Source organism: Coregonus lavaretus (genome assembly GCF_964263955.1).
Source record: "Coregonus lavaretus genome assembly, chromosome: 1".
Classification (NCBI taxonomy): Eukaryota; Metazoa; Chordata; class Actinopteri; order Salmoniformes; family Salmonidae; genus Coregonus; species Coregonus lavaretus.
The window spans coordinates 82,280,650-82,341,597 of record NC_139988.1 but is presented as its reverse complement, the minus strand read 5'-3'; the positions used below and the strand labels follow the sequence as shown (position 1 = coordinate 82,341,597).

Here is a 60,948-nt window from a genome sequence, read left to right as displayed (position 1 = left end):
GCAGGCAAATCCACGACAAGAAAGCTATCTCAGAAACCTTTTTGGAATACTGGGCAGCTATTCAAGGATATTTTGCCAACAGATAGCACATAATAGTTTCACAGGGTATTTGATTTTACACTGAATGCAAATATAAATACAACATGTAAAGTGTTGGTCCAATGTTTCATGAACTGAAATAAAAGATTCAAGAAATGTTCCATATGCACAAAAAGCTTATTTCTCTCAAATTCTGTGCACACATTTGTTTACATCCCTGTTAGTGAGCATTTCTCCATTGCCAAGATAATCCATCCACTTGACAGGTGTGGCATATCAAGAAGCTGATTAAACAGCATGATCATTAGACAGGTGCACCTTGTGCTGGGGACAATAAAAGGCCACTCTAAAATGTGTAATTTTGTCACAACACAATGCCACAGATGTCTCAAGTTTTGAGGGAGCGTGCAATTGGCATGCTGACTGCAGGAATGTCCACCAGAGCTGTTGCCAGAGAATTTAATGTTAATTCTCTACCATAAGCCGCCTCCAACATTGTTTTAGAGAATTTGGCAGTACGTCCAACCGGCCTCACAACCGCAGACTACGCCAGCCCAGGATCTCCGCATCCAGCTTCTTCACCTGCAGGATCGTCTGAGGCCAGCCACCTGGGCAGCTGATGAAACTGTGGGTTTGCACAACCGAAGAATTTCTACACAAACTGTCAGAAACAGTCTCAGGGAAGCTCATCTGCTTGCTCGTCGTCCTCACCAGGGTCTTGACCTGACTGCAGTTCGGCATCGTAACCGACTTCAGTGGCCACTGGCACGCTAGAGAAATGTGTTCTTCACGGATTAATCCCAGTTTCAACTATACCGGCAGATGGCATCATGTGGGCGAGCGGTTTGCTGATGTCAACGTTGTGAACAGAGTGCCCCATGGTGGTGGAGGGGTTATGGTATGGGCAGGCATAAGCTACGGACAACGAACACTATTTCATTTTATCGATGGCAATTTGAATGCGCAGAGATACTGTGACAAGAACCTGAGGCCCACTGTCGTGCCATTCATCCGCCGCCATCACCTCATGTTTCAGCATGATAATGCATGGCCCAATGTCGCAAGGATCTGTACACAATTTCTGCAAGCTGAAAATGTCCCAGTTCTTCCATGGCCTGCATACTCCTGACATGTCACCCATTGAGCATGTTTGGGATGCTCTGGATCGACGTGTACGACAGCGTGTTCCAGTTCCCGCCAATATCCAGCAACTTCACACAGCCGTTGAAGAGGAGTGAGACAACATTCCACAGGCCACAATCAACAGCCTGATCAACTCTATGCGAAGGAGATGTGTCGCGCTGCATGAGGCAAATGGTGGTCACACCAGATACTGACTGGTTTCCTGAGCCACACCTCTACCTTTTTTTAAGGTATCTGTGACCAACAGATGCATATCTGTATTCCCAGTCATGTGAAATCCATAGATTAGGGCCTAATGAATTCATTTCAATTGACTGATTTCCTTATATGAACTGTAACTCAGTAAAATCTTTGGAATTGTTGCATGTTGCATTTATATTTTTGTTCAGTGTAATTCACATCCTAGCAGTCCTCATCAATCACGTTCCTCTCACAATATACACCCTGGCCATAATGTGTTGGCTTTCGGCTGTGAGAACAGCTTCACCACAGTGAGTAGGGCTAGGCTGTGATTTATGCTGATAAAGGCCTAGTAGTCATTAATGTTATCTGGAGAAGTGCTGCCAGCCTAGGCCAAAACCTCATCCCTTATCAGCCATGCGTTCTCTTTTCCCCGGGAAAGGAGGAGCACGGCCCTGGCCTGCACTCTCTCCCACATCCCCTGTAGTTCTGCAAGACTACAATGCAATTATACAGCTGGAACCGCTCACTGCTCAATATTCCCAAAATGGGATTTCACTTTGATGATGAATATTCCCATAGTTGTAGACCAGCATGAACCATACGTTTTCTGGTCAGAAATGTCTTCTGATCTCATGACAAATAATAATTGTGTAATTAGCTGGAAGTACAATTACACATGTACACAATGTTGCATAACTCATTGCTTGGTTAAAGTTGGGTGGAAATGATCATTATTTTTGGTATACAATTTAAGCTCTGAATGAATATGCGGTCTTTGACAAATGAGATGCTCCAAGGTTACACAAACAACCTCTTTGGCCCCTGTGAATGTCACATGTGAAGTGACCACAACTCCATATCATACTTATCTAAATTACATAGTGGATCATACAGAAGCTGCTGAAAGTGTGTGTGGCAGAAGAAGAGGGCGGGCCAGTCCCTGGGGAGGCCTGCCTCTCTTTACAGTTGTCTCTTATCCAAATGTTCTGGGTGGAGCAGCAGAGAGTGTGTTAAAATGTGACTGTGTTAAACAGTGACTGCTCCTTTTACAACACAGAGCCTCTCATAATTCCCATAATATAAAGGCTTGCTACATTTCATTGTACTTTACATATAGAGTTTGGCACAGTCTGAAAATGACCTAGGGTTTATCAGTTGTCTGGGGTGAGATAACTGTGTTTACAGTATTGTGGTACGTTAAGCTTATTGCCTGCTCTATTGTGACAGTGTAATAAAAACCATGTGCTCACAATCACTGCAATAGAAGGACAATGGGAAGACAATGAAGAGTGTTAGTGGAGTAACAAGAAAATGGATGGAGTATTGTGTATTAGTAATAAAGTTCTAAATGTGTCTTCCCTCCACAGTGGTGCTCTCTCTGCTGGCCTGTCTGAGCTCCCCTGTCTGTGAGGTGAGGAGTGCAGCCACAGCCACCCTACAGACCCTGGCCCAGGTGGACATCTCTCCCTTTTACACCATCATCGACAGGCTGCTGAGGACCTCCGCTCATCGCTGACCCCACTCACCGCAGACACACACCCACACAGTCCATAATTAATATACTATTATATATTGTCCATAATGTCTATACACACCATCATATACATATATATTTATATTCCGGACTCTGACTCTACTCGTTCTAATATTTATATATTTCTTAATTCCTTTCTTTACATTTTTTGGATTTGCGTGTATTGTTCGGTAGCTATTACTGCACTGTCGGAGCTAGGAACATTAGCATTTAGCTACACCCGCGATAACTTCTGCAAAGTATGTGTACACAACCAATAACATTTTATTTGATTTTGACACACACACGTAAGAACAACCCATTAGTCACATATACAAGCTTGGAAGTCAACCTTTATTAATACTGTTAAAAGAAACATAGAAACTATGAATACGTCTTTCCATATTTGTTTCAGTACTCCCATTAATACATGAAAAACAATGGTTAACATGTAAAACAATGGTTAACATTTAGCTTCTCAGAGCTTTTTCTCAGAACACTGCTCCACAAAGGTCCTGATGGTCATTCTGAAGCATAGAGATAAAAACTACATAATAACGAGGTGTATATAATGTTGTTGCTTGCTCCTCTAACTATTGTATGCCATTACTTGAGTCGGGTGCTCTTATAAAAGCCATAAATCCAGTCAATGAAATGGAGGACGTTCACCATTGTCAAAAAGCAGAACTTGTATATTACACTTGGGTGCCTTCAAGCTTTATTTGTGTTATTGAACCAATAAAAACAAACTAAATGCATGCACCTCTTAATCATCATCCATCATCATCATCATCATCCTCCTGAACAGCTTTCAGCAGTGCTACAAAATATCAAAGGAATATTGTAACACAATGGTATTATAGAACATAATCAAATTTAAGTACATTATACAAAGAGAGTAGAAAAATCTAAGTAGAAAAATCCAGAAAGGTACTGTATGTAATAAGTTTATAATAGTGTTCCTCAACCTTTGTCTGTACCAAGGACTGGCATGCTAGTTTTCTTCCTTTGGGGACTTGATTCAATCGGTGTTGGTTCATGGAAAAATCACTCAGATTTCACCATGTGCTATAGCCTTTTGATAAAGGACAGTTGCACTAAGGAAGCAATATTCCATGACCTAGTGCCGGACTATAGACCAATGGGGTTGAGAAACACTGTCGTATGAAGTTGCGTGAATAGTTTGTTTACATGCACAGTGTCCGTCTTTGTCAGTGGACACCTTTGTCGTATTCAAGTACCCTCCTCTAGGTCTGGGGGTTAATAAATTAGAGACGCGGTGAACTGCCCTGCAGTTGCAATGTGATTGTGATCAAAAACAAAAGGTAAACGATACAATGTATCAAAGTAAAGTACAGTTTTGGGAATGTTAAAACTTTATGAGAGACAATGACCTCACTTTGGTTGTTTGATTTGAGAGGTTCATGATTCAAAAGTGATAAAAATAAACAAACGAAAGAATGAAAACTAAAATAATGCTATATCTGAACTGCATTCAATGTGCACAAATACCAATATTAACTTAGGTAAACCTGGGTTCACCCTCAGATATCGACCAACAAAGTGTTTAAAAATGTCGGATTTTGTCGATACACACATCTTCTATGCTACGTATGATTCTCAATTTACTCATTCAGGGGACGTAAAAAATATATACACATTTTACGTGTTCAGTCCATATCAAAAGTGTCTCAGTGTCAACCTATGCTTATACGCCTATGGCTTCCGGCAACACTACCAAATGGGTTTCTCAATGGGAATATGGACTAACCCACATGGGCTAAAACTGGCTTTCTCGGTCTGTGTAAACTCATTTGGACATGAGAAAAAAACGTAATCAAGCCTGTGCCATGTATTGTTGACCCTCTATACAATTTGCACTTATGAAATATTTCAATTTACAAAAGAGAGATGTAAAAAGCTACATGTAAATATTCACAAAAGAGAGATGCAAAAAGCTAATCTAGATTGGTTTGACAGCAGGTTCGTCATCCTAGAAAAAATCCAATCCTTGTGGTTGAAAGTAAATCGACTCAGTGATGACTAAAGCCACACAAATGCCCAGTCTACTCTACTGTCACCTTGACACTTACCATCATGGGATACTCAGTAGTTGATAAACAAATTTCATCCATTGCAGTATTTTTCCTCCAATGACTACATCTTTTGCTGTCCAGCAACAAACCATTACATCTCCTGCTAATTTCACCCCATCTCCAATAAATACTATGTTTATTTTTGGTTGAGGGAGCATCTTTGGCAGTGGGACTATTGCTTTATTGGAGTGGGGTCCCTAAATCGCTCTCATGGTCTGTTGTTGGGGCATGGTGGGGGGCGTGAGGGAGGGGGGCAGGGGGGCCCTGGGGGGGTGCGGGAGGGGGGTGGCCCCGGGGGTAGCTGGCTGACGGGCGGTGCTCGCGGGGGCGGGCTGGCCTGTGCTGGCGGCGGTGTAGTGGGGCGGATCAGGGGACGATAGTCCGGAGCAGGGGGGCTATGGGCCCGAGGAGGGGCCTTCGCTGCTGCTGCCGCTGCCTCATCTTTCACCCGGGTGAAGTTGATGCATCGACCCTGGGGGAAAGAGACCGTAACATCAGATTACATGGTGATCAATGTCCTAAAAGTCAGGAGGTATACAGAACCCCATTAAGCTACAGTAAAGACATAACTCAGGTTACATTGTACCCCCCCACATGATCCAACCCACCTCCCACGTACAGTACACAGGTGTCTTACCCATCAGCCCCTGCTGTGACTCCTCTACCCTCTCCTCCCAGCCCAATGTACTGTTACCAAAGAAACTGTGGCTGCTTTCTAATAACCCCATGTTGTTTATAGCACCATATGGAGAATGAGAGAGACAAATGTAGAGACAGAGGGGGGTAGGGGAGGGTTGCTCTGATTTGTTGAGGCAATTCAGAGCAATGCGTTCCTTTTGTAGCATAAACTTTTCCTCCCTATTCTCGTCCACTACTTCCCTACATAGTGTGAACCCCCACCACCACAGTGGCGTCTTACTGTGCACTCGCGTGGTATATGGCCTAACTCAGATTCATGCCCTTACCAGACAAACAACCCAGTGATCCTTTTTCCATTCCCCACGCAGATAGGCAGACATGGACTTACTAGGTCATACTGTAGAGGCATTTAACATATGCAAACACACACACAAACACACTTTGAGCGGCTGCATTGGCAAGACGTCACTGAAAACAACCGAGGACACATTCCATTGTAAATTACATATCAAGTAGAAAGAAATACAGAAATCCTCTGGTAAACAAGCTCTTGTCTCTGACATTCATTCAAGTCAATAACAGGACGAGAGCATGAGAAGGATAATGGAATCGAATCAAATATTATTTCATTCTCAGTGCATACATTCTCTGCAGACCCTTTGAGAGAGGTTCATTTTAGCAACCTTTCCAGCGAGTGCATAACGTTGAAGCAGTGTGGTCAAATCAAATCGAGCTTTATTTCTACAGGACATTTCAGACATGGAATCAGACATGAATCAAGTCTGCCAGGAGTTTTCCTAAATGTGCCAAATTGGTTTTCAAGTACATAACTATAGAGAACATACAGAAATGCTATGGTAATACAAAATTTAAGTTTGCACACTCCCAGGAATGTCATGCATGATGGATCATTAGCTTCCCTACAGAAAAGACACTAACCTTCACACTTCTAGATGGCCGGGCGGGGTGGGTGTGGAGCAAGAGATCAAACTGTAGAACTCAGTTCCTACATTTGAATATAAAAATTGGTTTCCCAAACAAAACTACACTACATTTTATCTCTGGGACCCTCAAGATGACAAATCAGAGCAAGATTACTGAATGTAAGTACATTATTTACCTTCAGAGGTGAATGTACCAAACCAGTTGCCGTGATAAAAGTGTTTTGCTGTTGTACACTATCCTCAAACAATAGCATGGTATTTTTCTGCTGTAATAGCTACCATAAATCGGACACTGCAGTTAGATTAACAAGAATTTAAGCCTTTTGCCCATATAAGACATGTCTATGTCCCGAAAAGTTGGCTGTTGTTTACAACACCATTCTAGTCACATCGCATATTGAGCAGCAGCCGTCCTGTATAAGGGACACTGATCCCGTAGAGGTTAAATATATCCACAGTTTCGGCCCCCCTCAGGTTCTTTGGCAGGCTGTTCCAGAGGCTGGGGGCATAATAACTAAAGGCTGCCTCTCCATGCCTCTTGGTCCAGAGGACCTGAGGAACCTACTGGGTACATAACTTAAAAGCATGTCTGACGTATTAGGGTGCACAATCATGGATTGATTTAAAAACCAATAGAAGACTCTGGTGTGAGACTTTGAACCAGAACTTACAGTACAAAGGCAAGACAAAGATGCCCCTTCGAACCTCCCTCTTCTAATGTCTACCATTAAAACTCAGAGGTCATAAAACAGACTAGTCCGCGTTACGTCAGAATAGTTTTCACTGGTTGAGACGACTCTTGCGGTCGTCTCTGCTTGCTATTAACCTCATGTCCTTCGCATTGCAAACGCTCTGTCAGGGGAGACAGTAAATCAAAGCCTCTAATTTAACCTCAGGAGTCGATCTGCTCGAGCACATGATATTCTGAGAAGTTGGAGAGTAGTTGGAGACACATAGCTGAGGTTCTATGCAGCGGTGTGAGCCAGTGAATTAGGACTAGGGCTGCACAAAGAGAGAGGGAGATGACTAAACCAGACTAAGCACAGATAATCATACCCTGTAGTACACGCAAGCGCACACACACACACTGAACTATACCACACTCAACCAAAACTAAGCAAACAGGGAGCGTGTCTGGGTGTCCTAAAAAAGCACAGAGAATCCCACAGTGGAGCTGAAGAGGAAGTTGGGGGGAGGGAGAGAGAGGACAGAGAGGGAGAGAGAGAGACAGAGAGAGAGAGAAAGAGAGAGAGGGGAGAGAGAGAGGTTAAAGAGAGAACGAGAGAGAGAGAGAGAGAGAGAGAGAGAGGTTAAAGAGAGAACGAGAGAGAGAGAGAGAGAGAGACAGAGAGAGAGGGGAGAGAGAGAGGTTAAAGAGAGAACGAGAGAGAGAGAGAGAGAGAGAGAGAGAGAGGTTAAAGAGAGAGAGAGAAGAGCAACAGATGCTGCCTTTCAATTTTTTCAGTAGTCATGGAGTTAGATCAACAGCTACATGAGTTGTATTCAGAGAGGATGCATTGACTAGGGGACATAGCAGATCCATTGTGAACCGATGAAATCAAAGGAAACTAGGCTTGATAGATCAGCCTTTCTACTGTGGCTATGAGGAGCATTCAGTCGTGTTTTATGGAATTGTACTGGAAAGGCTTTTAGCCAAGGCTTCTCTCAATAGTGCCATTCAGGATACAGGCGTCGTCATAGCAATCTGCACTGTGATAAAATGCAACATAGCAACAGAATGAAATATGTCTGTCAGTAATCCAGATCTGACCTTTGCCAAATGTGTCCAACGGAACACACAAGGCCTGTGAATGTTCTGTGAACACCAATATGGCCTGTGTGTGTGTGTGTCTGTGTGTGAGAGAGTGAAAGAGAGAGCGGGTGTGTGTCTGTGTGAGTGATAAGAGCTGTGTTAACAGCAAGCATGGCCCAGGGGACAGACATGGTGAAAAGTCAATGAGACAGGTTAATGGGTCTCCTCAGGTAACACTTTACAAGGAGAGAAAATAGCTAGTCTGCCTTGTATGTGTTTTCATTCCTCCCTGAATGCAAACAAATATTACACCAGTACAAGCAGGACTGCTTCTGAATGTTTCAGCTCCTTTGTAATCGACCGCAAATTACTTGAGTAGGCGACGCCATTACACAGAGGGATCGAAACAGTTCCTCTGGAGTAAGCTTTGCGTCACGTAACCTTTTGCATGTTGTGATCATTAAAAGCTTTCCTGGGTCAAACCCTTTGAACAAAGTATCGACATCTTTTTGTCCGGGAGAAATCTGAAATTTGAAGGATGCTAATCATCATTGTTCCTCTTTGAGGTCGATTGCTGATTTCCTGTGTCGTTGTTGAGAGCTTATCTGGCAGTACTTCACGTATTCTCAGTTCCTATTTTTGGCCGAGGGAATACTCTTTAAATGTCGAATTCCAGTTAAAAAGGGCTATTGAAGATTTTCTGCAAATAACGCATGATTTTAACTAGCACCTGGAGAGGTGCCACTTCAGCAGGCTAGCTGCTACTCTAAAAAGAAAGAAATTAGAGAATATCTATGGGATACAGTCTCTCAGATAGCCCAGCCCTCCAAAGTGCATATCTAGAGCAAAAACCAACTCCAAGCCAAACTCCAATCTCCGTTTTGATACAAAGGGTCAGCATGGCAAAGTTAAAACATGTGAAAGTAGAGCTTTTGAAAGCATTAAGAGGATCTGCCTGGAGTGTGTCCACAGTCCTGGTTTATTTCCCTTTTATGGCAGCGGCTGATTTGAAGCAGGTGTTGGACTCTGCCTTATCATGAATCATGGCACTGGTGAGGTGTCGGCCACTGCAGGGGCGTTTTTTGGGGGGGGAATGAAAGGACTGTCTGATGAGGGATTGGGCTAAGGCTTGGCTCCCAGGGTGTGTTAAGCTTTAGTACTCACATGTTCTCCTGGCTGCGGCCGCATGAGAGAGACCTGGTCATAACCGCGGCGAAACAGGGCCCAAATGGCATCCAGTTTACCCTGCAGACAAGAGACAGAGAAATGACTACAGTGAATACTGTCAAAAATGCATTCTAGCTAGCAAACTGGTAAGTATGTATGGCCAATATGTTATTTCATACTACACAGTACCCTATTAGAAATGTATTGGTAACGAGGAAGAGAGTGTACACACTAGTCTGAGAAAATAAAGGAAGAAAGGAAAGAGATGCAGGGTGTTTCTACCTGTATAGGTGTGTACCACTTCCTGTCCGCGGCTGGCTTCCTGTTGTGGGCCTTCTTGGGCTTGGGCTCGTAAGGCTCAAACTCCTGCTCTGGCATTTTCACAACGGCGTTCTTGGGCATCTCCAGTTTAGCCCCCTCCTCCGTTGAACCTTTCCCTCCCCAGCGCACCTGTAGGAGTGGAACACAGATGGGTTTTATGACCTACAGTACCTGTAGAAGGGGGTCTATATACTACACATGGGCAGTGATGTAGAGTCAAGAATAAAGTTCCAACTTTGATGTGTTTGTGAGGAAATATGGAGAATGAAGATTGAAATTGCTGTAATGTCAAGAGGTGATTAGATCCGCCTCACCTCCATTCTTTTGATTCCTCCGACTCCTCTTCCTCCATAGTAGGATGCATCTACGGTGGGCCACTTCTTCTTGGGCATGCCATCTTCATCATCTGATTCCTGGCAGAGAGAAAAGATGGAAGCATGTGTTCATGTGTTACGATATAATGCATCTTTCCCATATTCTTGGCCACGATGGTAAACGTCTCCAAAAAGCAATTTATCCCACTTGTCTTGTATGAATGCTTTTTTCATTCACCAACAATACAGCTTCACAGAAAATAAAAGAAGAATTCCGCCAAATGGAAATAGAATTGAAAGAGGGTAAAATTTGGAATTAGTGAGCGCTTTAGGCCACTCATGCATCAGAGATCCATAGAATATAATGTCTCTCTGTTTCACGACCAGCTGTGTCACATCTATGGAAAATGTGACAAAGACTTATTATTTGGGATCAAGTTCTGTGGCATCATGCCTTCGAAATGCCCTGAAGAGGCCTCATAACTGCATCACTTAACATTTTTGTCACTTATTCTTGATTTTTCATCTGAATACTTTTGCTTTTTCTTGGAACTTCATCCATATTGAGTATAGACCCCACTGAGCTTGATGATGCGTTCTCTGGTTCGCTAATAGTTCTGTGTTATGATTGAGACCCTGTGTGTGACTGAGTGTGTGTGTGTAGTCCTTTAATGCGCGTGTATACTTTCAGAGGAGATTTAATGGCTGACTTACTGGCTCTGGAGGAGGCGGTGGAGGAGGCTCTTTGATCACCTAGATAGGAAGTTCAGGGGAGAAAGTCACATTAATATCAATTGTTGGACCACTAGCTATGTTTCCAGTAATTTGTCCAGTGATTTTTCTTGTCGACATTTAGAAAGTTTGCATAGAAAATAGGTTAGACAATTGCCTGCTATGGTGCGTTTCCATTTAACAATCTTGTTTTCGATAAAACAGCTGGACATAATGACGTGACACCAAAAAAAAAAAAAACTAGTGTTGAATAAAAATGTAGTGGTTGAAGTGTTTCCATTACCCATTTAGGCAAATTACGCGTTAATAAATTGGCGACAGCCTGTATGCCCTCCCGCCTATCTGTTTCATGTCTCAGGTATCCCGAGAAAGCCAGCATGGATAGAATGCAATAACTGACTAATATTTGCCATATTCTAATAATTCTCATGTGCCTGAATGTATCGCCATGGTCCGTGCCATAGTGAAACTTGCACTCCTGTAGACCTGAAATAATTGGATGTTGAAACTTGTATCCAGCCAACCAGAAAAGCAAGGCAAAACAATTAAGCCATTCTTGAAAGTCAGGACAAGGATCCTGCAAAGAAACATTATTTTTATAGTTGAAAAATAGATTTAGCAGGCAGTAGGCATTTAGATGTGGAGTGGAACTTCATAGATATGTGTTGACATCACGTGCCTCGCGCACCTTCAAAATTATTCGGCAATCATCATTTATTTTCCAAATAAAGAATGTTCAACAAAAGAAAAACCACCCCTGTTGAAAAAACCTGGGTCAATGGAAACCTGCCTAGTGACTAGTGGACACATCATGTGTTCATTATCATTTCCCGGTAAACAGATGTATCATTTATTTCCTGAATGAACTGCAAAACTTAAAGAAAATTGTTACAAAAGTTTAAAGTAATGTATTCTGGTAAGTAAAACCCCTTACAAACAATTACAACATAATGTTACATTACATTGAACCAGATTACTTTTTTTTACGGTAATTACATAAGTCATTCCAATGGCAATTCCTCTGCTATAGGGTCTACTCTATACAGTATACAGATGTAGGATCTTAATTTTAGCCAGTTTGCTACAGCAGGAAAATAATCCTGCAGTAACAGAAAATGTGAATTATTATGTGGATTATAATGAATGGACATTTTTGTAGGGGTTGATACATTTTCCGTAAAAATCAAGTCTGAAATTTCAAAGTGGAAATTACAAACTTCAGAAGCCTTTTCAAACCACAAATACACTACATGTTTTAAATGTCATACATTGCAGGAAAGTTCTCCTGCAACAGGGTGATCAAATACAAATCCTACACCTGTAATATAACACGTGGCCCATAATCGGCATCATATTGAACCAACTTTTAATGGAGGGTTACACTAACCACAGTGCAGCAGAGGGGCCAGAACCACCACATGAACAGCACGGCCATCAACAGGAACAGAACCAGGAGTGTGATGAGAAGGATGGTGCCATCAAACTGCCAGGGAAGATAAAATACGACAGGGTTACGACCCCCGCCGCCACCCCTCCAAATACACAGACCAGGAAGACTATAAAGAGAGAGTTGGTAGAGCATGGCGCTTGCAACGCCAAGGGTTGTGGGCTCAATTCCCGCTGGGACCTCCCATACAACAAATGTATGCATGCATGACTGAAAGTCGCTTTGGATAAAAGCGTTCGCTAAATGGAAAATATTATACGTTGAGGAGGGGGTCTCGATCTAAATAATGGACAATATAGTTCCTATTAGCGCCTATAGAATTGTGGATAAGATGTGATGGTGTTTTTTCCTTATTTATTTTGTGAGGTGAGCGGGGCGCTGGTTAAAATTGTACTCTGACGTGGGGGTTTCGGGGGGCTGTTGAGTGGATCATTGCTGAAGCTCCTTTGGCTCTAAATACAAAAAGGAGGAAACTTACTCAAGCAAAACAAGAGCCCTCTGAACGTTTTTTGAGAAGAGGATGGCCCCGGAAAGAGATTAAGAGGAGGAAAAAGGAGGTAGAAATAAAAAACAGAAAAAGATTCAGATAGAAGAAACTAATAAAGGATTCAATGCAAAATTATGGAAATTGGATCATTGTTTCCCAACATTAGACAATTCCTAGTGAGTTTTGAGTAGTGGTTGTAAGGTGAATGGTAGAGCATACTTACACACTCTGTGGTGGTGATGTGCACAGAGCTAGTGATGAACGACAGGCCTTCATTCATGCTCACTTGTAGATAAACAACCCTGAAACACAAAAACACACACATTAGGCTAGTTAAGAGCTGCTTGGCCAAAACCACTGAATGGAAAAAGGGCACAGTTGTCCGGTGCCAAGGTGCCACACAAAGAGAGCTTTGCGCCCAACAAACAAAGCTATTATTGCGCAGACATGTTATTACATGTCTGAGACTAAGTAGGGCACTGGCATTAAAGTTGGTTAAACCCTTTGTCAGCCAAGACAGGTTTTTACCTTGCCCGATCAAAAACAATTGATGCCCATTTCACATCTATTTTTCTTCATATCTCCAAAAACTACTGCAAGTACCTTTCTCTTCTGGGTGCAAAACAATTATTCACATGTGACCTCAGGTAGCCTGGAAAACTTCTCAAACCTTGGTGATAAAAAGCCTAATTTGGAATTCCCTGCATTTTTCTATCGGTGCAAAGCACGTAGAACCGATCAACAGGGTATGCGAAGTAGGTCATTTGGACTGATAAGCCTTGTTTGGTTTGGCTGAGAGAGGGCTGGAGTCTGTTGGTTAAATTAATGCGCATGCATACCTCAGTGCCAGCAAACGACTGTGTAGACTACAGTCTTATCCCTGAAAGAAGTAACAATCAGGGGGAAAATATGGGTAGTTGGACTTGGACCATGTTCACATTGTGGAGATATGTGTGTGAGGGGAGCATGATCAATTTGACCATGGGATGCTAACTGCTAGATGAGATGACTCTACAAATGAAAAGACTTGGGAAAAACAATGGGAGCGAAGGGGGAGGAGGGAGTTAACTAGAGAAACTGGCCACTGGATGTTCAGGGATAAAATACCAGACAGAGAGAAAGACAGGAAGCGCCAGTCGTGGCTGTGTGGTGTCAGACATCTGTAAAGCAAGCAGATGAAAGGGCAGGGTAGGCACTAGGCAGACCTTCTGCTGCTTTGATCAGAGCTGCTAGTGAGGGCGAGTGAGCGGCGCCTGGGGGGAACGGAGCCAGAAAGGGAGAGGGGCGTAAGTGGTTGCGGGTGATCAGCTAAGAGAGAGAGAGAGATCGAGAGAGAGAGAGAGATCGAGAGAGAGACAGAGAGACAGACAGAGAGAGAGAGAGAGATCGAGAGAGACGACAGAGAGAGAGACAGACAGACAGAGAGAGAGAGAGAGAGAGAGAGAGAGACAGAGAGCGAGAGAGACAGAGAGCGAGAGAGAGAGCGAGAGAGAGAGAGAGAGAGAGAGAGAGAGCGAGAGAGACAGAGAGAGAGAGATGTTTATGTTTATTTATTTTCCCATTTGTACTTTAACTATTTGCACATTGTTACAACACTGTATATATACATAATATGACATTTGAAATGTATTTATTCTTTTGAAACTTCTGAGTGTAATGTTTACTGTTAATATTTATTGTTTATTTCACTTTTGTTTACTATCTACTTCACTTGCTTTGGCAATGTTAACACATGTTTCCCATGCCAATAAAGCCCTTAAATTGAAAAATTGAAATTGAAATTGAATTGAGAGAGAGAGAGAGCGAGCGAGAGAGAGAGAGAGAGTCTTTATTATTATGGAACCTTTGTGAGTGTAATGTTCATGTTTCCTGTTCATTTGCTATTGTTTATTTCACTTTTGTTTATTATCTATTTCACTTGCTTTGGCAATGTAAACATATGTTTCCCATGCCAATAAAGCCCCTTAAATTGAAACTGAATTGAGAGAGAGAGATCAATGTGGCAGGGTGAGGGTAGAGGAGAATGCTGGCGGTAGAGAGAGGAAAGCAAGCAGGGGACAGATTAGGGGAATGGGGTGAGGGCAGGAGGGAGGAGGAGAGTTACAGGGTTTTGAGTTTGGGGGAACACACATTTTGGGTGGGAGAGAGTTTGTGGGCTGGAAAGTACGTAATGTACTTTTGTTTTCTGTCTCCCTTAACTGTCTCATCCAAGGTCAAAAGAGCCCTCAGAGTCTAAGTCGTTTACCATTGCTGTCTAATTCCTCAATTTATGACCTGATGAAATAAGTTCTTAAAAAATGGGGTTCTGAAGTGGTTTGTTGATTTTGGAGATTCTGCGGTCTACATTAGAAATGAAGCAACCTAATGATGGATGCGTCTGTTGTTGGATTATGGGGTACACAGGACGCTGCTGAGGGGAGGAGTAAATGGAATGGTATCAAACACATGGAAACCACGTGTTTGATCCCATTCCATTATTTCCATCCAGCCATTACTATGAGCCCTCCTCCCCAATTAAGGTGCCACCAGCCACCTGTGATGGGGCAACCGTAACACTGTCCTCATTATGAAAACACAGGGCTCTAACCAACGAGGCTCTAACTGAGTGAACTCATTGTCGTATAGAGAGAGAGAATAGAGGAGGAGTGGAATTTGGCCCTGACAGGGATCGTAAAAGACACCCTAATGAATGGCAGGCTTCTTCTGGTAGTGTGTGTGTTTATGTGCGAGGGCTGGAGAGTGATCGGCTAGACATGTGATCAAGAGGCAACACACACTCATCCTACAGTGCTTCAAAACAGTCATACCTCTGACCATCTTAAAACGGATTTTAAAAAAGATACTCACTGCCCAACTTCGTCTATTACCGGAGCTGTACACAGCAGGAACGTATCTTCGATAGCCACAGGCTTCTTATCTATGGAGAGAGCCAAACACTCCGTTTACTTAAATACGTTTCGTTTCTTCAATCAACTGTAGTTCTTCATGCATGTTACAGCTAGAAATACACATTACACACATTGGTATGAAACACCTGGTTAAGCCTACAGTAAATGAAGTGTAAATGTAAGTAGGTACTCACTAATGGTGAGGGTGTCATTGAGTCTAAAGCTGCACAACACCTGCTCTATGTTCCTGGCGTGAAGGAAACCGTTCCCTCTCACCACCACCTGGAAGCTCTCTGGAAATAAGACACAACACCTTGAGTTTAGAAAAATAGTACATAAATGTAATGTAACCAATCATAAGCTATCAGACCTTGCACAATTATGTTATACAAGAGTAGCTAGACTGGCTTGTCAACATAGGTTAAATAAAAAACAGAAAACATCATGCTCAGGAAACAAAGGTCTTATGGGACTTGTCTCTCTCGATTAGGAAACAAGTCATTTATCAAATTGACTTCCATTTGGCAGGCCAGCATAAACTAAACATGGACATTCCATTCAGAGACCCTCTCATAACAAGATCCCCAATACACTACACTCCATTAACCCCAATGGGGATTCATTCGAGTGATCATGGTCCTACTCATTAGGCACCAAATGGAGAAAACCCCCCAGACTGAAACAGAGCGGGACTACTTGAATTTTTCCAATAAGAAACATGTTTTACATTTTAGCAGACGCTCTTATCCAGAGCGACTTACAGAAGCAAGGGTTAAGTGCCTTGCTCAAGAGCACATTGGCAGATTTTTCACCTAGTCGGCTCAGGGATTCAAACCAGTGACCTTTCGGTTACTGGCACAATGCTCTTAACCGCTAGGCTACCTGCTGTTTTCCATTTCAAAATGTTTTTCTACGTTTTACTAGTGTGCCGTAACGAATACGAGCCAGCTGAGCCCCAGTCAGAGGGAAGGGCACCGGCACCAGCCTGGCCCCTTAATGAAATGAAAACAGCACTTAGCCAATGACAGGGAACTAGCGTTGATCTGCTTTGATCTTTTAGGGACCCCACCTCCTGCGCAAACACTGGAGGGCTCTGCAGCTAGGATCTCAATACAGGACTTCTTGATGATCTGAAGAAGGAGAAGATGATTGAGTTGACTAGGTTAAATAGGCTAAAGGTGTATTGAAATAAGAGACAGGTTCCTCATTTACAACATCTCTGTCTATTTTGACTTTTTAACTTTCTCTGAAGGTACGTTTTGTGAAACAGGTCTAAGTCTCTCCTTCCTGCTCAGGGTGTATTTACCGAGTCGATCACTCCTCGCAGGGCTACGAATCCGCCCATCACAGGAAACACATGCTCGATGGTGTCTGCTATGGTGGCCAGCTATAGGGGGAAGGAGACAGCAGGTTTATTTACACAGACACAGTGCTTCCTCCTGACTCCTGTCTCAGTAACCAGAGACAGACACATATTACGTACATCATGACCCATTCACTTCAGTGAAGAGTTCAGTGTACACTTGATTTGAGATAAAATAACCATTGAATTATATTGTATCTCTATGCCTTCATCTCTCGCTACATACATGACCAGGTTAGGGGGAAAAGAACAGTACAATGATAGGGACACTAAGTACAATCAGGTACAATCCTGATGTACAATCGACATTGGACAGAGGCCTAAACAACCTTGATGGAGGTAAAAGTACAGTATGTTATAGCCAGACATTTAGTGAAAGTCAATCTGGGTGGTAGACCGATGCATAGGGTCGATCAGGTTTCAAATCCAGTTAAAACATTGCATGACTCTGAAGCTTCCTTCTTAGCTAATATGGTAATCGTTTGCATGCGAGTCAAATCGCCCAATTTCTCTGTCATTACTGCTCAGCCTGGCGTTTAAGTAGCCCTATAAACCTCACAAGCAAGCTCGGGTTCAAGATGTGTAGGTAGATGGAATTATGTGATACATAGTCTACAAATGGGCTACTAAATATAAATAGCATATATTGTAATCATTGTAGTGAAATAATATTGAGTGAGTAGTATTACTGCATGTAATTACAGTATGCCATTTTCTGTTAACAACAGGTTCCTAAATGTGTTTTGACAGGGGAGCAGGAATGCATGTTTTACTGCAAACTAAACCCTTGCCTGTGTCTCGTTAAAGTCCTTTACTCCGACACAGTACACCATAGCGCCTAGAGACCGGCTTCTCTCTGCCTGTTTGTGGGAGAAAACCAAGAATCAGCACCAGAGAACATGTTATTACATTGTCTTCCCTTTACATCAACAGGAAGGTGAATGTTCTATAAATCCAATTTGCCGACCTCCTGTTGTGCGGTGACGAGTTGGTGTTCATTCAACTCCCCATCAGTCAACGCAATGATAACACTTGCTGTCCCTGTAACGGAGAGGTCAATCAATTGTATGACTTCAACATTGGCAAGTACCGAAAATCAAGTGATTTTTGATACGTCTAACTCTAGTGACAGATGCCATTGGATGCTTACCAAAGTTTTCATGGTGTATCTGTTCATTTGCCTGAAAAGAGAAAACAATGTTATTCTTCTTCTTATGTTTAAAAAAAAAAATATGTTAAACAGGCGAATAACGTGTGATAAAGTAAGAACCATGTCAGAAGCAGATATGTACCCTTTCCAAGCCCAGGTGCATAAAGGTGTCTCCCCCAGGTATCTCTTTCCTCAACACATTCAATCCTTTTCTTATCTCCACCCTGACAAACAACACAAATCACGTTATAAAAAAATGTCCTTGTCTGATGTCTAAATGTCATTACTGAGTAAAATAGTAATCATCACTTTCTATTTCAAAGTCCTCATACAAGACAATGGCTGTGTCCCAAATGGCACCCTATAAAGGGAATAAGGTAGCATTTGGGACGGAACCAATATTTTAGTTTACCTGTTTTCTGTCAGTTTCATGAGAGTGGTTCCTCTGGATGAGAAGACAATAAAGGACATTCTCAACATGGGGCTGTAAAACAACACAGCACACAAACAACGGTTAGATACCATGGTGGTCCTGAACCATTAGAAAAATGCATTTTGTCAAGCCTCAAAGAGGCCATACTATGTTTGAACTCAATCCATAAACAAACAAACTAAAATAGGGACCACCCACTGGACACACTCTCCAAATAATTTATTTCACGTATTTATAGTGACATGCAAGGACGTGTTTTGGCGTCAAAATGTCCCTAGCATTAGAAAAACTTTACACGGAAACATGTCCATGAATTCAAGCATAAATCAGTGAATTCTCTCATGTGGTTAGTTCCATCCTATTGTTTGTTTATGGGCCATGTTCACAAGGACTCTGGACCCAATTTGATGGATTCATATGTTGTTTTTGAGACCATTGTAATCGGGGAAAAACAATACCACCCAAACTGAGGTAGCTTTCTAGCTAATGATGTAAAGGGAATAGCTAGCTAGCTGACATTGCTGTGCACTCTGGTCATGTATGTCTTTGTCTCCCAGCTTGAAGCTCTCGAGCTGCCGTTATGTTCATGACACATGCCATTACCGCGGTGGGTTGGTAAGTGAATGAGCACATGGCCAGTCTTTACTCCATTGGGGAAATAATGTTTTTGCTGGGGGAAAGTTATGTGTTGTCGAGTACTGTTTCTCTTAAAGCTCTCTGGATGGATCCTGCCATTACAAGCCAAGCAGCAATGAAGATACTTTTCCTATTAGTAAATACATGATTGTTACTGAATTCCCATGCCGAGGGCGATGTAGGACTATTTTCCAGCATGTGTTTGTTTATTTGTCCGGCTGGCGCCGCAGAGTCTAGCTCTCACCCATCCTCACCCTTTCTTCCCCTCACATGAGAGATTGCTATCACCTCCAGCTAGTGGCCTCAGCCAATTGGACAACCCCGATTCACCTCACCTCTGTGCACGAGCTAGCCATGCTGTCTCTCAAGGCCCTGATTGACAACAAAATATCTTTGTGATGTTCTCTTACCTGATAAACTTTTCAGCTAGATGCTCCACAAAGGAGTATATTTCTATCCAGTGGTTTTTGACACTGCCAGATCTAAGAAAGAAAGAAAACAGAGGAATACTTATATCCTACTACCTAATGTTGTTTAAAACTACACCTGACACATTTCCTAAATGTTTATCCAATGCCTCCTAGTACAGAAACTGTTTGTACTATTGCAACATATAAAGTCAACACAAAATCATCACAGAGATGTTATTAGTAAGCTGATTGGCCAAACAATATGTCATGGAAAACACAAGCCATTTGAACATTAGCAGAAGAAAATCCATTGACACAAACAAACCCCATTTAAAAGGAGGAAAGAGGGTTAGGACACATCTGAGGACCAAGTCTGTAACTTAGCAACCTGCCCAGCTAGCTAGCCTGGGTCTCTAAGTTTCCATAAGGGACCGTAGCAGTAATAGTCCCTATGAAAGCTGAATGCTCTCCACAGAGAAGAGCTTCATTTCCTCTTAGTTAGGGAAGGAGGGGACCTGGCTGGGGGTTTTGGCAGTGACTCGTTACTGAAGAATATGACACATGAACCAATCACTGTTAGCGGATGGATGAAGCAGTACCCTGAAATAGGATAATGGTGCTGACGAAGCCTCACATGGATGTGTGATGTAATAGTTGTAATCTGGGCACCAGACTTAACATTAACTTGTTTTCCCAGTTTAGTCTCAGTACTGGTTTTCTGGTGTATATTTTTGTTGTTGTTGTGTAGGATGAACAGGCATGACATACTGTGCAGATTGAGTTGAGTATATTCTTTATAAGCTTTATAAGCATTGCAGTCGTCTGAGTCAAAGCACCCTGTGAGGACAGTACTTTTCAAACTAAACAAACCTTACCCAAATAAAACTTGTGGGGGAGGCCAGCTAGCGTCACACTTGGATGTTCAACAAATGTGCTGAATAAACAGTGTTCATCTGACACGGCTTGAACACACACAGTCGGACTGCCCTGACCTGAGGGAAGAGCCAATCTGTCAGGCATGCAGTTTGTTTCATTACTAGGGGGAAAATACTGCACCTCAAAATGGCTTCTTTCATGTACAGTACAGCCATATAGGGATAGTGTTTCAGTGTTTTTCTAAGACGGGTGAAGCTAAGGACTCCCGCCTTGGAGATTTTTTTGCATCACAATGGATATTATTTGTGTTGGACAAGACTGTTTTCTGAGGTACCAGGCAGTCGTGGGACTGGGGCCTAGCTTGCAGTTTTCTCACCTGTATAAACAGCATTAGGAAAGGAAGTGGGCTATTGTCCTGTGAGATCCTTGAGGACAAATTTGTGGTACTTTTTCTTTGATACAATTTTAATAGACTGAGTCAAACCATTACAGTTCAAAGGTTTTGGAAGTTGCTATTGCAAGCTTCAACAGCTTTGTTGACTAAAATGATTGAGTTCTTGACGACAGGAGTTTGAGATTATATCATATCAAAAAGAGTGTAAGTGTTATACAATTGATATATCCTCTGACTATACGTACATGATGAACGGCATGTTGGGCCATATGAAACTCATTTTGAAACTCACGGAACTGATGGAACCCCATAGCCAAGAGAAAGAGAGAGAGAGTGATCGGGGTAACATTCGGATGACTGGGATAATTAAAACCACGTGTTGGCTCTTTAATGTCTCATCTGCTGGGGGAAGCAGAAATGATCCACCATGGATCTCCAACCACAAGTCCATTTTTTTGTCTTTCAGCCCACACAGATGCCAAAATAGATCAGCAAAATGGAACTGGAGGGACCGGTGAGGTCAGAGCTCTAACCAACCCACTGAAAACTGTCCTGGGGAATAACAGACAAATGACATAAGATGAATGACAGGCTATGGTCTCAAGGCCATAAGCAACAGCTATCTAGTTTACTACAGCGTTTGATCAGATGGTGTACTGTTTCCAAACACCTTAGGACACTCATGGAGGCAACATGCACCATTATCATCCAGCAACGCTAAGCATATCATGTCAGGACTGTGCTAGATGTCAGAGGGAGAGAATTCATTACTTTAAACACATGAAAGCCCAGAGTAATTTATATATTTTTTTTAATCAAGCCTTTCTTTCTGCTGACTGTGTGAAAACTCACCACTACAACGAGCAAAATGAAGTGAGTGAGGGAGAGAGAGAGACAAAGGGAGTGAGAGAAACAGACAGAGAGAGTGTTCAGTCCGTCTAGGCCAGGGATGTCAGAAAACGTGGGAAAAAGCTCTGTCAGACCAGGTGTTCAGTAAAAGGCTCTGCTCTCACGCTTCTAAGTGTTGAGAGGAAAATCCAACACCATGAAGCTGTAGTGTCCCATTCCAGTTGGGCCTGCTGCATGTTAAGAACCACCCCAGTCTGCGACCAATGATCTTACTCCAATTTAACTGACTATGCAAAGGGATTTGTATAGAGAGACCAATAACCTACTTTTAGCTTGAGGCCTACTTGCTGTGTCTAGGCTTCCAACTGCAATCTTTCTTTACTCTCACTCACTTTTTCTCTTGGATGTTTTTCTCTCTTTCTTCTTTTCACCCTCTTTTTCTCTGGGTGCGATATTATTTTCTCTAAATAACTGACTGCCCCTTTAAAATGTCTGTCTCGCTCGGGTCCCTCAAAGCACTGGTGATTCTAGACGGTGTGATAACATTTAAAGCTGCAATATGTAACTTTTGGGGTGACCCGACCAAATTGACATAGAAATGATGAGATCTGCTGTTCTTGTTGAAAGCAAGTCTAAGAAGCCACCGAGTGGCACAGTGGTCTAAGGCACTTCATTGCAGTGCTAGCTGCGCCACTAGAGATCCTGGTTCGAATCCAGGCTCTGTCGTAGCCGGGCCGCGACCGGGAGAACCATGGGGCGGCGCACAATTGGCCCAGCGTTGTCCAGGGTAGGGGAGGGAATGGCCGGCAGGGGATGTAGCTCAGTTGGTAGAGCATGGTGTTTGCAACGCCAGGGTTGTGGGTTCGTTTCCCACGGGGGGCCAGTATGAAAAATAAGAAATAAATAAATCATGTATGCACTCACTAACTGTAAGTCGCTCTGGATAAGAGCGTCTGCTAAAATGACATAAATGTAAAAATCTGTTCTATGTGCACTATTTCTATGCTTCCCATTCTTAAGTTTTGTTTTTGCGTCTTTTACTTTCGCCGTTGTACACCAGCTTCAAACAGCTGAAAATACAATATTTTTGGTTATGGAAAATATATTTCACAGCGGTTTAGATGGTATAATGATTCTCTACACCAGGGATCATCAACTAGATTCAGCCACAAGCCAATTTTTACTTGAGCGGATGGTCAGGGGTCCGGAACATAATTACAAATAATTTGTAAACTGCAAATTGACCAAACTGATATAATATTTAACTAAAACAGAATAATTTCAAACCTTGCTTACATTTGTATATGATCACTTGTATACGATCACTGGGAATACCTTGGAACAGATTTCCAAAATAAAAATCACTTGGAGCTGATTTGCTGGCGTTTTTAGTCTTTTATGTCCAACAATAAAATGAAAATTAAATTAAAACAAATTTTGGCCCGTGGGACGCCAGTTGAGGAACCCTGCTCTATACTATACTTGCTTGTTTTGTCACAAACTGAAATTAGGTGAACTATTAGAATTTTTGCAACCAGGAAATGGCAGAGCGATTTCTTCATAGTGCACCTTTAACAAGGCATTTATTCCTGCAAAACACACGTGCCAAAGGCTACTTCTGGCGCGTTATGGAGGCCAAAGCAGCACCATGGTCCTGGAGAGAGAAAAAAGCACATTCCACAGTGAGAAAGTCTTGACATGTTTACATTATTTCTAGACTCCAGCTGTAGTCTGGTTGGCTTGGACTTTATCATTAAAATGATCATGACTTAACGCCCAACTTCAATGTTGGCCTGTGAAAAGAACAACATTTCGCAATGATTAACATTCTTGTGAAGAATGATGAAGACTTGAAAAAGAAGAACAAATGGCTGCTACATGCATCCTATTGGGAAAACACAAGTGCCAAACATAATTGTTTCCTATTGTCCCATAGCTTGATCAGAAAACAATGATATAAAGGTCAAGGTGGACAAGACATACAGTATGACTGTGGGAATCTGCTAGGGCATCAGAGCTTCTAGCATTATGATCTTGTGTCTTATAAACAGTGTATGTCTCATGGGCCAGAGTTTTTACATCCTACAAGTGGTAAATGCAGGTGGCAGTAGCTAGGTTTCTATCCAAATGGTGACAGATTTTCATGCAAATATTCCAAAATCTGCATTAAGAAAATATGCAAATTTTCCACCAGTGGTGTGTTTCCAGCGGATAGAAATCTGTGCGTGATGACGTAGTGCACATGAAATGTACCTTTTCGCTTAAGTTTTCATGTACTGAATAAAAATCGAATGTTCAATGTGTTTTCATCACTTTTTTAACTCTACCGATAATTATGTCACAAAAACTGTTGCGTTAAATAGCAAATGTGCCTAGTCTGGTCTTGGCTCTTGGCTCTTGCCAACAGCTGGCAGATACAATGTGGGTAGGCTAGTCTACATGATGAGATTATTATGGATAAGAGCGAGAATATTTGTATTTGTCAAACGTCAGTCAAGCATCTTTCATCATGTCCCCAGAATAAGACCCTCAATATTTATTGGAAAGGAGCATCAAGCTCATCACCTTGCACTTTCACTACCCTGTGAAGTTCATCATAACTTATTTAATCTGTAGCCTAATAAACCGCATGGTTTCCCGAGTCGTAGTGTGAGGACCACATAACATGTCATTGCGTGACTCCAAGTTTACTTCGATATGATGGTTATTTTATCAATATTTGCACATAAATGCGTTTCCACCGCCATTTCTCGCATAATTCATTTTAACAACACAAAAAGATGCCACCATGTCGAACGAACAAATGATCTGTTGGCATTTATAAAATTGTACCGAAACTTCCTGTTTCCATCACAGCTGATCTGATTTTTTTTATACAGTATGACTTTACTCGCATAAAAACTGTGGATGGAAACGTGGTTACAGATAAGGAAGTAAGGGCAAGGAAGTGATGTCAGCAGACCAAAAGTAAAACTTTAGCATCTGATTAGCATTAGCTACAGTGGTAGGGAGTGCGTTTTTAGGATTTTTATTATGCAGAACATTTGGCGTCAGTACTGGTCTGCAGTGATAGAAACATGCCCTAAAACAATCAATTTTGTTGTGTTCCTTATAAAACAGCAGGATAGGGCCTACCAGTCTGATTCAGCTCAATGCCATACCCATAGAGATCTTATTCAATTACTAATTATATGGTCATACCTCAGTAGGCCTATAGAACACCACAACATAGGGATAACTTTAGCTTGGTTCTCTTTGATCCACTACCAATTTGGACCTTAACAGTAATGATTCATGATATCCACATGGTCCGTTTTCCTTTACTGGGTGACCCCTTGGCTGAGGGAGATTTTTCCATAAACTAGTCGTGTAACCTACAGGACTCATATTCAAAGAAACTCGAGACCAAGGTGTTGTAGCCTAGTTGTAGCCCTATGCAGTGTGACAAGAGCCAGACCTGGAGGAAAAACTCCTGGTCCTATGGGATGTAACTAAGGCCCAGAGTTTTTCCTGTTCAGGTCTGGTCAGGAACCCAATGGCCAAGCTAAAGTACAAAAGGCTATGTCCTTAACCTACATCTCAACCAGTATATGGTCTGTGCTAGTGTTGTAACGATACCAGTATCGCGATACTATGACACCAGAATTTTCTTGGCAAAAAAGAAAACATGAAGCAGACTCAACTCTATGGTCATTTAGTGTGTGCTGTAGCTTGCAAAATAAACAAATGTGACTCTGGGTGACAACATAAGGCAGTTTGTTCCAACATTAGGACTTCTTTCCTCAAGAAATTTAGTCTGCTTCATGTTTTGTTTCCTTTGCTTCCTTACGTCCTAGTATTGCGATACGGGTGTCGTGAAAACACTAGCCTGTGCATCTCATAAACAGCTCAGGCCTGAGGGATGAAGGGAAGTCACAAACGAGCATCCGGTTGTTTGAAGTCAGGAACCTCGCTTAGTAGCGCCAACATCCTCATCATCATCCAGGGCCACACAAGTTTGTAGACATACAGTGCATTCGGAAAGTATTCAGACCACTTGACTTTTCAACATTTTGTTACGTTAAAAAAATATAATAATCCACAGCAATCTACACACAATACCCCATAATAACAAAGCGAAAACAGGTTTTTAGAAATGTTGGCAAATTTATTCAACATAAAAAGCAGAAATAACTTATTTACATAAGTATTCAGACCCTTTGCTATGAGACTCAAAATTGAGCTCAGGTGCATCCTGTTTCTATTGATCATCCTTGAGATGTTTCTACAACTTGATTAGAGTCCACCTGTGGTAAATTCAATCGATTGGACATGATTTGGAAAGGCACACACCTGTCTACATAAGGTCCCACAGTTGACAGTGCATGTCAGAGCAAAAACCAAGCCATGACGTCGAAGGAATTGTCTGTAGAGCTCCGAGACAGGATTGTGTCGAGGCACAGATCTGGGGAAGGGTACCAAATAATTTCTGCAGCATTGAAGGTCCCCAAGAACACAGTGGCCTCCGTCATTCTTTAATGGAAGAAGTTTGGAAACAAGAACCCGATGGTTACTCTGACAGAGCTCTAGAGTTCCTCTGTGGAGATGGGAGAAACTTCCAGAAGGACAACCATCTCTGCAGCACTCCACCAATCAGGCCTTTATGGTAGAGTGGCCAGACGGAAGCCACTCCTCAATAAAATTTACATGACAGCCCGCTTGTAGTTTGCCAAAAGGCACCTAATGACCATGAGAAACAAGATTCTCTGATCTGATGAAACCAAGATTGAATTCTTTGGCCTGAATGCCAAGCGTCACGTCTGGTGGAAACCTGGCACCATCCCTACGGTGAAGCATGGTGGTGGCGGCATCATGCTGTGGGGATGTTTTTCAGCGGCAGGGACTGGGAGATTAGTCAGGATCGAGGGAAAGATGAACGGAGCAAAGTACAGAGAGATCCATGATGAAAACCTGCTCCAGAGCGCTCAGGACCTCAGACTGGGGTGAAGGTTCACCTTCCAACAGGATAACGACCCTAAGCACACAGCAAAGACAATGCAGGAGTGGCTTCGGGACAAGTCTCTGAATGTCCTTGAGAGGCCCAGCCAGATCCCGGATTTGAACCCGATATAACATCTCTGGAGAGACCTAAAAATAGCTGAGCAGCAACGCTCCCCATCCAACCTGACAGATCTTGAGAGAATCTGCAGAGAAGAATGGGAGAAACTGCCCAAATACAGGTGTGCCAAGCTTGTAGCGTCATACCCAAGAAGACTTGAGGCTGTAATTGCTGCCAAAGGTGCTTCAACAAAGTACTGGGTAAAAGGTCTGAATACTTATGTAAATGTGATATTTCAGTTTTTAACATTTCTAAAAACCTGCTTTTGCTTTGTCATTATGGGGTATTGTGTGTAGATTAATGAGGGGAAAAAACTATTTAATCAATTTTAGAATAAGGCTGTAACATAACAAAATGTGGAAAAAGTCAAGGGGTCTGAATACTTTACGAATGTGCTGTAGAAATATATCAACAATTAATCATACATCTTCTACGAGTTGTGTTTACAGATCTTATCTAAAATATGTCAAAATCAGATCAGATGTATTACGTAAGGGGGATAGGCTATAGCAGGACAGAAAGTCTACTTTTCTCTCCCGAGACAGTGAGACAGTGAGACAGTCCTGCTGCTGGTCTAGAGTAAGATGTTGGAACCACAAAGATTTTTCCTATGTGGGCGGAAAGGAGGAAATGCATGAACTGGTCACTCCATGGCTGTGTTTACACAGGCAGCCCAATTCTGATATTTTCCCCAATTTTTGGCAAAAGAGCTGATCTGATTGGACAAAAGACCAATTACTGAAGAAAGATCAGAATTGGGCTGCCTGTGTAAACGCAGTTTATGTAAAGTACACTTCTGAATGATGGTTATAGTCATGTACAGACTGTGTCTTATTCCCCCGTCTTTAAAGTGAGAAAGGAAATAGTGGACCTTGCAAAGATACCAGTGGGCATGGTGTCAGACATGCTTCCCCCATTTGTCCAGAGGAGTTACTTTTATTGTAAATAAGAATATAATGTGTTTCTAAACACTTCTACATTAATGTGGATGCTACCATGATTATGGTTAGTCCTGAATGAAATGTGAATAATGATGAGTGAGAAAGTTACAGACCCACAAATATCATACCACCAAGACATGCTGACTCCAAAATGACACAATACATTATTTATAATTAATTTCTATTGGGCACAAAATAATCTGAAACACAACCAAAACAAACAGCAAATGCATCCAACAAATGTGTAGAGTCACAAGCTTGATGTAGTCATTGCGTACTATGAATATGGAACCAAACACTTAACTTTTTACTACTGTAATACACATATAACTGCATTTCTCCAAATACTATTGGTCCCCTAAAATGGGATAACTATGTACAAAAAGTGCTGTAATTTCACCCGATATGGATGAAAATACACTCAAATGAAAGCTGACAGTCTGCACTTTAACCCCATAGTCATTGTATCATTTCAAATCCAAAGTGCTGGAGTACAGAGCCAAAACAACAAAACATGTGTCACTGTCCACTATTGTCTGTTTAGTAATGACTGAATAAGGTGAAAAATGAATTAAATCAAGTTAATTTGTGAGAACCCTATAGATTCTGGGATAAGTCTTTATCCCTGGCCTGTGGAAAAAAAAGCTACCGGTCTGACTTTACAGAAACAGATGTAACAGCTGGAATAGCGGATTTGCATTATAAACTCTCTGTACGTGCATTAACAGTTTGCAAAGTTTGAATAACAAATACAACGTTTTTTCTTTTAACTTTTTCTTTTACTTGGCCAGTGTACTCTATTAACAGATGTGTGTAACGAGGGAGGCTTGGCATCTCAATATAACGGCTCCCTGGATTTTTTTAGCAGTATAATAATAAATATGCCATTTAGACAGTTACTTACTTGTCTAGCACAAAATACAAGTCGAAAGCCCCCTGACATGTACTTTCCTCTCGTTCTTCTTCTACTTCTTGCTCTGGTTCAGCATTTACAGATGCTAAAGTGAACATAAAAAATCCAAGGAAAAGTAGGGCAAGAGACATTTTTCCCCCAAACCTCGCCATCTTTTCCCCCAAAAAACGAAAATTCTTCAAAAGCTCAATGGAACTAAGTCAATGCTGTCTCACATCCCCAATGTCTTGAAATTACTTCTCTAGGCAGAGATACATAACTGACAAAAAATACGGTCAATGCTGCGCGGGAGAAACCTGTTGACCTCAGTTTCCAAACATTACAGACCGCCTGCCTCCTGACAAATATTGGATGGGCGGTGAAGGCGAATCTACCATACCAAAGCTTGCAGTACTTTGTTCTCTTCTTAAAACATAGAAAATAATTTGTTCAGAGTAATTTTACTCTCCGATATAATCCTGTCATATTCGTATGATAAAACAATCGTGGAGTATTTGAGAAACAAATCTAAAATGTTTCAATGGGTTAGAATATATGTGGATAATTCACAAATAGGCAAGTTTCCTGTGAAAATGGTCAATACGAGTTTTAGTTAAAAAAGCAAAATGGAGACGGGCAATGTTAAGAACCTGGAGCTCGGGAACAAACTTGGCAGAAATGAACCAGGTTTCATATTTCTGCCTGGAGCTAAAAAATAAAAAAAGGTCGAGATTCCATCTTGCACCTCCCTCTCAAGAAGCTAATTTTGGGGAAACATATGCCTGCCTCTGCATCGACAAAGAAATGATGAGCTGCAGCATCCACTGATGTCTTCACACCAAAATCCCATCTGTCCTGAATGTTATTATTGTAGGCTTATAGAGTAGCACAGTATGAGTCATAATACCCATAAAACCTAGCGGTCAAACAAGGAAATGGTTCCAATCGTTTTTCCAATCGGGGATTTTAGAAACACTTCAAATAAGGGCTGAGTTTCGTGTAGGCTTACCTTGGCGTGACGTTTTGATAACCGTTTAAATCTCTATAGGACAAGGTGACTTTTATCAATATATTCGCCTGTATTTACCCCCCAAAATGAAATGATAATTAGCTGCTAATGTGGCTAAAGAACTACAAATGCCATGATATGATCTGGACGAGTGTGATGCGTGATTTGAAAGAGTCAGGCGCAGGAGGGTAAATCACAGTTTATTCAGTAATACAGCGTTAACCAGTCCAGTGCGCAAAACAGGCGCACTGGAACAAACAGGCACACAGGGAAAATACCCCGGCAATACAAAATACACTGAGCTAAACCGAGCTACTATCTCCTCACAATAAACAATCACCCACAAGGACAAGGGGGCAGAGGGAACACTTATACATGTACTAATGAGGGGATATGAACCAGGTGTGTGTAATAGACAAGACAAAACAAATGGAATGATGAGATATGGAGCGGCAGTGGCTAGAAGGCCGGTGATGACGAACGCCGAAGCCTGCCCGAACAAGGAGAGGAGGCAGCTTTGGAGGAAGTCGTGACAGTACCCCCCCTTGACGCCCAGCTCCAGCAGCGCGCCGACACCGGCCTCGGGGATGGCCAGGAGGACGCGGAGCAGGGCGAGCCGGATGGCGACGGTGGAAATCCCGCAACAGAGAGGGATCGAGGATATCCCTCACCGGGACCCAGCACCGTTCCTCCGGACCGTACCCCTCCCACTCCACGAGGTACTGAAGGCCCCCCACCCGATGCCTCAAATCCAGGATGGAACGGACGGAGTACGCCGGGGCCCCCTCGTTGTCCAGAGGAGGCGGAGGGACCTCCCGCACCTCAGACTCCTGGAGCGGACCAGCCAGCACCGGCCTGAGGAGAGACTCATGAAACGAGGGGTTAATAAGATAATCATGGGGGAGTAATAACCTATAGGTAACCTTGTTGATTCTCCTCAGGACTTTGAATGGCCCCACAAACCGCGGGCTCAGCTTCTGGCAGGGCAGGTGGAGGGGCAGATTCTGGGTCGAGAGCCAGACCCGATCACCCGGTACGAAGATCGGGGCCTCACTGTGGTGGCGGTCAGCGTTGGCCTTCTGACGATGCACGGCGCGTTGGAGGTAACGTGAGCAGCATCCCACGTCTCCTCCGCGTGCCGAAACCAGTCATCCACCGCAGGAGCCTCGGTCTGGCACTGATGCCACGGTGCCAGAACCGGTTGGTAACCTAAAACACATTGGAATGGCGTTAGGTTAGTGGAGGAGTGACGGAGAGAGTTCTGGGCATATTCGGCCCATGGCAAGAACACCGACCACTCCCCCGGCCGGTCCTGGCAGTAGGACTGCAGGAACCTACCCACATCCTGATTTACCCATTCCACCTGCCCACCTCCCCGGGATGTATGATAGTGTGAAATCAAACCGGGTGAAGAATAGGGCCCACCTGGCCTGGCGAGGATTCAGCCTCCACTTCACCTGACAGAGGTTGCTCTCCAGTTTTGTGATGAAACGAAGGCGTTGTTGAATTTATTCTGCCAATGTGTCGTCTTATTGTCTCGGCCTTAGGCCTATATATCACGGTCTCAAGGCATATAAAAATATAAAAAATATAAATAAATAAATATGAATTAACAGGTTATAGAGTAAACAACGCAATTATCATGTTTTATTTTTCTGGCTTGTCTTCCCCAGTGATTTTATGCAAAAATCATGCAACTGTTCCTTACAAGCCAGAATGTTTAATACAATTACATTTAAAGGTGCACTATGCAAAAAGCGCGCCGGCGTTTCCTGTTTGCAAAAATTCAAATAGTTTATGTGACAAAACAAGCAAGTATAGAGTGGAGAATCATTGTACCATCTAAACCGCTGTGAAATATCTTGTCCTAACCAAAAATATTGTATTTTCAGCTGTTTGAAACTGGTGTACGAAACCGAAAGTAAAAAAAATGCTAAAACAAAACTTAAGAATGGGAAGCATAGAAATACTGCACATAGAAGAGATCTACTACTTCTTAGACATGCTTTCATTGAGAATGACAGATCTATTTTTGTATTTTATTTAACTAGGCAAGTCAGTTAAGAACACATTCTTATTTACATTGCGGCGCACTTGTAAAGCCCCCCCCCAGGCCAAACCCTCCCCTAACCCAGACGACGCTGGGCTAATTGTGCGCCACCCTATGGCACTCCCGATCACGTCCGGTTGTGATACAGCCCGGGATCGAATCCGGGTCTGTCGTGACACCTACTAGCACTGCGATGCCTTAGACCGCTGCGCCACTCGGGAGCCCAATTTATAACTCACATTTTGGTCGGGTCGCCCAAAAAGTTACATATTGCAGCTTTAAACTCTACCTGTTGTCTGTGCGGTTTGTCCTTTAGCTACTCAAAATTTGAGACAAAATATCCACAGGAAAGTATTGTTTACTCAACTTTTTAGAGAGCCGGAAGGTATAGGCTATGTTTCAGTTCGGCACCGAGATAAAGTTTGTTTTATATTTATATTGTACCTGTCTGCTGCCTTTGATACTGTGAACCATCAGATCCTCCTCTCCACCCTCTCCGAGCTGGGCATCTCCGGCGCGGCTCACTCTTGGATTGCGTCCTACCTGACCGGTCGCTCCTACCAAGTGGCGTGGCGAGAAGCTGTCTCCGCACCACGTGCTCTCACCACTGGTGTCCCCCAGGGCTCAGTTCTAGGCCCTCTCCTATTCTCGCTATACACCAAGTCACTTGGCTCTGTCATATCCTCACATGGCCTCTCCTATCATTGCTACGCTGACAATTCACAACTAATCTTCTCCTTTCCCCCTTCTGATAACCAGGTGGCGAATCGCATCTCTGCATGTCTGGCAGACATATCAGTATGGATGACGGATCACCACCTCAAGCTGAACCTTGGCAAGACGGAGCTGCTCTTCCTCCCGGGGAAGGACTGCCCGTTCCATGATCTCGCCATCACGGTTGACAACTCCGTTGTGTCCTCCTCCCAGAGTGCGAAGAGCCTTGGCGTGACCCTGGACAACACCCTGTCGTTCTCCGCTAACATCAAGGTGGTGACCCGATCCTGCAGGTTCATGCTCTACAACATTCAGAGAGTACGACCCTGCCTTACACAGGAAGCGGCACAGGTCCTAATCCAGGCACTTGTCATCTCCCGTCTGGATTACTGCAACTCGCTGTTGGCTGGGCTCCCTGCCTGTGCCATTAAACCCCTACAACTCATCCAGAATGCCGCAGCCCGTCTGGTGTTCAACCTTCCCAAGTTCTCTCACGTCACCCCGCTCCTCCGCACACTCCACTGGCTTCCAGTTGAAGCTCGCATCTGTTACAAGTCCATGGTGCTTGCCTATGGAGCTGTGAGGGGAACGGCACCTCCGTACCTTCAGGCTCTGATCAGTCCCTACACCCAAACGAGGGCATTGCGTTCATCAACCTCTGGCCTGCTGGCTCCCCTTCCTCTGCGGAAGCATAGTTCCCGCTCAGCCCAGTCAAAACTGTTCGCTGCTCTGGCACCCCAATGGTGGAACAAGCTCCCTCACGACGCCAGGACAGCGGAGTCACTCACCACCTTCCGGAGACATTTGAAACCCCACCTCTTTAAGGAATACCTGGGATAGGATAAAGTAATCCTTCTACCCCCCCCCCCCCCCCCCCCCCCCATAAAAAGTAAATTAATAATAATAATAATATTGTAAAGTGGTTATCCCACTGGCTATAGGGTGAATGCACCAATTTGTAAGTCGCTCTGGATAAGAGCGTCTGCTAAATGACGTAAATGTAAATGTAAATGTAAATGTATATTCGGTTTTCTCTCATCAATAGCTATTTCACTAAGCATGCCATGACAATAACAAATATATATTCTGGGGCTGTTATGATATTTTCCCGCTTTGTTGGGCTCACGCGAGGATGACAGGTAGCTTTAAAAAGGCCTATTGCCTAATTAGGAAATAGGCTGCCCTATCTATGATTTATAGTCCCAACCTACAGCACTAGAATAAACTTCACTTGCGTCATCCTTTTGGTATTAAAGGGATACTTCGGAATTTTGGCAATGAGGCCCTTTATCTACATCCCCAGAGTCAGATTAACTCCTGGATATAATTTTTATGTGTTCAGTATAAAGGAAGTTTGAGGTAGTTTCATGAGCAAATGCTAACTAGTGTTAGCGCAATGACTGGAAGTCTATGGGTATCTGCTACCATGCTCATTGCCATAATCCCGAAGTATCCCTTTAAGAGATAAACATGGTAATGCTTTCACTGATTGCACATAAAGGAAGATAGTTCCTACATGATAGAGTGCTTGCTTTGTTATCCAACTGATCTTGTGTCCTTTCTGTCATCCTGTGAACCCCGTTCATTGCTGCTCGCAGCTATATTTCTTGTTTCTGTATACTTCTCTAGACAAACAAAGTTAATAGATTTATTCAAGATAAAATCTCACCTCCTGTAGGTTACCACTGACTTGTAACCTACCTTAACCCTTGTTTACTGGGCTGGCCCTACCAGTTAATTACCACTCTGGAATGATGTGACTATGTAAATGTCATGTAATTAACCTACACATTTGTAATGACATGCAATTACTGGGACTGTAATGAACACCTAATATGCTGATTGGCACATTCTCATCCTCTCTCAGTAACCTAAGAGGTTGAATATTGAAGAGCCAAGCAGGTAGAAGCTGTAGTGATGTCCACAGTATTTAAGCCATAGCCAGCAAGCTGCTGCAGGTACCACATGAGTCAGCTGTAAAGCAAAGTTACGCCTCCAGAGACAAGCAAAGCAAGCATTATCAAATGAAAGTGATGACTGCAGGAAAACTGGACATCTGTCTTAACATGTATTTCTCATTGATCATTTTCCCCATTCCACTATGTAGGTGTAAGACACAATGGAAACATACAGTACAGTGCATACAGTACTTTAAACACACACACACACACACACACACACACACACACACACACACACACACACACACACACACACACACACACACACACACACACACACACACACACACACACACACACACACATACACACACACACACACACACACACACACATACACACACACACATACACACACACACACACACACACACACAGCTAAACTTTAGCTACTGTATGTGGTCTGTGATCAGCTTCATTAGGGGTCAATCCTAACGGACGGGGCTTGGACCCCTGTCCCTTGGCTCTGCACGTGTTTATGTACGGTGGTATTCCCTGCGTACTGTATCCTGTTTAATCCTTGTGTTTTGAAAATGCAGGTCTTGCGCTTGCCAAATGCTGGCCCATTCTCTATCACTGATCAGTATCTGTATGTGCCTCTGTACTGCCATCTCATGGGTGGAATGGATTTGCATCCCAGTGGTTGAATAGAATGGTGTAGATTGGTGTAGAAAGAGACAAAGGGAGTAAATTGAATTATATTGGCTGATGAATATTTCCTCCAACAGAAAACGAATAAACTGTGTTTGTGTATTACAGGCCAAGTTGAAACTGCAGGAAGCAACTAGAATGGGTAAGTAATACTTGAATTGACAGACAATGATAATTGTTCTGGGAAGGTTTTAAATTCTCATCTGATTGAATAGTTTTAGTAAAATGCTTTCGCTGCTTAGAGCTGAAATACAGTTTATCTCAGGCATAATCTCACTAATTTGTTGGTATGGATTATTACAAGAGGGTGTAATGGAAAGTTGTGTAACAATGGCTGGGATTGATTCCATTTTGTTGGTGTGTTTAATTGCCATCAGGAGAAAATCTGGTAGGATTTGTAGTTATTCCATTGTGGGGCAAAAATGTGTTTGGTGTTATATAATATAAAAAGCTGCTTGGTTTTCTTGATCAACTCCTAACCTCTGTTATAAAACAATACACAGATGTATTATTGTGTTTCCATTGCCTTTATTGTGTCCCGCCATTGGAATTGATACAACCCAAATTGCCTCACATGGCAAGTCACCATGTATGCACTTCTTCCCATACACAGCAAAAAGACCCTGCATCAAATTTAAGAGTGCTCCCCCAAAGGACAGGACAATTTGTTTGTAAAGGTCCTAACAATGGCATTTGAAATTATATTAGTATATCATAGGAAAAGCAAATATGTCATTACAAATATTTCAGCATTTGATTCAATGCTGCTTTTTAAACTAGTTTCAGCTTTCATGTACTCGCGCAATTTACAATTCACATTATTTTTGACAGCCAAAGATAGAATCTGCTTTGACAAAACATAGCCACAAAGGCTAGTGGATCAGGAACTCAAACACAATCATAGTTTATGAACCACTCCTTTAAGAGTCACATTTCAGTATACCATTTAAAATTACTCACTCTTTCTTTAATCCTTCTACAATCACAGTAGTTTTCAGAAGTAAAAACGATAAGTAAAAACAAACCACAATCTGGTTCAGAACCTCTCACATTTTCTTGCAAAACGAGAACACTACAACAGGCTACAGAAAGAAGGTTTAGGTGCAGAGGCTGGCTGCCTAGATTTGGTCAATTACATTGAACGGTACCCTACACACTTCTCTCCTCTGAGAACATCTTAAACCCCTTTGGCTGCCAACATCCTCGGTCGGAGACTTCACTTCTTTGCGCCGGCGAAGTGCTTGTTGAGGATGCCCTTGGCGGTGTCCAGGGCTGCGTCGGCTGGCACGGGGATGTGAGGGGTGACCCCGGCACCCTCCCAGGCGGGGCCCTGGGCTGTGTCTGAATGGGTGGTGGGGATGCTCAGGAACACGTTGCTCTCGCCCACGCGGAAGGTCTCAGGGGGGTGTGAGGCGCCGTTGGTGGTCTCGCCCACTACCATGGCCCGACCATGCTTCTTCATGATGTAAACGAACTCCTCGGCGGCGCCGGCCGTGGTTCTGCTGATCAAGATGATCAGGCTCTTCTTGGTGCCGTACCTCGCACCTGAGAGAGAAGACGAGAGTCATTTTCATCTGCTGACAGCGCACAATTGTATTCTGCTTGATCCAAATCGAAAAAACTCATTATACAGTGCACATTATGAAACTTGGGAGTTTATTACCAGTGAGCTCAGGTAGAGTCCACAGCTCCTTAGTGGTGCCAGACGGTCTGTCGTACAGTTTGTCCAGCAGGACCTGCTTGTCTGCATCAAAGAAGTAGGAGCAGAAGCCCGCAATGGCAGTGGTAGGCCCGCCTACGTTGTTCCTGCAAAAACAATTATACAAACTCATTCAATATAAAAGATGAACATGTTGGAAGCCTTTCCCTATGGTCCAACTGTCCCCATTTAACCCAACTAAATGGTAAGCCACTCGCTAACTCTGTTAATCTTAGTGAACATAAATATGTTCCTCTAGTTGCTATGCTCGTAAATTGAGCTTTGAGTTTCACTATAAAGAGAAGTCTTACAGATGTAGGATCTTAATTTGAGCCAGTTTGCCACAGCAGGAAAATAAACATGCAGCAACAGTAAATGTGAATTATTATGGGGATTATAGTTAATGGACATTTTTGTAGGGTTTATACATTTTTCGTAAGGGAAAATCAAGTCTGAAAATTCAAAGTGGAAATTACAAACTTCAGAAGCCTTTTAAAACCTCAAATACACTACTAGTTTTACATTTCCTGCATTGCAGGAAAGTTCTTCTGCAACAGTGTGATCAAATTAAGATCCTACATCTGTACCTGAGATCAACAATCAGAGCATCAGTGTTAACAACTTTGTTCCACACATGCTCCACGATGATCTGGGCAATGGCCTGAACCTCCTCGAAGTTACCAAACATGTCAAAGCGCAGATAGCCAATGTTGTTCTCAAACAGATCCGTGTGGAAGGAGACCTTGATCAGCTCAATGAACATCTCTGGAGATGGGTTCTGAAATCAACATAAATGTCTCAAAATTGTCCCCCTAATTAATATGCAATGTTATTCTACTAGATTTCTACTGAAATTAACAGAAAATTATTTCAGGCAAATATTCATTAAAAAAAAGTTTCTCTCTGGATTCACATAAAAGTATTCTCTATAGATAAATGTATTACATAGGCTACAAATACAATACAACATAAAATCTCTTACCATTGGTGGCAGGGGTGAGGTGTTGTGTGTGGTCTTCAGGCACTTGTCTCCAGACAGTGTCATGAGGTCAGCGGAGAGTTTTGTCTCCAGATCCACCTTTGAAGAAATTAAGTTGTAGTCACCGCTCGCTGCTGCTAGCTTCTCGGCAACGTCCGCTCCGACATTCTCAAAGGCGTAGTTGTTGGCCACCAGAGCGCCAGTTGCCTCGAGAATGGCAGGGATCTCGGCACGGAGGTTAATGATCTTAATGGCAGCGGCCAGGGCATCTTCAGCATCGACCTCAACATCGGGCGTCACGCCGGTGACCTCCCAAGACTTCCCTGTGATGGGGTTAATGGACTTAGCCGAGGGCACTGTGACATAGAAGTCTGTGTCCCCAATCTTGATCTTGTCAATTTTCACGGACCCGCCAGCGGTTTTCTCCCCGACGATTGTGGCCCTCTTGAGGTTCTTCAGACAGTAGGCAACGTCCTCTGCAATTCCCTTGGTGTGTGCACTAGTCAGGATGATGAGGGATTTCTTGGTTCCGTACCTCTCGCCCAGCAGTGTGGGCATGGACCACATCTCGGTGGTGGTGTCGGAGGGACGGTCGTACACGCTGTCGATGTGAATCAGAGGCTCGGCATCGGTGAAATAAGACACAATGTATGGGATGCCCGACAGATCCCCGCTGCCTGTGTAGCGGAGGTCAAAGATCAGAGCGGACGTGGGCAGAATCTTTTTCCAGACCAGCTCCAGGAGGAGGGTGCCGATCTTGTCGGCCAACTCCTCCCCGATGATGTGGTCGATCCTCAGGTAGCCGATGTTGCCCTCCAGGACCTCCAGCTTAATGGAGCTCTGGAGCACGCCGATAAGCTGGTCCGGGGGCAGGGGTGGCAGGGCAGGGGCTACCGCAGGGACGTAGTTGGGCTCATGGGAGACAACCAGTCGGGGGTCGTTGATGGTACTCTGGACCCCACCGGTCAGGACAGAGGCGAGAGTGTCGGGGTCGGGGATGCTGAGGATCTCTGTATTGCTGCTCGCAGCGTCGATGGCCTCCTGCATGCCAGTCAGCTTCTCCGGGGAGCAGTAGTTGTCCAGGAGAATTTTAGCCATGTCTACAATCAGGTTGGGTGCAAAAGCGCTGTGGATGGCAACATTGCAGAAGACCAGCACTGATGCCAACAAGAGGAGAGACTTTGCCATCTTGTCTGGTTTTCTAGATTGCAGTAAACCACAGTAGTAGCCACTCTGCTGTGGAACGTACGTCTGCAAAGAGGTCCTTGGTCAAATGAGACTGTTTCTCCTGAAAGTTTTCTGTTAACACACACACAAGGATTTTCCTCACAATAAACCTTTAATCGTATTATCCCGAGTGCTTTGGTAAGACAATGGCAAGCTAACAATGTAGGTGCAACATGTTGCCCAAGATATAGATGTTAAATATATATTTGTTGCTATGCATGTGAGGTAAGGTTTGACTAGACACAAAAATCTGCTGTGATTATACTTGGTGGAAATATTCACATTACTGTATGTGCTATACATTTGTGCATATTTTTCTTTTGATTAAAAAGGCTCACTGATTGAAGATCATTGTTAACTGGATAAATATTGTTTTCAAAATTAATGTACTATTTTGTTTGTACCTTATAATTAGGCCTTATGTTGGTCAGTAAGTTGATCTGAAGTGTAATGTTACTTGTGACTGTCCTTATACCATATTTAGGATTATAATCTCTCACTCATGCTGCACATAATGCTGCCTCAATCAGCATTATCCTTAGAACATAGAAATTATACTTAGAACATAGAATGTATACTTAGAACATAGAACTTATACTTAGAACTTAGAATTTATTCTTAAAACTTAGAACTTAAAATAGTCAAGTCGTCCACCCCCTCCCCTTTCTTAATGTCCCGTTGGCTGACCCTATTTTATGGTCTGTAAATATGACATTGAGCTCTGAATAGTTTGTCTCAGGTAATTAATAACTCACAGGTTTATTCAACAGTTTAGTGTTGATTAAAAATCAAAGGAAACTTACCAGGAAGCAATAACATTTGCTCTACAGTTATATTCAACCTACTATACCAGTGTAAAATAGAAAATGGGTATTTCCTCTATTTGGTCATGACACTATTCGTAATCTCTTGTGGACAAACTACGTAAACATAAATGGTACCATAGATCTGTCATGAAACAATGGGATGCTCTTCGTTCCGGTTCTGATCCTTGTTCTATTGTCTTTTCTCTTAACATGTATGGACCCAGAACTTAATCAAGCATGTGACCAATTACGCGAGACTGGGTTAACCGAGATTACACTATTCACAATGAGTTAATGTGGTTATCGTTGATGCTATTACACAACAGGAGAACTGAGTACAGTAGTTCACAACAGGTTTGTATGGGAAATGCTCCCTCTACTGACTGGCTGAAGACTCTTCTACATTATGTGACTTGACAAATGACAAAAAGGAGAAATAACAAATGAATTTAAAAGCAGATTAATATAGAAGTATAAAGTATTTGCGATAAGCAAATGAAGTACATGATAGTACAATGAAAATAAATATCAACCCTGTCTCCTCACCCATATTTAGGCCAACACAAATGTAGCCCAAAGAGTTACATCAAAGAGATTAAAAATACATTTAGATATTCATGAAATATGAATAGGAGGATTTACTACTAAATCTAATCAAATTTCTCATACAAAATGACGCACAGAGGGGTTGATCAAATTCATCGAAGGCAACTCATTTCATCCAAGTCCTGCGACAGTTATTGATCTGTATATTTTCAGGTGCAAAAATAACGCTTTCATAAGGTGCCTAAATGATTAGTAATGTGCAATCTACTATTTGAAGACTTTCAATAAGAGAACCAAAATAGCTTTCCTGTTTTCTGTCCACCTTATTGTTTGGGGTGGTTATATTATACCACAGATACATTATGTCAGGTTACAGAAAAATAATGGTAATAAATAACATTTCTGTGAGAAATTACACAGGAAAATAACATAATTCACAAATACAGGACAAACAAAGTAAACATTTAAAGGAAAGAGAAGTTAAAACATGACCACTATTTCCCTTTATCTCGCTTTAAAAGCCTGGCTGCAATGATTCTCTGTGCAACACTCAGAGCATCATTTGCCTGGGCAGCAACGTGTGGCTCGACCCCAGAGACACTCCACACCTTCCCAGTAACAGCACTCAGGACCACCTGGTTAGGTATGGAGGCATACAGGATACTATTCCCGATCTGGTAGGTGCCGCTGGACAGGGACCCTCCGATGGTCAGCTCCCCGATCACCATCGCCCTGTTCAGGTCCTTCATGGCCCGCGTGAATGCCTCGGCTGCTGACCCCGTCATGTGACTAGTGAGGATGTAGATATCTTTGGTGGAGCCGTACCTCTGACCCTGGATCTGAGGCAGGGTCATGACCTCGGTCATGGTGGTTGTAGAGCGGTCAAAGACGGTGTAGAGGTGTCTCAGGGGCTCAGCATCAAAGAAGTAGGTACAGAGGAGTGGTATGGCTGTGGAGTAACCACCTGTGTTGTATCTCATGTCGATGATCATTGTGTCCGTGTTCACCAGCTTGCTCCAGACCAGTTTGATCAGCTGAGGGCCGATGGCTCTCATCACTTCTATGTCTGCCATCATATCGAACCTCAGATAGCCCACGTTCCCGGGCATCACCTCGATCTTGAACAGAGTGTCAATGATGTAACCCACCTCCTGAGCTGTCGGGATTTTTGGCATATCATGCAGAGACTCGGGTTCGACGTCGCAGTAGAATATGTGCAGCCGGTGGTCGCCTGACGTCTCCTGGAGGTCAGCTGTTAGCTGGGATGCCAGAGACTCATAGTCGACCACCGATCGATACGAGCCCTCGGCCCATTTGGTGAGCAGCACTCTACTGAGCTTGTTGGCGACCTCAGGGATGGCATAGTGTACTTCCAGGAGCTTCCCCGTCCCCTCCACCAGTGAGAGAACCTCCCTGTGAAACTCTATTATCCCATGGGCGTGGTCCACGGCTTCCTCAGCAAGCACTATGGCATCGGGGACCACGCCTCCACCTAGCCAGCACTCGCCGTTGTTGTCTATGAAGTTTATGAAGGGGACAGTGATGACAATGTCCGTGTCTTCCACCTGGAATGACTTGGAGTGCATCAGGGTCCCGGATGTGATTTCCCCGATGAGGGTGCCACGGTGCAGCGACTGCATCAGATAAGCAAATTCCTCCCCTGCACTGGCGGTATAGTGACTAGTCAGGATGTACACTCCACGTTTAGACCCGTAGGGTGGGCCTGGGAGGCCGGAAAGAGTGTTAAACTCAGTGGTGGTGTTCTGGATCCTGTCGTATATGGTGAAGAAGTGGAACTGTTGTGACGGGTCTTGGAGGAAGGAGAGCAGGATGCCCATGGAAGCTGAGGACCCACCTGTGTTGTATCGCAGGTCGATGATGAGGTTCTCTGTGTCTTTGAGGGCCTCCCAGATTTTTTGGCCAATCTGCTCTCCTAATTTGACCATCACTGACACATCTCCAAACTTGTCGAAGCGGAGATAACCAGTGTTTCCAGTTAGGATGCTTACTTTGAAGATTGTATCCACCAGGTTCCTGAGAAATGCTGGATCGCCTGGTATGTTCTCAGGTTCAAAGTCTTCCTCAATAATAACTGGGTGATCTTGGGTCAGTTTGATCATCAGACGAGGGTCCTCTGACACAGACTGCAGTTCATTGTTGAGTTTATTCGCCAGGTCCTCCTCTGAAATGACAGAGAAGAAATCAGTGGATTCCAGATGTTGAAGGAAAGCCGGTACTCTGTCTGTGAATGAGTAGTACTGCCTGATGATGTCAGAGACGCTCTGGACGGCCCTTGGAATGGCACTCCTGACAGACAGTAGATTTTGGGCATTAGCAACAGCCTCCTTGGCATTGATATGTACAGAGGGAGAAACTCCACTCACTTCCCAGCTTTGGCCTGTTATTGGGTTCACTGACCTGGCCACTGGAATCGTGATGTAGAAACCAGAATCTCCAATTCTTATCTTCTCAACTTTCACTGACCCCCCGGCTGACCTCTCTCCAACAATGATCGCCCTCTTCAAATGCTTCAGAGTGTAGGCGACTGCCTCAGCCGCTCCCATAGTACGCTTACTGGTTAATATGATGAGGTCCTTTTGCTTTCCATACCTCTCTCCCATGATAGATGACATAGTCCACAGCTCCTTAGTGGTGTTAGAGGGTCGATCGAACACTGTGTCAATGTGAATGAGAGGTTCTGGGTCGGAAAAGTAGGAGATGATGAAAGGGACTCCGGACAGCTCCCCAGCTGTGCTGTAGCGCAGATCAAAAATTAACGAGGAGGTGTGGGCGACCTTGTTCCAGATGTTGTCCTGGAGCAGCGGGCCAAGCTTGGCGGCCGTCTCCTCCCCTATAATCTGGTCGATCCTCAGGTAGCCCACGTTGTTTTCAAGGACCTCCAGCTTCACAGAGTTCCTTACCAGACGGATGAGCTGCTCAGTGGGGAGAGAAGGGAGGGCGGGCGGCATCACTGGGACAAAGTTTGGCTCGAAGGACACAGTTAGCCGAGGGTCATTGAGTGCACCCTGCACGCCAACCGTCAGCACAGATGCCAAGGTCTTGCGGTCAGATATTTTGAGGATTTCTCCACTGTTGATGGCTTGCTGAATGGCCTCCTGCATGCCGAGCAGATTCTCAGGGAAGCAGTAGTTGTCTAGTAGAATTTTTGCCATGTCCAGCACCAGAGCCGGCTGGAAGGAAGAGCTGCCAAAGAGAACATGGCAAAGAAGCACCAGCAGTGCTGGTGAGAACTGACCTCCTGCCATTATTGCGGAGAATGTTATATTTTATCTGCGTTATCCTGCTTTTTGGTCCATTCATTCAGAGGGACAGTCCTTTGTTAAGAGAGAATGTTTTAACCACCAGGTTTCGGACAACAACAATTACGTAAGAGGCTTTTGTTCCCAATAAACCTTTAATCGTATTATCTGCGGTGCATCCGCCAGCCAGTAACAGATCAAATATTTTTAATTGGAGATGTTACATCAAAGGTATTATAATGTACGTATTTAGGGATGCCACAGGATTATTGGAGTTTCCCTTTTCCACTTGCTTTATTTCATTTGTTTTATTACTGTGAAGGCTTCTGTGTGGATGTACAGTATTTAGTTTTATGCATCAAATACAAAACCTTCGCATTACATATTCTTTTTTTGAATTTCTATGATATGCACCACCATGTCATGCACAGACTTGAAAAAAAGGGATGAGATATGAAAAGAGATTAGATTAAAGAGGTAAAAGTCTACCGGATTAGTATGAAAGCCCCATGTGAAAGTCACAATCACTTATGAAAGCGTTGTGGTTCGGTGGAGAATAGGGCGTGTGAGGTCATGTCTGGGGCGCAGAGTGGATGACATGATTACGCAGTTTGTGTTCACGTATGTACGCCGCCTTAAACACAGAATGCAGGATGGAAACGGAAGATTCAACAGCAATGATTATAAAATGAACATTAACTACCATTTGTTTGAAAGTACTTATATATTCACTATTTACATTGCATGTTTGCATCCAGATTTTCACTTACTGAGTTTAGTGACATCTCCCCTGTGTTCATTTATCAACGGTGAATATAATTTAGGGTTGAGTGAGTTCAATACAAGTCTTTCAACACTGGGAATTTTTACAACACAGAATTACGCAACTACATATCGTCTAATGCTGCAGCACGGTGTGTACCGTTAATCTCGCCTTAACTTCTAATACCCATTCTTACATAAGCCCGTCTGGCGATTCCTCATGACCAATCAGGACCGGGAATCTCATTTTAAGACTCCGGTACATTGTTCACTGTGTCATTTGGGAGGGTTAGTGTTATCCGTGATCCTTGGGATGTCCCTATCCTAAACCCTAACCTTAATCCCTACCCTAACCCTAACCTTACCCATAACAATTACCTAAGTCTAACCTTAACCCTAACCATTTTAATGGGGTAAGGACGTCCCAAGGATACAGAAAAAGCAAGGACCCATTTGTGAGGGCATGTTTGGCACTAAAATGGATAGTGAGGAAGTCATCAGGGGGAGGAACTAATTTAGGCAATTGTGGTCTCTGTTAATTAGGCTAAAATCAGATGTCACGTCATGTTTTAATGGAAAGGTGATACACTACGTAGCCATCTAACATCTCATTCCAAAATCATGGGCATTAATATGGAATTGTTCTCCCTTTTGCTGCTATAACAGCCTCCACTCTTCTGGGAAGGCTTTCCACTAGATGTTGGAACATTGCTGCGGGGACTTGCTTCCATTCAGCCACAAGAGCATTAGTGAGGTTGGGCACTGATGTTGGGCGATTAGGCCTGGCTCGCAATCGGCGTTCCAATTCATCCCAAAGGTGTTCGATGGGGTTGAGGTCAGGGCTCTGTGCAGGCCAGTCAAGTTCTTCCACACCGATCTCGACAAACCATTTCTGTATGGACCTCACTTTGTGCACGTGGGCATTGTCATGCTGAAAAAGGAAAGGGCCTTCCCCAAACTGTTACCACAAGGCTGGAAGCACAGAATTGTCTAGAATGTCATTGTATGCTGTAGCGTTAAGATTTCCCTTCACTGGAACTAAGGGGCCTAGCCAAAACCATGAAAAACAGCTCCATCCGCCAAAACCAGATTAGTCCGTCGGACTGCCAGATGGTGAAGCGTGATTCATAATTCCAGAGAACGCGTTTCCACTGCTCCAGAATCCAATGTCGGCGAGCTTTAAACCACTCCAGCCAACGCTTGGCATTGCGCATGGTGATCTTAGGCTTGTGTGTGGCTGCTTGGCCATGGAAACCCATTTCATGAAGCTCCCGACGAACAGTTCTTGTGCTGACTTCCCGAGGCGATAGTGGTCCTCTGTAGCTCAATTGGTAGAGCATGGCGCTTGTAACGCCAGGGTAGTGGGTTCGATCCCCGGGACCACCCATACGTAAAAATGTATGCACACATGACTGTAAGTCGCTTTGGATAAAAGCGTCTGCTAATTGGCATATTATTATTGATAGTGAGTGTTGCAACCGAGGACAGACGATTTATACACGCTACGCACTTCAGCACTCGGCGGTCCCATTCTGTGAGATTGTGTGGCCCACCACTTCGCGGCTGAGCCGTTGTTGCTCCTAGATGTTTCCACTTCACTATAACAGCACTTACAGTTGGCCGGGGCAGCTCTAGCAGGGCAGAAATTGACTAACTGACTTGTTGGAAAGGTGGCTTCCTATGACGGTGCCACGCTGAAAGTCACTGAGTTCTTCAGTAAGACCATTCTACTGCCAATGTTTGTCTATGGAGATTGCATGGCGGTGTGCTCGATTTTATACACCTGTCAGCAACGGGTGTGGCTGAAATAGCCGAATCCACTAATTTGAAGGGGTGTCCACATACCTTTGTATGTATAGTGTATATTAAGACTGAGCTATATTTGTTTTTACTGTGAAGCGGTGATGTAAGTGTCTACGGCTTTCTCATCCCTTGACAAACATTTGCTTAATTGGGAGGGGAACCATCACCTCTGATTAGAATACATTGATGTGTATTGACTACTTTGTGTTGACTAATGTTCACAGCTGAAGTATGTCGGGATCAACATGTACTTAATATTTAGACGTATGTGCAGTATTTTAGTTGAATAATTACAAAAACAGTCAAAATAAAATGCAAGGAAGGAATGAAGGAGCAAGGAATATACATAAAAATACTGTTTATTGTCCACCTGTAGAGTGCGCTCTTTACACATTATTCAAAGAAGAACTTCTTTCAATTAATGTTAATTCATACAGTAGTACAACTTCAGTGGAGAAATACACTGTTATGTTATAGCGTGGTCTCTGACTCTAATACAAAACTAATGAGAACACTACATATTTAATTAAAGCAATAATTTAGAAGTCAGATTCAGAAATGCCCTCTTATAAAAAATACTTTCAAAATCTACTGTCATTAAACATGTAGAGCAAGATAGTCCTCTTAGTCAATTGATTAATAAACAACACTATGTACAAACTCTTTCAATATTATGATCATTTTGTTATCGATATCAAACAATTAATGCACACTGACTTCATAATAGATCCAATTGATGATCTCTTTTGTTTTCTAAAACCATTATAATAATGATAAAGGCTAATAAATCATGAAAAAATATTGTATTATAGGTTTTATTGATATTCTATACTGACTGAGTTTTCTGAGCATAATACTAAATAAGAGAACTCCAACACATCTTACAACAGGAATGTACAGATTTACAGAAAAGAGTTAAAGGGGACCACCATGGATGTTACCTCTCACTACCTACATCCACACTCTGCCACCTTCATCTCCTCGTACATATGTCGCACAGTGATGACACCATTCTCCTGGTACATGACCGTGATGGGGGCCAGTTTTGTGGGAACGCAACATGCCATGTTGGCTTTTTTGGGGTTCTTGAAATTGACCAGGGTTTGGATGAGGGTGTGTTTGGAAGGGGTCATGTCGTCATTCAGGGGGTAATAACATACCCCTCTACACTCAAAGGCATCATACTCAGGGGGCGCTACGATCCACTGGTCCCAGCCGATATCTTTGAATTTGACGCGCATGGAGGTCCGTCGGCAGTAGCTGGTGTCCCCCTGCCTCTTCCACCTGTGGTGTAAGTCCACGGGGATCTCATTGAAGTCGGGCCCTTGCCAGTCGCTCCCTGAGAAGAGCGTCTCTTCCTCATAGACTATCTCCTCCCTCAGCTCCTTCTTGGCTTCTCTCTTCCTGATCCCCAGGTCATCAGAGAAAACGATCAAAGCAGCTGACTGGTTATCCCCCACACCCATGCTCACGTCCAAACCTCCGCCTTTGAAATGCCCTCAGTCCCACCTGTCGACCACCACCTCAAACTCACTGGCCTCACGGCCCGATTTGACCCAACTCTGGATGGCGGTGGTCACATCGAAAGCTTCCCAAGAGTGATTGGCCCCAATGACCTCTTTCCCATTCACAAGGTGGGCTGTGACCTTGTTTCCTTTGTACTCCACTTCATAGACATTTATGGAAGCCCCGATCCCATTGGTGGTTGAGGTCACACTATTATCCAGCAGGGTGAACAGCCTGAGTTCCGCCATGGTGACCTCTTCGTGATTTGGGACAGTTACATTGAACAGCAGTCTGTGTTTTGACTTGGTGCCATTTTTTGCAGAGTGACTGACATCTGTGAAAGTAGGCAACAGGCATATGTAGTTTCATATTTGATATAACTTATTTGTTTCAATAGCCTTAGACGCACACAGGCATACAGTACTAACATAATGCCTTCAGAAAGTATTCACACCCATTTACATTTTAGTCATTTAGCAGACACTCTTCTCCAGAGCGACTGGCCCCCCGTGGGAATCGAACCCACAACCCTGGCGTTGCAAGCGCCATTCTCTTCCAACTGAGCTACACGGGGCCAACACCCCTTAACTTTTTCCACATTTTGTTGTGTTACAGCCTGAATTTGTTATTGTTTATATTGAGATGTTGTGTCACTGATCTACACACAATACCCCATAATGTCAAAGTGGAATTTTGTTTGTAGAAAAAATTTGAAATTTTGGGGGAAATTAAAAACTGAAATGTCTTGAGTCAATAAGCATTCAACCCCTTTGTTATGGCAAGCCTAAATAAGTTCAGGAGTACAAATATGCTTAACAAATCGCATAATACGTTGTATGGACTCATTCTGTGTTCAATAATTAACATGATTTTTGAATGACTACCCCATCTCTGTACCCCACACATACAATTATATGTAAGGAGCCTCAATCAAGTGGTGAATTTCAAGCAAAGATTCAACCACAAAGACCAGGGAGGTTTTTCAAAGAAGGGCGACGATTGGTAAATGTGTAAAAATAAAAAGAACTGACGCTGAATATCCCTTTGAGTATGGTGAAGTTATTAATTAGGCTTTGGATAGTTATCAATACACCCAGTCACTACAAAGATACAGGCGTCCTTCCTAACTCAGTTGCTGGAGAGAAAGGAAACTGCTCAGGGATTTCACCATGAGCCAATGGTGATTTTAAAACAGTTACAGAGTTTGATGGTTGTGATACTGTCACGCCCTGGCTCTGGGGACACTGTTATGTTGAGCCAGGGTGTGTAGATCTATGTTCCCTATTTCTATGTTGGCCTGAGTGACTCCCAATCAGAGGCAACGAGTGTCAGCTGTTTGCTGGTTGTCTCTGATTGGGAGCCATATTTAAACTGTCGGTTTTTCCTTTGTTTTTTGTGGGTTCTTGTTTCAAGTTGGTTGTGTTTGACCGTGTACTGTCACGTTAACGTCTTTGTTGTTTTGATCGCGTTTCGCTCAATAAAGAGTATGTTTGCCTGCAACGCTGCGCCTTGGTCCTCATCTGTTCCCGACGATCGTGACAGAAGAACCCACCAAGACAGGACCAAGCAGCGTGAAGAGGAGAGAGGATGGACCTGGGATCAGTGGAGTAGGAGTCTCGACTGGGCCCAGCCAAGTGAAGAGCAGAGAGGCTGGTCTATGGAGCAATGGATTAAGAGTCTCGACTGGGCCAAGCCAAGTGAAGAGCAGAGTGGTTGGACTTTGGAGCAGTGGGGTGAGAGTCTGGCGAGAACTAGGGAGGCCTGGTCCACGGGGAGGGGAGACACCCAGAATTTTTTTAGGGGGGGGCTCACGACGTGGACGTCGGGGCAGCAGGAGGCCGCGATAGAGCGGTCCAGCGGGTTGACAGAGGAGGCCGCCAGGTTACGGGGGCCACTGGTGTTAAAGGGGAAGGAAAGTGTGGAGGCACGGCGAGAGGTACTGGGGTGTGTTACCAGTCCGGTCCGGCCCGTTCCTGATCCCTGCATAGGGCCAGTGGTGTGTGTCCCCAGTACGGTCCGGCCTGTCCCTGTTCCTCGCATCGAGCCTGTGGTGCGTGTCGTCAGCCCGGCCCGTCCTGTTCCTGCTCCCCGCACCAGGCCAATGGTGCGCGTCGCCAGCCCGGCCCGTTCTGTTCCTGCTCTCCGCACCAGGTCAATGGTGCGCGTCGCCAGCCCAGTCCGGCCCATTCCTGATCCCCGCACCAAGTCTGTGGTGCGTCTCGTCAGCCCGGCTCGGCCCGTTCCTGCTCCCCGCACCAAGTCTGTGGTGCGTTTCGTCAGCCCGGTCCGGCCCGTTCCTGCTCTCCGCACCAAGTCTGTGGTGCGCGTCGCCAGCCCAGTCCGGCCCATTCCTGCTCCCCGCACCAAGTCTGGGGTGCGTTTCGTCAGCCCTGTCCGGCCCGCTCCTGCTCTCCACACCAGGCCAGTGGTGTGCGTCGTCAGTCCAGCACGGCCCGTGCCTGTTCCCCGCACCAAGCCAGGGGTGCGTATCGTCAGCCCGGCTCGGCCCGTTCCTCCTCCACGCACCAAGCCAGGGGTGCGCATCGTCAGCCCGGTCCGGTCCATTCCTGCTCCACGCACCAAGCCAGGGGTGCGTATCGTCAGCCCGGTCCGGCCAGTTGCTACTCCACGGACCAAGCCAGGGGTGCGCATCGTCAGCCCGGTCCGGTCCATTCCTGCTCCACGCACCAAGCCAGGGGTGTGTATCGTCAGCCCGGTCCGGCCAGTTGCTACTCCACGCACCAAGCCAGGGGTGCGCATCGTCAGCCCGGTCCGGTCCGTTCCTGCTCCACGCACCAAGCCAGGGGTGCGTGTCGTCAGTCCGGCTCCGGCCAGCGGGGCCAGACCGGACCAGGGGTACTTTGGGGGGTTGGAGAGGGAGTGGGGATCGGGCCCAGAGCCGGATCCGCCGCCAAGGCGGAGTGCCCACCCGGTCCCTCCCCTGTGGTATTTAGTTGGCGCGGTCGGAGTCCGCGCCTTTAGGGGGGGGTACTGTCACGCCCTGGCTCTGGGGACACTGTTATGTTGAGCCAGGGTGTGTAGATCTATGTTCCCTATTTCTATGTTGGCCTGAGTGACTCCCAATCAGAGGCAACGAGTGTCAGCTGTTTGCTGGTTGTCTCTGATTGGGAGCCATATTTAAACTGTCGGTTTTTCCTTTGTTTTTTGTGGGTTCTTGTTTCAAGTTGGTTGTGTTTGACCGTGTACTGTCACGTTAACGTCTTTGTTGTTTTGATCGCGTTTCGCTCAATAAAGAGTATGTTTGCCTGCAACGCTGCGCCTTGGTCCTCATCTGTTCCCGACGATCGTGACAGATACTGTATGAGAAAACTGAGGATGGATCAACAACATTGTAGTTACTCCACAATACTAACTTAAATAACAGAGTGAAAAGAAGGAAGCTTGTACAGAATACAAAATATTCCAAAACATGCAACCTGTTTGCAACAAGGCACATAAGTAATACTGTAAAAAATGTAGCAGAGAACATATAATTTTTCTCCTGAATACAAAGGGTTATGTTTTGGGCAAATCCAACACAACACATCACTGAGTACCACTCTTCATATTTTCAAGCATGGTGGTGGCTGCATCATGTTATGGGTATGCTTGTCATCGGCAAAGACTAGGGAGTTTTTCAGGATAAAAATAAACGGAATACAGATATAAGCACAGGCAAAATCCCAGAGGAAAACCTGCTTCAGTCTTCTTTCCAACAGACACTGGGAGGCAAATGAACCAACAACCTAAAACACAAGGCCAAATCTACACTGGAGTTGCTTACCAAGATGACATTGAATTGTCCTGAGTGGCTTAGTTACAGTTTTGACTTAAATAGGCTTGAAAATCTATGGCAAGACTTGAAAATGGCTTTCTAACAATGATCAATAACCAATTTGACAGAGATTGAAGAATAATAAGCAAATATTGTACAAAACAGGTGTGCAAAGCTCTTAGAGACTTATTCAAAAAGACTCACAGCTGTAATCACTGCCAAAGGTGTTTCTAACATGTATTGTCTCAGGGGGGTGAATACTTATCTAATCAAGATATATTAGCGTTTTATTTTTCATAAATATTTCATAAATGTTAGATTTTTTCTTCCACGTTAACATTACAGAGTATTTTGTGTAGATCGTTGACCAAAAATGACAATTAAATCCATTTGAATCCCACTTTGTAACACAACAAAATGTGGAAAAAGTCAAGGGTTGTGAATACTTTCTGAAGGCACTGTACGTACGTAAATGTTGTGTTAACTTATAAAAAACCCGGTAACGAAAGTCTTGTCCCCAAAATTAATTTTTGACTTGCTTATGTACATACCTTGAACGGTGAAGATGCGAATGACATCAGAACGAGGCATAGCGGACTTGTCAAAGGCATACTTGTTGTACAGTTCAATCATGAACGGAGGTGGGTATATCTTGCTGTGGTCTTGTGGGACATCTGATAAGTTGAGTTTCCTCAGAAACCCTTCCTTCATGTTTCCCAGAAAGCTCTGCAACCTGGAGTCCATGTCCTCCTCTTCGACCAGGTCCTGCTCGGAAGTCCCAGAGAAGCCCTCAGGATCTTTGCTTTGGAGGACATCGTTCAGTGACTTGCATCTACAGGACCCCATGGACACCAGCAAACTCAATCACATCTGGAAGAGGAAACGCCTTGAGCACTGCATCTTTAGATCAGATCCTTCCCAATCAACACGCTTTACCTTCCCAGTTCACACTATGTATTTAACACAGATTTTGGGTGACAATCTGTTGAAATTGAGATTCTTCTATGCTAGAGCTGGGGTCCGCTCCCATGCTCTAGAGTAAACAGTAGCCTCATTTCAACCAAAATAGTAGCACAGACATTCTTATCTTGACCGTTGATACTGTATCTTCATTTGGGCCTTGCTGTCATTAGGACCTTGCTGTCATTAGGGTCTTGCTGTCATTAGGGCCTTGCTGTCATTAGGGCGCTTGCTGTCATTAGGGCCTTGCTGTCATTAGGGCCTTGCTGTCATTAGGGCGCTTGCTGTCATTAGGGCCTTGCTGTCATTAGGGCGCTTGCTGTCATTAGGGCCTTGCTGTCATTAGGGCCTTGCTGTCATTAGGGCACTTGCTGCCATTAGGGCCTTGCTGTCATTAGGGTGCTTGCTGTCATTAGGGCCTTGCTGTCATTAGGGCCTTGCTGTCATTAGGGCGCTTGCTGCCATTAGGGCCTTGCTGTCATTAGGGCCTTGCTGTCATTAGGGCCTTGCTGTCATTAGGGCGCTTGCTGTCATTAGGGCCTTGCTGTCATTAGGGCGCTTGCTGTCATTCGGGCCTTGCTGTCATTTAGTCATTTAGCAGACGCTCTTATCCAGAGCGACTTACAGTTAGTGAGTGCATACATCATTCTTTTTTTATATATATATTTTTTTTTTACTGCCCCCCCGTGGGAATTGAACCCACAACCCTGGCGTAGCAAACGCCATGCTCAACCAACTGAGCTACATCCCTGCCGGCCATTCCCTCCCCTATCCTGGATGACGCTGGGCCAATTGTGCGCCGCCCCATGGGTCTCCCGGTCATGGCCGGCTACGACAGAGCCTGGATTCGAACCAGGATCTCTAGTGGCACAGCTAGCACTGCAATACAGTGCCTTAGACCACTGCGCCACTCAGGAGACTAGGGAGTCATTAGGGCCTTGCTGTCATTAGAGCCTTGCTGTCATTAGGGCCTTGCTGTCATTAGGGCCTTGCTGTCATTAGGGCGCTTGCAGTTAATGAAGATTCTGTAAACATTTGACAGACACACTGCTATAATGAGAGAGGGGCTGGAAATTGCGAGACTGCTGACAAACACTTTACTAAATTCTTCCCACTTGCTTCCCACTCGCGGGTCATAGCTAAGGCCGACGGAAATCACCGTAAATTAGGAGAGGCAGTAAAATACATAGTGAGAACCTTCCCTTATTGATACAGGGCATGTTTTCTTCAGAGTCTTTCAGATACATAAGCAATAACGATATCATATTTGTTCAACATAAAAAAACAGTAACACATTTACTTTGACATTTTAGTTACAGATTAAATTGGCAGCACTCAATAATAAAAAAATACAAAAAACCTCTTCATCACCAGTACACACAGTGGCTAGGATCCAGTGACATCCGAGGCAAATGTGTCTGGGGACTTTGGCCTGAGTCCTGGCACTTTCCAACAGGGTGTTTTGTCTCTGTCACACATTCAGGCAGACCCCCAGCCCCCCCCCCCCCCCCATCTGTGGGATATCTTTATGAGTGAAGGCCAGTTAAATATCCTCTGACATGCATTTTCCGTAGAGAGAAATGCACCAGATAAACAAGTGATTTGGAAATTAAGGTACTTTCTTTATTTGAGTCTGAAATGAGTAACGCATTCCTTTAATTCTAATATTAGCCGCTTGACTAATACTGTAAATATGTAGGATGCTCTTTGTGTCATAAAACAATGATCCTCTTAGGCTGCATTTACACAGCGAGCCCAATTCTGATATTTTTTCCACTAATTGTTTTTTTGACCAATCATATCAGAGCTTTTCATATCAGCTCTTTTTCAGAGCTGACCTGATTGGTCAAAAGACCAATTAGTGAGAAAAAATATCAGAATTGGGCTGCCTGTGTAAACGCAGCCTATAAGGACTCAGGACAACGTCATCATAAAATGATTACAACCCCACACAATCTCCCAGGATTTTCATTATACATGTACACTTTATGTAGCATTCAGTTTATTTCCATTTAAGTTTAGCGTCAATCAAGGCCATATTTGGGCAATTAAAGCACAAATGATCAAAACCGGACAAAGCCTAAACAAAGGATAAATGCACAATTCACAATGTTGGAATAGTTACATAGCACAATATTCTCAACACTTTTGTGGTAGTTTGACGTTAATCAACTACAGTATGATGCTGAACATTTTGGATGTAATGACTTTGCACTAGTGGTCTATAAGTAACCAGAAATTAAGCTCTCTTTCCATCAATAACATCAAAACAATCAATCTCAGGTCTACGTCTTCAAATGGCAATTTTAAAAAAACTATTTTCTATTTCAAAACAGCATGTGGAATGTGCTACCTATCTCCTTTTTCTTCTCTAAATATGATGACAATAGATCCCTGATTCAAACTTATGCAAACATGACATTTTATCTTCCACGTCCTTCTAAGATCATCACAGTGTGCATGCAGTCAGAAAACAACATGGAATTATTTATTAAAATATTACATTCTCTCATGTATTAACTATTTATTTTGAAAGATTAATTAAAACTGCACAACTAGTAAACACTACAGGCAAAACATAGTTTAAGATCCCAGCAATTATTTACAGAAATAAGTCTTATTTAGTTGTATTAGTTACATTATTATTTACAGAGGTTCAGCTTTTGAGTCTTGTACCGTATGAAGACATCATATCTAAAGCTCACCTGAGTCCAATAGTCTAAGTGCACTGCAGTGGAGGCTGGTGGGAGGAGCGATATGAGGACGGGCTCATTGCAATGGCTGAAATGGAGCAAATGGAACTGAGTCGAACATGTTGTTTCCATGTGTTTGATACAGTTCCATTTATTCCATTCCAGCAATTACAATGAGCCCGTCCTCCTGTAGCTCCTCCCACCAGCTTCCACCGAAGTCCAGTACATGGCAACAGGGTCCATTATTTGAGTTACTTTGGAATCCGAGTATACATCAGGAGCTCTGGATGGCTGAAGACTTGGAACTGACAGTTATACAGGCCCAAATTCACCTAGAGTTGAGCTGCTGAATGACAAAGAAATGTCTGTGTAAATCACACTATTCTGATAGTCAGACATAGTGTTCTCTGCATCTCGCCACCCGAAACCCTTATCTATAATCCAGATCTCCCTCCATGGTGAGTTCATCCATCGCAGCCTCATCAAAAGATGTCTGTCTTTTTTACTGTGTTGACTGAATTTATCTTCTGCTCCACTCTGTCTGATTCATTGTACTCTGTCTCATGCATTATGCATTGAGGCTCCTTCCGGGTGGTTCTACTGGCAGGCGCAGGTCTCAACAGACATGTTGGGGTAAACCTTCAACACCATGTTCCGGCTGGGGTCCAGGAAGAGAACACTCAGAGAGCTCATCCTGTCCGGAACACAGCAGGGCTCCGGAATGCCGGGAACGATTCCCACCGCCCTCACAATGCTTTGGATGGTGGCATGGTTAGAGGGCCGGGCAACCTGGGAGCCAGAGAGGGAAAGAAGCTGGAGTTAAGAGGGATTCTCTTTCACAAGGGAGTATGATGATGACATCACATTTGGCTAGCATGTACACTATATACACAAAAGTATGTGGACACCCCTTCAAATTAGTGGATTTGGCTATTTCAGCCACAACCATTGCTGACAGGTGTATAAAATCTAGCACACAGCTATGCAATCTCCATAAACAAACATTGGCAGTAGAATGGCCTTACTGAAGAGCTCAGTGACTTTCAACGTGGCACCGTCATAGGATGCCACCTTTCCAACAAGTCAGTTCATCACATTTCTGCCCTGCTAGAGCTGCCCCGGTCAACTGTAAGTGCTGTTATTGTGAAGTGGAAACGTCTAGGAGCAACAACAGCTTAGCCGCGAAGTGGTAGGCCACACAAGCTCATAGAATGGGACCGCCGAGTGCTGAAGCGCATAAAAATCGTCTGTCCTCGGTTGCAACACTCATTATCAAGTTCCAAACTGCCTCTGGAAGCAACGTCAGCACAATAACTCTTTGTCGGGAGCTTCATGAAATGGGTTTCCATGGCCGAGCAGCCGCACACAAGCCTAAGATCACCATGCGCAATGCCAAGCGTCGGCTGGAGTGGTGTAAAGCTCGCCACCATTGGAATCTGGAGCAGTGGAAACGCGTTCTCTGGAGTGATGAATCACACTTCACCATCTGGCAGTCCGATGGACGAATCTGGGTTTGGTGGATGCCAGGAGAATGCTACCTTCCCCAATGCATATTGCCAACTGTAAAGTTTGGTGGAGGAGGAAAAATGGGATTGGGCTGTTTTTCATGGTTCGGGCTAGGCCCCTTAGTGAAGGGAAATCTTAACAATACAGCATACAATGACATTGTAGATGATTCTGTACTTCCAACTTTGTGGCAATAGTTTGGGGAAAGCCCTTTCCTGTTTCAGTATGACAATGCCCCTGTGCACAAAGCGAGGTCCATACAGAAATGGTTTGTCGAGATCGGTGTGGAAGAACTTGACTGGCCTGCACAGAGCCCTGACCTCAACCCCATCGAACATCTTTGGGATGAGTTGGAACGCATACTGCAAGCCAGGCCTAATCGCCCAACATCAGTGCCCGACCTCACTAATGCTCTTGTGGCTGAATGGAAGCAAGTCCCCACAGCAATGTTCCAACGTCTAGTGAAAAGCCTTCCCAGAAGAGTGTAGGCTGTTATAGCAGTGAAGGGGGGACCAACTCCATATTAATGCCCATGATTTTCGGAATGAGATGCAGGTGTCCACATACTTTTGGTCATGTAGTGTATTTAATCCAGCATGCTCTTCATCATCTGATCAATTAAAGCAATTTCAAGCATCTTTATTTACTAAATAAATACTACATGACACACTGAAGTAAAACCGTACGCTAACCTACCTTAGGAATAGGAAAACCGCATGTGCCTGCACAGTAGTAGGCATCAAAAGCTTTCGGGGCTAACACCCACTCGCTCCAGCCGATGTCTGCAAAGTCCACTCTCAGGTAGCGTCGGGCGCAGACCCTGGGCTCACTCCACTGTCTCCTGCGAGCCTTCTTCATGGTCCTCTCATCAAAGCTCAGCACCTGGGGCTTATTCAACCCCTCACTGCTCTCCTGGCCATGCTTTCGCCCATCTGTCATTGAGGGCTTGATCTTGGGAGCAAAATAAGTGCTCTCCCATAGCTCATGGCTCTTCAAGGTGTTGAACTGGACCTCAGGCAGGTCATTGTCCTCTATTTGGTCCAGGGGGGACAATGCTTCTCTTTTCAGCCTGGAGGCTGGAGGAGATTCGTTGGCCGACCGGGTGGGCTCCTCGCCCGAAGGGAAAGGCCCGTACCTCTGCAGGGTCATGGCCACGCTGTTGGGCTCAGATATGGCCATGTCGTTGGCATATGCCAGGACGTACGGTAGGATGGCTGGAGAATGGCGCTCCTGGTTCCTCTGGGGCCTCACCCCAAAGTCAAACTCTGCGGTGATGAGGAGCTCTCCCAGGATGCGGGCCTCTTTGACCACAGTGGAGACGTCCCTTGTCTGCCAGGACCCTCTCCTGGGAGGGGGCAGAGTGACGTTGCCCAGTGGGGAGCCGAAGGCAGAGTTTGGGGACGTTCCTCGGAAGAGGAGCTGGGACGGGGGATGCTGCTGGAGGTGCTGGATGCGACAGGAAGTGCTTCGGGAGCGCCGGCAGATCCAGGGTCGGTGGCGGGGACGCTGGTCCAGGAAGTGGAATGTGGCGGACAGGATGACCTCCGACTCCTGGATGGACGACAGGTTGAAATGGAACCACACACTGTTCTTGGATACTCCTGCAAAGAAAATAAAGACAAGACAATGGAAAGACGTGTGTGGTCGACAGCATTTTCAATTCTAAACATTATTTTTCAACGTAGCCTACTTTCAACAGTTTTTCTGCAAACTATAATGTCATAAAAACCATGAATGATTAGCTGTGGGTGAAATATTATCACATACAACAGGTTACAGTGCAACCATATGGTATGATAACAATCTGATTGCAATACACAACATTTGGATTACAATAAACAATCATCTTAATTTCATCCCTTGACTCCCACTGCTGTTTGAAAGATAAACATTGCCCCTGAAAAGGTCTTAGACATATGGAAATGCTTAGGAGCGCACCAGAAGAGTTTTCCATGTGCCTCTAATGGCGTCTGAGTCAGTGTCATAATCGGCTTTTGTCTAATATGTCATGGATATTAACAGTAGCCTATACTCTCTGATCACATTGAGCTTGAATCAAGTAGTGACAGGGCATGGGGTTGCTTATATTAAACACATTCAATAGCTCAACTTTATTTATTATTCACGTTTTGCTCTTGCAAAATGATGTTTATGTCACTTTGTACGGTTCCAACTGATATAGGCTACTGTATCTGCTGCATTCTACTTACAGCAGCCTGCCACTTCATATTAGGTTATGTGATATTATAGTGTCATGCAGTAACATATACACCTATAATAATAATAATAATACATTTTATGTAGCTGACGGCATTCGGGACACTCAAGGACATCTTACATTAAAAAGGCCTACATAAAATCTAGTGCAGTACATAAAATCATAAAATCAAGCGCATCAATCTATAGGGCAGGAGAACACTCACCTGGAATAGCCTTAAAACTTCTAACGGTATTTCCGTCTCGATGGCGTTGGGGCTCCTTACTGTACTTTTCATAGACTTTAAACATATTGATGGAGAGCATGTCCCGCCGTGCGCTTTCGCGCGAGGATGTGCCATCGGTAGTTCCGTGGATATCGCTGTCCTGCTGCGTAATTTCGGGTGGCTCCTCTGATAAAACTTCCACGATACCGGAATTTAAAAATAATAACAAATGCACCAGATGTAATAATATCTTCGCCATATTTTCTATTCAAAACGAGTTATTCCATCAACTACCGTCTTTCTTTAGTGTTTGAATGTGCCAAAATGTGAGAAAAGTCCTCCACAGCTCTCGGCAGTGTAATTCCAGGATTCGCTTGATTAGTTGTTTTTCTTTTTACTCATATGTAGATTGGAGTTCAAAGTTTAAAAAGTTAAGTCGTATGACAAGCACACTTCACAACTTATAGCTCCACACTTTCTTCTTACTACCAGAGAGACCAGGGGGTAGTCTACTGCTTTAGCAGTGACAGATGGTGACGCTTTGCAGCGCACAGCCAACGAGAGAGAGTCAAGCCCGCAGATCTCCCCCATTGTAGAATAACTGTATGTGCTGGCAGCTGTGAAATTTTAAGTGCTATAGATATTGCAAGTATGAAAACAGGAATTATATTATATTATTATTAAAGGTTTCCATACATCATTTTATAAAAACATTTACACTCTAAACCCAATTAATTAAATTAATTTTGACTGTGTAAACTATTAAGTCTATTTTGTTCCCTTCTAGATAACCATAGGCATGATGATCACATAATGACTGGGGCACAGGGCACTCCCTTGTAGTGCAGAGTTGCATGAAGAATTGATGTTTCGGTGACATGTCGATATGTAAAGACATGTCTCCCTTCCTGGTCTCTCCAGCCAACCATGCTCTTGTTTTTCTTCCATTTCATTCTTTTGTGGCCCCTCGGTCGGAGGACCCTGCTGGAGCCTCCTGGGTTTCTGGGGTCTTGATGTCAAGTTAACAGCAGTACAATGCAGACCCTGTGAGAGAGGTGGTGACAGCCTGGCTACTGGGGTCAGTGAGCCATTAAAATACCTTCTACTGGCCTGATGGGAATCACTGGGGCCTTTCACACCATGCTTTACATGTCCTGCAACAGTACTAAAGGCCCCTGCTCCTGAAGCACTCACTAAAGCAAGGATTGTCTTAAGGTTATCACTACATAGCCTAAGCACGATCATATCAGCCTCAGCTGTCATCATGTGTCGAGATCATGGTAGACCCTTCCCATCAGAGCCACCCATAATTGCCTTTGTAACAATGAGGTTGGAATAATGCTGTGAAATTGTAAAAAATTATGATAATGCCCTTTTAGTGTAAGAGCTGTTTTAAAAGACCGCCTGAAATGTCAGCCTATTTTGGTGGGATTAAGTTTTGACCTGCCTGGTGACATCACCAGGCGGTAAATTAGTTAACAGACCAATAAGAAAGAGAGTTCCAAACCTCTCTTCCAATAACAGCTAGTTTTCAGTTTTCCCCTACCCACTCAGACCACTCCCAGACAGTCCTAGCAAAATTCTTGCTTGAGAAACTATTTTAGTTTCTTTTTGACCATTTTAATTGAAAACAATCACAGTAAGGTACTTAATTGTTACCCAGAAATGATTTGATATTGAGATAAAAATGGCTGCATTGGACCTTTAACTGTTCATAATTTCAGACATAGCCTATAAACAGAGGCAGAACATTTTTTAATCGGTACAGCAGACACTGGCCAAGACAATGACCCCTCACACATAAGACCATTAAAAAAATGTCATCCCATATGACATCATGCGTGTATGAATCACCTCTGGTAGAGAGATGAAGTAGAGGGACAGAAGAAATATGGTTTGATTCACAGAAT

The 60,948-nt window shown here is 43.9% G+C and overlaps 3 protein-coding genes and 1 pseudogene across 4 annotated transcripts; all 4 read right to left on the bottom strand.

Moving 5' to 3' along the window:
• Positions 1 to 3,211: 3,211 nt before the first annotated feature.
• LOC311129902 (anthrax toxin receptor 1-like) lies at positions 3,212 to 29,537 on the bottom strand. The gene is made up of 18 exons (XM_084162441.1): positions 28,721 to 29,537; positions 19,659 to 19,730; positions 18,592 to 18,663; positions 18,322 to 18,403; positions 18,180 to 18,210; positions 17,997 to 18,070; positions 17,821 to 17,889; positions 16,973 to 17,053; positions 16,736 to 16,796; positions 15,861 to 15,959; positions 15,626 to 15,695; positions 13,002 to 13,080; positions 12,232 to 12,327; positions 10,827 to 10,865; positions 10,113 to 10,211; positions 9,760 to 9,927; positions 9,475 to 9,555; positions 3,212 to 5,446 (listed from the first exon to the last, which is right to left on the bottom strand). Exons 1-18 carry the CDS (start codon positions 28,879 to 28,881, stop codon positions 5,183 to 5,185), a joined length of 1,698 nt encoding a protein of 565 aa, XP_084018567.1. The 5' UTR covers positions 28,882 to 29,537; the 3' UTR covers positions 3,212 to 5,182.
• Positions 29,538 to 36,309: 6,772 nt separating this feature from the next.
• On the bottom strand, positions 36,310 to 43,616 carry irbpl (interphotoreceptor retinoid-binding protein like; the record flags this gene model as incomplete). The annotated part of the gene is made up of 5 exons (XM_084167791.1): positions 36,310 to 36,638; positions 36,757 to 36,899; positions 37,380 to 37,570; positions 37,775 to 38,972; positions 40,864 to 43,616. The coding sequence occupies 5 exons, from the start codon at positions 43,614 to 43,616 to the stop codon at positions 36,310 to 36,312; spliced, it is 4,614 nt and encodes a 1,537-aa protein (XP_084023917.1).
• Positions 43,617 to 47,122: 3,506 nt separating this feature from the next.
• On the bottom strand, positions 47,123 to 52,356 carry LOC311129971 (growth/differentiation factor 2-like; annotated as a pseudogene). Its single transcript has 2 exons — positions 52,008 to 52,356; positions 47,123 to 48,015 (listed from the first exon to the last, which is right to left on the bottom strand). The product of its transcript is annotated as a growth/differentiation factor 2-like (transcript).
• Positions 52,357 to 55,706: 3,350 nt separating this feature from the next.
• On the bottom strand, positions 55,707 to 59,297 carry LOC311129932 (growth/differentiation factor 10-like; the record flags this gene model as incomplete). Its single annotated transcript, XM_084162504.1, has 3 exons — positions 55,707 to 55,898; positions 57,312 to 58,216; positions 59,039 to 59,297. 3 exons carry the CDS (start codon positions 59,295 to 59,297, stop codon positions 55,707 to 55,709), a joined length of 1,356 nt encoding a protein of 451 aa, XP_084018630.1.
• Between the last annotated feature and the right edge of the window lie 1,651 nt (positions 59,298 to 60,948).

Excerpts from the sequence above, each read along its gene's own strand:
- LOC311129902 (XM_084162441.1), bottom strand. The coding sequence starts at position 28,881 with ATGGCGAGGTTTGGGGGAAAAATGTCTCTTGCCCTACTTTTCCTTGGA. Across the intron at positions 19,731-28,720 it reads TTGTATTTTGTGCTAGACAA|ATCTGGCAGTGTCAAAAACC; the intron begins GTAAGTAACTGT and ends TTTCTTTCTTAG. Across the intron at positions 16,797-16,972 it reads TGCGAGGAGTGATCGACTCG|ATCATCAAGAAGTCCTGTAT; the intron begins GTAAATACACCC and ends CTCCTTCTTCAG.